This window comes from Martes martes, assembly GCF_963455335.1.
Source record: "Martes martes genome assembly, chromosome: 12".
Lineage (NCBI taxonomy): Eukaryota > Metazoa > Chordata > Mammalia > Carnivora > Mustelidae > Martes > Martes martes.
Genome location: NC_137900.1, coordinates 31065566 through 31137654, shown reverse-complemented (window position 1 = coordinate 31137654; position 72089 = coordinate 31065566). Strand labels below are relative to the sequence as shown.

The following is a 72089-nucleotide window of genomic DNA, read 5'->3' as shown; positions in this document are numbered from 1 at the left end:
GAGCCACCCAGGCGCCCCTCATAGGCATTTTTAATATTTATTTTATATATATATATATATTTGTATTTTGTTACATAAGTCACAAATATTTTCTTCCAGTCAGCTGCTTTTTTTTTTAAGCAATTTTTTAGATTTATAGAAACATTGCAAAGATAGTACAGAGAGTTCCTGTATAGTCTTCACTAGATTCAGTTTCTTCCAACTCTACCCTCTGCATCAGTCACCCTGGGCTGCCAAAATAAATACACAGACTGGGTGGTTTAAACAACAATCTATTTTTTTTTCCTTTTTTTTTTTTTTTTTTCCGGTTCTGGATGTTGGAAGTCCCAAGATTAAGGAGCCACCAGGGTTGGTTTTGGTGAAGCCTCTCTTCCTACGTCACATGGCTTTTACTCTTTGTGTGCACAGAGAGAAAGATCCATCTCTGGTATCTCTTCTACTTCTTTTTCTTCCTTCCTTCCTTCCTTTTTTTTATCTTCCAGATTTTACTTATTTGAGAGAGAGAGAGAGCAGGGGAAGAGGGATAGCAGACTCTGCACTGAGTGCAGATCCCAACGCAGAGCTCGATCTCACGATCCTGAGATTATGACCTCAGCTGAAACCAAGAGTCAGATGCTTAACCGAGTGAGCCACCCAGGTGTCCCTCTTCCAATTCTTAAAAGGACTTTAGTTCTTTTACTCTAGGGCACCATCTTTATGGCCTCATTTAATTACCTTCTTAAAGTCCCTATCTCCAATATAGTCCTACTGGGGGATAAGGCTTCAAGATAGGGGAATACAATTGAGTCTCTACATCATCTTGAAGTACTGTGATACATTAAGACTCCAACACTGGTATGTTGTTATTAAGTATATGCTAGACTTTATTCAGATATCCACAGTTTTTCCATTAATGTCCTTTTTCTATTTCAGGATTCATTCTAGGATACTATATTGTTTTTGGTGTCATCTTCTTAGTCATCTTAGTCTTTGACAGTTTCCTTGAGAGTTTTGGGGAGTACCGGTCAGGCATTTTGTAGAATGTTTTTAAGGTGTTTTTGATATTTTCTAATGATTACACGGGGTTTTAGAATGAATACCACAGCAAAGTGCCCTTCTTAGCACATCATATGAGGGGGTACATGAAATCCACATGACAGCCCTGGTTAATCATGACCACTTGGGTTAAAGTAATGTTGGCCAGGTTTCTCCTCTGTTAAGTTGCCATTTTCCCCTTTCCATAGTATATTCTTAAGAAGCAAGTTATTAAGTTCACGCAAAGAGGGGAGGGATTAAGCTCCACCTCTTGGAGGAAAGTATCTACACATTTTATTTGGAATTCTTCTGTAAGGAAGGTTTGGCTCTTCTCCATTTATTTAATCACTTAGTTGTATCAGCATTTGTGCATATTTATTTTATACATGGAAGTATAATACAATATTATGTACTTATTTTGTATAAGTACTTATTTTGTATATTTTTTTCAGGTTGGCTACAGTATTCTTCTGTCCCCCCACCCCATTTCTAGAAAATAGCTTATGGTGTCTTCTGTAAGTTTATCAAATCCTTTCTCTTTATAGCTTTTGCATTTTGTGTTTTAGTTTAAGACTTTTCTTAAACATATGAAGGTAAGTATAAGGATAGGCTAGATTATGCTGTGATTACAACTCCAAAAATCTTAGTGGAAATTAACCAGCAAAGGTTTATTTTGTGTTCATGACACATACCTATCACTGATTAGGTGAGACCTGTTCTAAATCTCCTTACTCTTGTGACCCAGGCTCGTGGAGCATAGCTAGTACATATATAACTTTTTATTGAGTATGACATAAGTGAACTCATATATTTTAATAATATACACATGTAATAGTAATACATAGTACACAGTAATACAAAGAAATGTGCACTTAAGGAACAACTTGATAGAGACAGCTTGTGTACATCATGGGTAAATAACTAGTACACAGACTGAGAAACAGAACATCACCATATCCCAGAAACTACCCCTTTGTAGCCTTTCCTAATCACTAACTCTTCCAAGGATAATCCAAATTTTTGTTGCCAAAGATTTGTCTTGTTTTAAAATCTATATAAATGGAATTATATGTACTCTTTTGTATCTGGCTACTTTCACTAAACAGTGTGTTTGTGAGGGTCATCTGTGATAATTGTGCATGGCTATAGTTCATTCATTCTTATGTTATTTAATATGCCATTGTAAGCAAGTATCACAGTGTTTTAGTCTACTGTTTCTGAATATCAATTTGTTTTCAGTCATTTTCAAATGATTCTATGAACCTCTTTTTTATCTTTCTTAGCGAATATGTTTTTGTTGTATATATATCTAGAAGTGGAATTACTAAATCAAAATGTGTGATGTTCATTTTTTATGGACACTCACAGTTTTTTTTTAAGATTTATCCATTTTAGAGAATGGGGGAGAATGGGAAGGGCAGAGGGAAAGAATCTCAAGGAGGAGACTCCCTGCTGAGCGCAGAGATAGATGCAGGGCTGGATCTCACAACCCTGAGATCTGACCTGAGCAGAAATCAAGAGTCAGAGGCTTCACTGACTGAGCCACCTAGGTGCCCCATCTTTTTTGTTGTTGTTGTTTTTAAAAATTTATTTATTTATTTGAGCAGGGGGTGGGAGGAGAGGGAAAGAACCCCAAGCAGACTCTGCCAAGTGCAGAGCCTAAGGTGGGGCTCTATCCCTCAGCCCCAAGACCACACCTGAGCTGAAACCAAAAGTTGGACACCCAGCCGACTGAGCCACCCAGGCACCCCTGGACACTGCCAGTTTTCTAAAATGGTTTGTATTATGGCTATAAACTTGAATGCTGCTGGTCAGAGGGAAGGAAAATTCTGCAGGGCTTTGTACCATCAAGTTAATGGGCCAGCCTGAAAGCAATATATATCTCACCTCTGCTCATTTAGCCATAAGGGAGTCAGGATATGCAATCCTACATCCTGTAGAGAACAGAATTACTATGTTCAGCTTTTTAAATAGGTACAGTTTATTTTTTCATGAGTAGGGGTGACAAGGAGACATTTTGTAGGCAGATCATTTTCTTCAGATTTTTGTTTAACCATATTCTACAGATTTTAATATTAATTCTTATTTTTAAAAAATTATTTATTTATTTATTTGTCAGAGAGTGACCACAAACAGGCAGAGTGGCAGGCAGAGGCAGAGAGAGAGAAGCAGACTCCCTGCTGGGCAAGGAGCCTGATGCGGGACTTGATCCCAGGACCCCTGGGATCATGACCTGAGCCAAAGGCAGGCGTCCCTAATATGAATTCTTATTGACATTAATATTAAATAGCTATTTTGAATTCTGTTTTAATTTCTCTGTGTTGCACATTATTTAGAAATAGATTTTATGTGTTATCCTTTCATCAGTAAGTTTCTAGTATTGTATTTTGGTCATTGTGTGGCTGGATGTTTGATTTCTGCTTTCTGGAAGTTCTTGTGATTTCCTTGTGACCTTGATACATGATGACTTAGTGCATATCCTATTTGCAAAAAAAGTTTATGTTCTCTGTTGGAAACGGTATTCTGTATTTACTAGAACAAACTTCTAATTTCTTATTTTGGGGAGGTATGTTAGTGTTTTATGATTATGGATTTATTAATTTCTCCTATTTTCATTAGTTTTGTTTTATTATGGATTTTAAATCTGTTGTCATAAGATGTATGTTGTTGTAATATCTTGGTAGTCATATCTTTAATTATGAAACATCTTTTTTTTTATTGCCTTTTGGTGTGAATTCTATAGGCATACCTCAGAGATCTTTGCAGGCTCAGTTCCAGACCACTGCAATACAGTGAATATCACAATAAAGCAAATCAAATGAACTTTTTGGTTTCTCAGGGCATATAAATGTTATGTTAGCTGTATAGTCCAGACTCTTAAGTATGCAGTAGCATTATATCTAAAAAACCAATGTGTATACCTTAGTTAAAAAATACTTTATTGCTAAAAAATGCTAACCATCATCTGAGCTTTAAGTGAGCCAAAATCTTTTTGCTGGTGGAGAGTCTTGCCTCGATGTGGATGGCTGCTGACTGATCATGGTGGTAGTTCTGAAGGTTGGGTGGCTGTGGCAATTTCTTAAAATAGGACAACAGTGAGGTTTGCCCCATAGATTGACTCTTCTTTTCAGGAATGGTTTCTCCATAACATGCAGTACTGTTTGATAGCATTTTACTAGCAGAATTTCCTTCAAAATTAGAGTCAGTCCTCTAAAACCTTGCTGGCTGCTTTTATCAACTGTTACATAGTATTCTAAATCCTTTGATTTCATTTCAGCAATCTTCACAGCATCTTCACCAGGAGTAGATTCCATCTCAAGAAACTACTTGTGTTGCTCATCCATAAGGAACAAGTCCTTATCCATTTGCAGCAATCCAGTCACATCTCCAGGTTCCACTTCTAAATCTAGTTCTTTTGCTATTCCATCACATCCGCAGTTACTTCTTCCAAGTCATGACCCCTTGAAAGTCATCCATGAGGTTGAAATCAGTTTCTTCCAGACTCCTTTTTCTGATGGTAATTGACCTCTTTCCATGAATCATGAATGTTCTTAATGACATCTAGAATAGTGAATCCTTCCTAGAAGGTTTTTGATTTACTTTGCCCAGATCTGTAAGAGGAACCAGTATCTATGGCAGCTATAGCCTTGCGAAATATATTTCTTAAATAATTTTGACTTGAAAGTCAAAATGATTCCTTGACTGTGGGCTACAGAATGGATGTTTTGGTAGCAGGTATGAACATGTTTATCTCATTGTACATCTCCCATCAGCACTCTTGAGTGACCAGGAACATTGTCAATGAGCATTAATTTTTTGAAAGGATCTTTTTCTCTGAGCAGTAGGTCTCAACATTGGACTTAAAATATCCAGTAAACCATACTATAAACAGATGTGCTGCCATCCAAGCTTTGTTTTTCCATTTGTAGAGCACAGGCAGAGTAGATTTAGAATAATTCTCAAGGGCCCTAGGATTTTCAGAATGGTAAAGGAACATTAGCTTCAACTGAAAGTTAACAGCTATGTTAGCCCTTAATAAGAGAGTCAGCCTGTCCTTTGAAGTTTTGAAGCCAGGCATTGACTAGCTATGAAAGTCCTAAATGACATCTTCCAATAGAAGGCTGTTTCATCTACATTGAAAATCTGTTGAGTATAGCCCTCTTCATTAATTACCTTAGCTAGATCTCCTGGATAACTTGCTGCTTCACCTTGTACTTGTATGTCATGGAGATGGCTTCTTTCTGTTAACCTTATGAACCAACCTCTGCTAGCTTCAGACTTTCCTGCTGTAGTTTCCCCATTTCTCTCAGCCTTCACAGAATTAGAGAGATGGGGCCTTGCTTTGGCTTAGGCATTGGCCTAAGGGAATGTTATGACTAGTGTGATCTTCTATCCATATCCCAAAAACTTTCCCCAAATCCGCAATAAGGCTGTCTCACTTTTATTATCATTAATGTGTTCACTGGAGTAGCACTTTTTATTTTCTTTAAGAACTTTTTCTTTGCATTCACAACTCTGCTTTTGGTGTAAGAGGCCTAGCTTTCAGCTTATCTTCACTTTTGACATGCCTTCTTCACCAAACTTAGTAATTTCTACCTTTGGATTTAAAGTGAGGGATGTGTAATTCTTCTTTCACTCGAACATTTAGAGGCCAATTCCAGTACTCTTGTGTCTCAGGCATAAGGGAGGCCTGAGGAGGGGAAAGAGAGATGGGGAATAGGCTAGTGGGTGGAGTAGACAGAATATACACATTTATCGATTAAGTTCACCATCTTATATGGATGTGGTTTGTGGTATCCCAAAACAATTACAATAGTGACATCAAAGATCACAGATCACCATAACATATATAATAATGAAAATGTTTAATGTAATTGTAAGAATTACCCAGATGTGACACACAGACACAAAGTGAGCAAATGCTGTTGGAAAAAATGGCTCCAAGAGATTGCTTAATGCCATGTTGCCACAAACCTTCAATTTGCAAATTTTGTAGTATCCGTGAAGTGCAATAAATGGGGTACCATATTCTATCCTTTCATTTAAATGAAATTCCTATAGGCTTTGTTTTAGTAGTCTTTATTAAACAGTATATACTTCTAAAATCAATATGAAAATCTTAAAGATGAATTTAAGTATTTTGTACTTTATTAATATATTCGGACTTACTCTTACCATCTCACTCTGTTTTCTGTTTGCCATATTTTTCCTAGCTGTTTGGTGCCTTGATCACATTTTCTTAGTTTCATTTTCTCTTGCTCTAGTGATTTGGAAGGTGTGAAATCCTTCATAGTTCTTCTAATGGCTTCCTTTTAAGAAATTCATTTATAAAATATTTCAGAAATACAGGTGAGTATGGAGATTACTGTAACATTGGGGGAAGATGTTGGGATTTCTTCAGATAAGATTACTCTTTTCCCTACCTTAAGTTCCAGACCAATTGATAGAGGAACATGGGAATTAAACAGATAAAGTTTAAAATGTAGGCATTATTACTGGTAAAATTATGGGACTTGGTTTATATCTGTGTGCATTTAGATCTGCAGGCAACTGGAATTACTTATGTAAGCAGTCACTGGCTAATTGGACAACCAGCCACAAGGATAAATTCCAGATGGTGCATCTGCTAACTGATGGAGGCTCTATCATCCTGGATCCTTGGATGACTATGTCATCCACCCCCCTATCGATGATGGACATGTAGCACCAACAAGAAATAAGCCTCTGTTGGAGTAAACTAAAACATTAAGATTTCAGGGTTAGTTCTTGCCATAGGCTTTCCTGAGCAACCATCTCAGTTCATCACAAAGCATAGCATAGACTAAAACCATCCTCATACTCATAGGTCCTAAAAAGAAGAGTGAGAAAGGACAGTTAGGTTTCTTCTTTCGTGAATTTCTTATTCCCATCTTCTGCCCATATATTTATTGGAGTGTTAGTTTTTTTCTGACTTATAGTGGATCATAAATTCTGATACTAATCATCTTTTGCTTTTATGCATTGTACCTGTCTTCTAGTATGTGAATTATCTTTTTAAATTTTGTTTATGAGGGGGCGCCTGGGTGGCTCAGTCATTAAGTGTATGCCTTCAGCTCAGGTCATGATCCCAGGGTCCTGGGATCGAGCCCGGCATCAGGCTCCCTGCTCTGCGGGAAGCCTGTTTCTCTCCCTCCCACTCCCCCTGCTTGTGTTCCCTCTCTCACTGTGTCTCTGTCAAACAAATAAAATCTTTAAAAAGAAAAAATTTTTTTGTTTATGGGGTCTTGTATTGAACAAAGCATCAAATCTTTATGTGACCAAATTTCTTAAACTTTTGCTTTATAGTTGGTACTTTTTATGTTTTGTTTTTTTAAAAAATCCATCCCTTTGCTTTTATTTTTCCATATTTTCTTTAAAAACTTTTCAGACTTTCTTCTCAAATCTAAGATTTTAATCCACCTGAGATTTTTTTTTTCTTCTTTGGGGATAGGTGGCATATGACGTGAGATCAGATCTTCTTCCCTCCTGCCGTCTCTGATAGTATATACACCCAGTTATCCCCATACCATCTTTTGAATATTCTTAATTTTCCTACTGATCTGTAATTCCATCTCTGGAATTTCCATGTATATGTGGCCTCTTTCTGGGCTCTGTCTTTACCTTTTGTCTATTCTTGTCTGTTGTCAGATTATTTTAAGTTTTACTATTTTTTAAAAATATTTATTTATTTGCCAGACACAGCGGGTACACAGGCAGAGGGAGAGGCAGGCTCCCTGCTGAGAAAGGAGCCTGATGTGGGACTCGAACCCAGATCATGACCTGATCAGAAGGCAGACACTCAACTGACTGAGCCACCCAGATGTCTCCCCCTTACCTTTTCATTTTCAAAGTGGTTTCAGTTCTTCTTGGCCCTGTGATCTCCTAGATTAATTTTAGGATCAGTTTGTCAGATTCTATGAAAAGCTCTACTGAGAATTTAGTAGGAATTGCCTTTAGTTTGAGGGTAATCACCATCTTTTGATAGTGAACCTTCCCAATTATAAATCTGCTTTATCTTCCCATATATTCATAGAGGATATACACATGTTTTTTTCTATTGTATTTCATAGTTGATTATTACAAATATATAGAAAAACTCTTGGGTTTTGTATGTTAACCATCTATATCTAGAAACTTTGCAGAAGTTTATTAGGTTATTTAATAGTTTGCCTGCAGATTCTCTTGTTTTTAAGGAAAATAATGATTGTCTGTAAATAAGGACAGTTGGTTCCTTTCCAATTCCTCTCTCTCGTTTCTTTTTCTTTGGCATTATCTAGAACTTCCAGTTATTATAATGATAGGAGTTGTTGTCTTGTTTTTTTATTTCAGGGAGAGGCTTACAAATTAAAGCATGAAGTATAATATTTGGTAGAGGTATTTGGAAGATACACTTTATCAGGTTAAGGATTTAGTTCTCCTTTAGGCTCATTATACAAAGACTTAATTGGAACTGACTTGGTTTTAATGATTCCTTTTTCTGTATTTAATGAGATAATCATCTGGCTTTCTTTTGTAATCTGTTCACGATGATAGTTTTTTTTTTTTTCAAATGATGAGCCAGCCACTGGGAAGGTGTTCTTTTCATATGCCATTGACTGTATACTTTTCTGAATTGGCTATTTATAGCCTTCGTAGAGTTTTATTTTCTATTAGGTTGTTATATTGCTTTGTAGGTACTTTTTATTTGTTGTGATGATTAACCCTTTATTATATATTTTCCCCTAAGTCTCTGTTTTTTTTCCTGTATGACCTGAGTTTTGTGTCATGCTTGAAAATTCCCCATTTTAAAAAAATATTTATTTATTTGACAGAGAGAGAGAGAGAGAGAGATAGCCAGGACCCTTGGGATCATGACCTGAGCCGAAGACAGATGCTTAGCCAACTGAGCCACCCAGGCACCCCCAAAATTCCCCATTTAAATTATAAAACTATTCAGTATATTTTAATAGTTATCTGACATCTTTTTAAAAATTATGTAATCTGGTATTTTTTTCTATATAATAGGTAAGATGGGAATCTCACTCTCTTTTTGTACATGTAGATATTTGCCTCTTATTGAATAAGGCCTTCTTTGCGACTGACATGAAATATCATTTTCCTCATTTACTAAATTTTCATATGTGCCTAGGTCCATATTTATCTTTTGCTGTTCTAAAATCATACTGTTTTAATTATTCATGCTTTTTATTAGGGCAAGTCTCTGAGGCAGGGATTTTAGAAATCTCAGGCTTCAATCTAGTGTCCTGTCCTAATTCTGCTACTTTACCACAGGTTTTGGGACCTTGCTTAGGTTAGTCACTTTGCCTCTTTAAGGTTAGGTTTCATTTCCTGAAAAATACAGATGGTAGCAGTAGTAGTATCTACCGCATAGGTTGTAATGAGCTTATATTAATACGATACCTGGCACTAAATTCTCAATAATTGCTTGCTGTCATGGTTTTCTTTTTTTTAAATCCATACTTTCATTAACATTTCTTCCTCTGTTCCCCTTGGTCATTTCTTCCCTTCAAAGATGCGTGACTAATACAGATGAGAGCTTGATGTCTGTTGTCTTCTCTCTCAGGTGGAGACTGGTTTATTTATTTTTTTTACCTGTTCTCTTTTGTTCCACAGGTATAAGAATCCTCCTTTCTGCTTGTCTTGTGGTGAGATCCCTTATACTGTAGGGAAGCTGCTTATGTCTCTAGCTGCTCTGCCAGGATCTGTGAAGTCATTTCAGTTCCAGGGGTAAAGAGAAATAGTAGGAAGTCCATTGTGTCTATTACGTCCAAGTAGAGTTTTTAATATTTTCTTTTAAAAAGTGGTATATACTGTATTATCAGTGCCACCTGACTCCTACATATATTTCTCACTTGGTTTACATCATAGCCCTCTGTTTGATTAATTATCCCCAAATATCTACAGTTGTTATGCAGGAGAATGTTTTTCATTTATTTAACATAGTTATTAAAGGAAGAATTAGCAAACTGGAGGCCAAAAAGCCAAGTCAAAACAAACAACTTTGGCATGAGGATATTGGATGTTTTTGTTAGCATTTTAAAATGGTGAGATTTTATTTCCTTCTACTGTTATCATGTTATTCAGAGAAGAAAGAGAGGCAACATTATGTGACAGGCATATATAGGCAAGAAGATTTATTACTTTAAAACTTTGGTTTTCTGTTTTTGACAACAGAACCATTAAGTGGAAGATATGTGGGTTTACAGTAGGTTTATAATTTTAATCATGAACCTTTAAGCAAAACTTTGTAAAGACCCCTGTTTCTAGCTCCAGGTTTCTAATAAATAGCTCTCATCTTAGCACTCTAGTCTCTGTAACAGGTTATTGCAGTATTATTCTAACAATAGATTATTGAGAATATATTCTACAAGGATAATTGGACATCAAAAACCAGTGATTCTTTTTTTCTTCCCTGTAATAATAAACATCTCTTCCCACCTCCTTCTAGGTATACCCAGTTTTATTTGGGTTTGTTAAAAGAAACTGGATTTCAAGATATATGTAGGTAGAAATCAAAAGAAGTTACTAACTAGTTCTCTTCTTTAAATGTGCACAAAGGACATTTTCCAGATTGCCTTGTACTGTGCTTACCATGTTTTGTATCTTGATGAAGAGTCAGCTTTGGAAAAACACTGTTAGCTTGCAAGTTCACTTTTCAAAGCTTCATAATTTTGAACAGGTAATATATGGTACAGAATTTGAAAGTTTTTAGAAAGGCATAAATCTCACTTACCCTTCTGTGTTTCTGAACACCCAGGTTCCCTCTGTAAGACATCCACTACTACCAGTTTCTTGTATATCCTTCTGGATATTTGCTATGCAAGATTTCATGTACAGTCATACAAATGTGTATATATACTTTACATATACTATGGTAGTATTTAAATAGGAGCCTATCTTGGCAATCTTTTTTTTTTTTTTTTTAAGATTTTATTTGAGTGAGAGATGTACAAGAAGGGTGGGGAAGGGAGGGGTAGATGGAGAAGCAGACTCCCCACTGAGCAGGGACTCCCATGTAGGGCTCCAACCCAGGACCCTGGGATCATGACCTGAGGTGAAGGCCACTGCTTAACCAACTGAGCCACCCAGATGCCCCCTGTCTTGGCAGTCTTGCCAGTTTTCAGTCTTGAACATTTCACCAAATTACCCTTCCTTGCCCTTCAAGGAGGTTGTCCCAGTTTATATTCCTATCCATAGAAAATGTGAGAGAAAGTGCCTGTTTCCCCACAGACTCACCAACAGGATGCCTTATCAAACTCTTTTGATTTTTGCCAGTCAGAAGGCAAAATAGTACCTTGTAGTTTCAGTTTGCATTTTTGTATTTTGAAGTTCAGCATCAAGATGAGATGAATTTAAAAAATATTTTTCCAGTTTATCTCTTGACTATGTTTGACATGAAGACCATTTAAAAAATGTGTATCAGTTTAGTAGTTAATTCTCTTATGGCTTTTAGATTTTGTTTCATTTAGAAAGGGCCTAGTAGGAGAGTACAGAAATAATTCATTGTTGTTTTTTCTTTTACATTTAAAGCCTTTGATCCCTCCAAAAATTTTAGAATAAGGTTAGGAGGTATGCAGGCTTACTTTTGAGGCCAAGATGTATATACTGTAATATAATGTGTATGTTGTATTGAGACTGTAAGTAATTTAGGGGAAAGAGTTGTTACTGTATTGCTTTTCTATGTAAGGGAGAGTCATTGCAAATTTTTTCATGGATAAAACAATACTTTTTCTGGAGGAAATTCGGAAAAAAAACGGGGAAACGAAAACCAGCCACGGCCCCAGCACCAATATATATGACAAAATCAGGACCATACTCACACTGTATCTTAATTTTTTTTTCACTTGAGACTAACACAGTTAAACAGATTTAGAAAATACTTTAAATGGATGCTTCATATTGTATTGATGCTTCATACTCGTATTGTGTCCGAATATTTTTCAACCATCCCAGTGCTTTCCTGAGGCGAAATCTAAGGCCTTTAAAGAAACGCCTGGCCTCAGTTTTTAGGCTTACCTTTAAATCCGGAACCGTTTTTGGAAAGCCCATTTAGATGAGATGCCAGCACTGGCCAAGCCCAGGTCTGGACTCAACCTGACGGAGGACAGGACCAAGTCCCGGCCCACCACCCTGCCTCCCCTACCCGGACTGTCCCTCTCTGGCCAGAGCGTCCCCTAGCGGCGAGAGCAGCTGAGTGCGCGGCTGTGGGAGGGCCCTCGCGTCGCTTGGCAGATCCCCATCGAGCCTGTCTCTTCTGACAAGTCCTTTTAATGGCTTTTGGAACTGCTTGTTTTACGAGGCTGGCATCCGCCTTTCCTGCACTTTGCTGCAGGCCCCGACTTCAAGTGCAGAATTGCTGCGGGGCCTGGCCTGAAGCTGCAGAATACCGGGCCGAGGCTCAGCCCGAGCGGCTGGAGCTGGTCTGCGTCCCACTCCCTCGCTGCTCTGTTTGGGGACGTTTGAGAAGTTTTGAACTTCCGGGGTTGGCTGGCCCGCGTCTGCCTTGTGCAGGGTGACCGAGGGGCGTCGCTGTGCCCTGCCCTTGGGCGCGGCCCTTTAAACTTTCTGTTTTTTTAAACTTTGGGGGTGTGGTCGCGGCGCCTCCTCTCTCAGCGGCTGGTTGTTCCCTGGCCACCCGGTCCTCCCCTCCGCCCCGCCTTCCAGATGCTTTGGAGTCATGAGCCGGGAGGGCGCAGGGACCCCTCTGGTGGTGGAGGTGATCAAAGGTGAGTGGGGTGGCGCGAGGCTTTCCTGTCTCGGGAGCTGCTGTGACAGTCGTATTTAGGGGGTGTCAGGCCGTGCCGGGGGAGGCGAGGAGGCGCCTATTGCCGGCCAACAGCCGCCCTTCAACTTCGGGGCCCGGCCGATGCTGTCTCACGGGCGTGGGTGGCCTCCCGGGACTCCTCGTCCCCAGGCATGGTCTTGCTTTGGGGCGAATCCGCACAGATGTGTGCAGTTGGGAACCTGGTGTCCCACCCCTGGCTGGCAGAGGAGTTGCCCCTACTCACCCACGGGAGCAGAATCCTAGGTCACTCTTTGCACAGGGATCAAGGGTCATTTGTGGTTAGCAAGGAATCAGCTCCGTCATATGTTTGAGTGTTTGTGGTTACAAGACATTTCAGTTGAGGAGTTTGCAAGGAAATAAATACGGCAATTGTGCGAGTTGAACTGCAGACAAAAATTGTTTAAATTACCATTTTGGGAACGGATGCCAGCTGGCGTTGTTTTTTGTTTTTTTTTTTTTAACTATTTTGAAGGCTGTACTTGATTTTGCTACAATCTGAGTGTAAATAAGTATTCTATTAGCACTGTTTAGCATCACTAGTAGGTATTTGCAGGTGACTGCTTCACCATGGATTTTTAGGCAACTTTTTTGGGGGGGGAGACAAGGGAGGAAGGGTGGAGCCTCTGAGCATTACTTACCGTTCTTGCTAAACGTCCCAGCAGCCTGACTGCATTTATACAACGCAAGTTCATCTCACTCATCTTGGAGAAACCTCTCATTGCTTCTGTTATAATGGTGATTTGTCTAATGGTAAAAATAACTACAAAAGTAGTGATCCCTAAGAATAGTTGAATAAACTTATGGTTTGTTTTGTTGTTTGTGTTCTACAGAAGTAAACGTTAATTTTGCAGCTATTTTGACAGCATTCTTTAGCTTCTACTTTAAAAAATATAGTTTCCTATTGAAACGATTTTTTAGGATGGCTTGAAAACCTACTGACACATAGCGCCAGTAATCTGCCTATCCAATGCATGCTGCTGTTTGCTGAAATTTCTTAGCCCAGGGGAACCAAAGTTTTGTAATGAGAGGTTCCTCTAGAAACCTAGCCATATTGCTGTGAAAAATTACTTATTGCTATTGAGATTTATGATTTTAACAATTTCTCCTTTAAAAATGTTGCTTATTTATTGTTACCCACCAAAATAGCAGAACACTTTGAAATTACCCATTGGCACCCTTACCATGCATGAAAAAAAATAAAAATTTGACTTCATCTGAAAAGAGTTGCATCATGATATGTGAAACTTTTTTTAATAACCTGAAGGAAGGAACATTGCAATTTTTCCATTTCAGATCGCCTTTGTTTTGCCATTCTCTACAGCAGACCAAAGAGTTCATCAAATGTACATTATTTCAGCGTAGATAATGAACTTGAATATGAGAAGTAAGTACTGCTTTTTTAAACAATTGTTAGTAACTTTTTTTTTTATTTTGAAGAATCTAAAGGTATGTTTGTAAATAGAATAGCCTTGGAAAATTACAAATCTGTTGATTGATAATTGCCAAGTACTTTTTTCTTGGTAGTATAACCCTTGGTAATAAAGTAGACCCTTAGGGCAAATATCAAAATGAAGGAAAATTCCTAAATTTTACACGTTATATTTGAAATCTAGCAGCTTAAAGTACACATGAGATATAAACTAGAATAGTTATAAGTAAAATGTGGAAAAATGTGTGGAAAAACAGCTTTTTAATTCAGATATTATTGAGGCTGAATTTAAGCATTGTAGCCCTTGTTAAATTTTTTAGTAAGCATTCCTTACCAGAATACCACTAGTATGGCAGTATCATTAACATTGTTAACCGATAACAATTTGGTATATGCGTTCTTGTCATAGTTGGATATTGTAGTTCCAAAAAGGCATTTATAAAATTTAGAGGATCTGGAATGTATATGTATGTTTTTGTTTTTCATTTTTAAAGCTTCTACGCAGATTTTGGACCACTCAATTTGGCAATGGTTTACAGATACTGTTGCAAGATAAATAAGAAATTAAAGGTAAAGTCTTTTTTACTTAAAATTTGGCTTAGGTAATCATTGTTAGCCTAATTCTGGGGAGGGAAAATAAAGGAAAACATACATCTCTTTTTTATTTAAAAAAAAAAGTTATTTTTCACTGCAGTGTTGTTTGGGACATACATGTGATTTTTGTTTTATATAATCATAGTGTATATATGTTTCTTGTTCAGAGTTTGACTGAATGGTTTAAGATTGATTGGGTCATTTTGTTCTGGTTTGGATTGGTGATGCTCAGATACTTGAAAAGCCAAAGTAGAAATCGGTTTAATAAAGTGAGACCTCTTCCTGTCTGATCTAATGGAACTGAAACCTAACAAGAGAAATTTCCCTTGCTTTGGTTATTGTTCTTTCTGCCTTTACTTTGACAGAGTGCTTTATGACTTTATAAAGAATATTGGCTCATCTTACTTCCAGTCTATCTTTAATCTCCCATGATACTTGTACTCCTTGTGACTCTTCACCCCCACCTTTATATATACCATTAAGGAGCAAGGAAAGCAGGGACGAACAGCCTCTCTTTAAGCCTGTGTATGAGAGTTGCAAAAGTGTATTTCTGTTACTTTGAACTCAGACCCCATTCCTTTATTTAAAAAACTTCTAAGTTATGGTCACATCAATAAAAAGTGTTTATGTACTGCTTAGCAAGTCCAAATTAGTCACTGTAAATTCTCAAGTAGAAAATACTGGATTTAAGGGCAGGTGTTTCTTAAAAAACAGCTTTATCCAATTGATTACTTACCATCCTAATACACAGAAAGAAATAAAATTTCTTTTCTTTTTTTTTTTTTAAGATTTTATTAATTTATTTGACAGAAAGACAGTAAGGGAGGGAACACAAGCAGGGGGAGTGGGAGAGGGAGAAGCAGGCTTCCCGCTGACCAGGGAGCCCCATGTGGGGCTTGATCCCAGGACTCTGGGATCATGACCTCTGAGCTGCAGGCAGACGCTTAACGACTGAGCCACCTAGGCGCCTAAAATTTATTTTCAGTTAAAAATTAAATTGTATTGCAAATTTATGAGTGAGTAAGGCAGATTTTTTTTCCTTGAGCCTCAAACCTAAAATTCCCCATTGTAAATGTTAGAAGCACCTGTAAAAGGAGTTACTAATTTGCAAAATGGAAGTTGTAGCATTGCCTTTTGTCTTTTGTATTATATGTGTTTGCCCTACAGATTTATGTAGAGATGGAGACTCTTCTCTCTGGACTTTATTTTTTTCTTGAATAGGAATATAAATGTTTATGGTCTTGTATATTTATGGCCACACCCTCCTTCTTTTTTCCAGTTGCTAATGGCTGGTCTTTTGTTCATACAGGGCTGGGAAGCTAAAAATAATTTCCTCCCTGAGGCCACCCCCCTTGTGTTTCTTTGCTTTAATTTTGAAAGACTTTTTTTTTCCTTTCCTGTACTCCACCTTTTATCCTTTGACTCAACCAAGAATATATTGGCATATCGGTCCTTTTTTTTTTTCTTTTTTCTTCTTTTAACTTTTTATCATTTACCAGAACAACTTCTTTCAGGGTGTTGACCACCCAACCTGATGGAAACATTACTGCCTATTCAATTAGTGACAAAAGTGTGTTGAGAGTTTGAATTAAAGTGTCTTGTGCTTGTGTTCCTCTATGGCTGGTTGGGTTTTGGTTTTGTTTTTTTTTTTAAATCAACTTGGATCTCTTACTCTTTGTAAACAACTAAAGGAAAATAATGTACACGTTCATCATTGACTCACAGAAATCAAGAAATGTGTGCTTTTTGAACTGAATATATCCTTTCCCTTATGCTTACCTGAATCTGTTTCTGCTCACGTTAGTGAAATACAGGTGAGGAGGTGCTAACTATAATCATGTGCTTTTTTGGGTTTTTAAATTACATACCCTTGGGGACGCCTGGGTGGCTCAGTGGGTTAAGCCTCTGCCTTCGGCTCAGGTCATGATCCCAGGGTCCTGGGATTTAACCCCGCATCGGGCTCTCTGCTCAGCAGGGAGCCTGCTTCCTCTCTCTCTCTCTGCCTGCCTCTCTGCTTACTTGTGATCTCTATCTATCAAATAAATAAATAAAATCTTAAAAAAAAAAATTCCATACCCTTTCTATTTAACTTTTTATTGAAGTGTAATGTATGTACAGAAATAGATACAGATCTCGAGTGCACAGTTCAATGAATTTTCACAAACTGAATATATGTAGGTAATCATCTTGGTTATCAAATCAAGAACAACATTAACACCACCAAGTAAGAGCCCACTTTTGCTCTCTTATCTCTGCTCTACCCTCCCCTTGCCCTCTTACCCCACTCATCATCTTGATTTCTAACAGAATGAATTATTTCTGCCTGTTTTAATATACCCTTTTAATTATAATGGTTTTGGGAATTGATTTAGAACCAAAAATAGGAGAAGGAAAGCAAAGTCTCCCACTGCCTTTTCCAGCATCTCGTGTATTCTTTCAGAGCTTATAATCTAAGCCCCTCCCCACTCCTTAACTGTACTTTCATCCTAATCCAAAAACATGTCTTTTATGGGAAGGTACATGGTATTTTGGGATATCAAAGTTAATCATTGTAAAGATCTTGCTAAGGTGAATGCTTATACATTGTAAGGTTTGAAATTTGTCTTCATCACAAAATGAAGTTATAGAAAAGTTGAAATTAAAGAGAAAATACTAACACCTGTTTATCTTTGTGTAGTCCATCACAATGATGAGGAAGAAAATTATTCATTTTACTGGCTCTGATCAGAGAAAACAAGCGAATGCTGCTTTCCTTATTGGATGTTATATGGTAAGTATTTAACTGATTTCCTAACATATTAGTGAAAATGCATACATCAGTGGTACTTTAAATTGCAGTTGGAATTTGGAAATTACTTTTTCTAAGATAATATCTTGATTTCTTTCCGGAAAGAACATGTTTTGCTTTTAAAGATTTGATCAACAGGGAAGGCTGTGCATATTTGGGGGGACAGGGTATATGGAAGATTTCTGTACCTTTTACTTAGCTTTGCTATTCTGAACCTAAAACTGCTCTTTAAAAAGCCCATTTTTTTAAAAATTGACCAACAGTATGTGTTACGGCACTTAAGGTTAGAAGATAATGCCCCCAAAGCTGTGTTTTTATAAACCCATGATCCATTTAGTGAAGTTGTGAAAGTGGAGTCAGGACCAATAATTGATTTTTTTTCTAGAAAAACATCAAAGTGCGTCACATGAGGTAAGAGTGCTTTATAATTTGAATATAGGGAATTTTTTCCTAACTAAGGTGTGACTCTTAGGTCTATTCTCATGGATTCTCTCCATTCTCATGAAAACATCTAGCATGAGGACATAGTGTTGTAGGACAAGTTTTACATACTATATAGGTTACATAAGACACTCAGGGGTCTTTTTTTTTTTTTTTAAGATTTTATTATTTATTTGCCAGAGACAGCATGCACAATCAGGGTGAGCGGCAGGCAGAGGGAGAAGCAGACTTCCTGCTGAGCAAGGAGCTCAAAGTGGGACTTCATCCCAGGTCCCTGGGATCATGATCTGAGCCGAAGGCAGTTGCTTAGCTGAGGCACCCAGATGTCCCGAGGTTTATTTGAATCATTGGAAAATACAGTTTGGAATAGCCAGTATTTACACAAGAGTTATAAATTTCATTTATTTATAAGGATCATGGAAGATTTTGTTTTTAGAGTCACGTTTTATCAGTGCCTAGTATATTCATCTGCAGGGGTACCTTAGCAACAGTTTTCCCACAGTAGGCTGAGGGCTCCTCCAGAATAGTGCCCCTTATCTTTTTGTTTGTTGGTGTGGAAGCTAGCTATCCTATTCACTGGAGAAGAATAGTGAGTGGATGTGTCTTCTACTGCCATCCACAATAAGGGGATTGTTTCTGAAGTTCTTTAGATAAGTTTTTTCTTCCCCCAACTTGCTACTTGCCTCTGTCATGCCTTCCTCCTTTTGGAAGTTATTTTCTGGTATATAGTTTAATAATTTGGAATATACAGTGATTAAACCAGAAGTTAGTGGTACTGGCTGAAATTGTACCTAAACTTTTCATAATTTCCTTTTCTATGTTTAAGGTAAATCATTAGGAAATGTGATTAAGGCCTTTTTGCTTTTGTTTTCATCTTGTGTTCACTGAAGAAATGTTTCTGGGATAGCGCTAAGTTTTCTTACCATCTCTGAATGTGTGAAAACACTGATTGTAGATAGGTCTACTAAAATTTTGACTTTTTAAGCTTACCCAGATGTGTTGCTTTTGTGTTTTTTTTTCCCCTCATTTCTCGTGGTGTTCATTGTGCTTAGCACCAAAAATTCTTAGGGGGAAAAAAAACCTATGCAAGTTAAGAAAAAGAGTACGGAGAGGTGGCTCTTTTAACTGGGGCATTTGGTGCCATTACTTAGCCCCATTACTTAGCCATTACCTGGGTGAGAAGCCCCATGGATTAGAATAAATCACGACAACTTTATAGAAAAAGGGATGCAGCTAGAATTCTTGGGGTTTATAAAATATTAAAGGGGACCCTGGAGATATGGTCCTTAGTGTGACAGTAAAAGTCTTTACATTATCAAGGGGGAAATGGCTGAAGGCATTCCATTTAAGAAAATGTGCTCCTGAATAGAACACACAGAGCTCTGCCTCGGCTGCTCTTGTGTCAGTCATTTATTTGTCTCTGGTCAGATGTGATGTCCCCAAGGTGGTGGAGGCAGGGAGCAGGTCTTGGGGAGCCAGACATGGTGACTTCAGTGTCAAGAACCCCTAGAGAGGGTGGCTGTGAGTGTGGTGGGAACCAAGGGTTTTGTTAAAAACAAAGTACTTGATAATTTTATAAAGAAGGAATCTCTTTTTAAAAATCTTATTGCTGTTATTTTTTACGGCCAGTGATAAAACAGTGACTCCTTGGCACATTTACTGAAAATTTGTTGTCATATTTGCTCTAAGTTTGGTGTTGTCCTTTTGACTTTGTTTATGGTTGCGTTTTCGCAGGTTGAAGTTTATTTTTCTATATTTAACATATTTAGAGTTAGAAGTCCTTTCAGGATTTTATGGTCTCAGATTAGTACAGATTTGATTGGTTATTAAAGTGCCAGGTAAGCAATTTGGACATTCAGTTGAGTTCATTCCTCTGCTGAGTTAGAAGCCAGCTCGGCAGGAGGATTACAGTTCTTGGCTTTAGCAAAAGTCTTTGCAGCCGTGACTGGTTGGCTAAAATAGAAGCTTGGAGTTGAAATGATGCTAGGTGAGAAAACAGGAGAAAAACTTCTAATAAAAGGGAATTAATTAATTAATTAAGATTTTGTTCATTTATTACAGAGTGTGCAAGAGCACGAGTGGGGGGTGGGAGGTGCCGAGGGAGAGGGAGAAACAGGCTCCCTGCTGACCAGGGAGCACAGCTGTGGGCTCCAGGCTCAATTCCAGGACCCTGTGATCGTGACCTGAGTCAAAGGCAGATGTTTAACCAACTGAGCCACCCAGACGCCCCGAGAAAAAGAAATTTATTAATAGTAGCAAAGGAGTGTTAAGATATAATATAGATACCTCAAAGATTAAACATCGAGTTTGAATTTAATGGCTTTGGGGTAAGGATTTGATCTGGTTGAAGTCTGTTGAATCCTCTGATTAAAGAATTTTAGAAAGAGTGAGTTTCCTAGAAATTGGTTTGCAGCCTCGATAACCTTTTCTGGAGTTGTTGAGGAATTTTGGAAATAGTAATGCTTTTTAGTGATTCATCTGGAAGATGGTGTGGTAATGTTAGAACAAAAAATCTGGAGGAAGAACTGTTGGGAAGAAAATATTCCGAATGGACTGACTCTCTATCCATTATTTTACACTCTGAAAGGAATGCCCTCTCCATCTTCGTGTATTTAAAAGGACCTAATATGGAGTGTAGAGGAGGCCTGAATAAAGTGTCAGTCCTTCTATTTATTTTTTTTGTCTTAAAAGCAGAGGAGGTTTGGTTTTGAAAAAAGTCAAAATACTCAGCTATTGAAACAGGATTGATATGCCCATGCTCTGTTAGTCCCATTTGTCAGACGGGCAGGTGCTACATGTGGCAGAAATGAGATTATTGGCTTAACTATTCATTTGTCTTTGATGTGTTTATTTCCAAGTATTGCACTTTGTGTGGCCTGATAAATGGTTTCAGCAACTATCTGAAATGGTAGGAGCTTTGTTAACACACTAGGTGAAAGTAAAAATCTTTTATACACTTACTCACTGTAGAAGAGTCGAAAAATATAGAAGATACCTGAGTTTTTCTTTTTACAAAAAGATAAGTACCTCACATAATTTTATAGAGTGGTAAGTTTACCCTGTTGTGATAAGTCAGTGGCAAATACCTAGGCAGATTTGGGGGGTAGTGGTATTTAACCTGTAATTTGAAGTAAGGGTGAAATTTTAAGTGGAAAAGCAAGTGCCTTTCAAAACATATTCTTGATAGTGAAGAGAGTATTTTGAAAATAAAAGCTTGAAACTTTGTTTTGTCATTTTGTTGTGAAAAATGTCATGTCAAAACCTGTATTTATACCCTTGAGAAATTTAGGAAACTTGCCTTAAAAAGAACCCTCTTTTGTATTTATAAAAGCAGGACATGTGCATATGTGTGTGTAAAATACCATCTGTTTTATGTTCACCAGGACAGTTTTATCACTGTTTCTTTTTTTTTCCAGTCAGTGGCCCATTCTTCCATTTTAGTAATACCTGGATTACATTTATATTTCCTCCATTGATCCAAAATGTCCAAAACAATACCTAATCCAGGACCATACATTGTGTGTGATTGTTGTGCCCTTAGTCTCTCTGACACATTTATGGTCCGTTTTTGCTAACACTGATGTATGGGAGAGACCAGACCCCTTATGGAGTGTTTCACCTTTTGAATTTCTCTAGTTTCTTCCGTGTGGTATTTTTTAACTTGTTTCTCCATTCTCTGTATGTCTTGTGAACTGGAACTTAAATCTATAGGCTCCTGTATTAGTAGTATATGTTGCATTGTGTTAGAAAACATATAATACCTAAATTACCATTAAGGATGCTAAAAATGACCACTGGATTCAGTGCTAACCATCAAATTCCTTCAATGTATGGTTTTCTCCTTTATGACTTAATGGATTCCATACGGTGTTAGTTTTGGAACTATTTGTATGTTCAGTTCCCCATCAACCATGCATCTAGTGTTATATACAATTAATAGGACTTGCCTCAATCAATAATTTTATTATGGCTTCAATATAATCATAATTTCCAATTATTTTATTCATCTTGCATTTATTAGTTGGCTTTCTTTTATGGGAATTGAGTTTCCCCTCTCCAGTTGAGACTGAAACCAATTTGGTTATCCTGAAACCAGCTTCGTGCTGAAAAGGCAGAATGAATGATCTTTTCCCTTTAAGGACTTAGTTTTCAAAGTCAAGTATCACATTAATAGCCACAAAACAAAATGTTATAACCCAGTTTAAAATCATCTAAATAATGTTTCAGTGGATTCTAAACTTATTTGCTAAACATTGCAAAAATGTGTAGCACTTTCCCCTTTAGTTTTTAACAACGTCTGATTAGCATTTGGGATGTTGAGAATTTACTAACCAAATGTCCATCATTGCTGGATAGGATGAAAGAAAATGAGTGTAATCATTACTGCATTTGCATTTACTTATCACTGGAAAGTATCTTTTTAAGTTACAGCACCCATTAACATCAAGAATTGAAACAGCTGTACATGATTTTATTTATATGAAGCCCTTGGAAAGATGTCTTGTATGTCTAGTCCACAGTGACAGAAGGCATAGCAGTGGTTGCCTCAGACTTAATGGGGAGGAGGGAGACATTTGGGACTAACTGGGAAGATGCAAAAGAGAACCTTTGGGGTGATAGACACCTGGATTGTGTCGTGGTTATATAGCTGTGGACAGTTGTTGAAACCCATTGACCTGTACATTTAAGATGTTTTCATTGATGGTAAATTATACTTCCATAAAGTTTTTTCTTAACCAACAACAAAAAAATAGCTAAACTCACAACTAGGCTTTTAAATCAAGATACTTAAAAAATGAACCATCAGCTTAAATTTATTAATATTTTAGTGAACAGAGGTTCTTTAAAGCACAATTACTCTATATAATCATTTAAGAAATAATTGTCACTTTATCTCTCTCTCACTATGTAATTTTTTTACATGTATACTTTGTAATGGAAGTGGTAGTGCATTATTATACTAGTCGGTACAAACTTTAATTTCTAGTTGCAAAACAGCTTTTTGGAAGAGGGCACTGAGCTGCCTGCACTTTCAATTTATGTAGAGCATCTGGCACAAATTAAGCACTCACTCAATGTCTTTTTCTTTATATTTTTCTGCTTCGTTCCGCTATTCTCATATCTTAAATCTACTTTTTATATTAAAAAACAAGAAAGATGCCATTTTATCTTGTTGGTTATCAACTTTGTTCAAATCTTATTGCCCCAGCAATTACATTTTTCTGCAGATACGTAGTTTTCAACTCTTCCATAGGTAAATGTACTTTTGAGGGCTAGCCTGGGAAATTAACCACCATTTCTAACATTTTTTTGTGGTTAAAGTGTTCTTAGTGTAAAATAATTGATGCAGGCAAACTCTTGGTATATAGCTTGCAAATTTGCTCTCCTTTAATGTTCAATAGATTACTTTGGGAGAGCTAATTTTGCTAACATGTAGATTCCTTGTTCAGAATATCATTCTGTAGTATTTTTAAATTCTAAGCAGTTTTTATAACCTTTAGAATGGCTTCCCTTGTAAACATTTACATTGAAAATTATACTAATTAAGTTCTAGGATTTTATTAATTCAGTCTGTGAGTAGAATCCTAAATTGTGTTGAATTTGAGATTGCTTCAAAAGTCATGCTAAAAGCTCAGGGACTTAATATGTTATTTAATGAAGACCTTTTGAACTTGTGGTCTACTTTTTCTTAAGGATTTAATTATTTTGGACCCAGAGTAGTCAATGCTGGCTTAAGGTGACTCCAGGGTGAAGGGATCAGATGAGAAGTTAAACCAAAGGGAGCAGAAAGGAGAGGATCTGAAAGCAGTAGGTAAAAATCTAGTTCAGCAAACAGCAGTCTAGATGGGGCACCAAAGATAGGAGGATAAAATCAGGTGGGACAGCCTAAGTCTTTGTAAACACTCATCACCCAACAGACACCTTCCTGGGTATCTGTGACAGCCTGGGCAAATAGCAACAGGCTGCTGTAAATAGCAACCAGGAGCTGGTTAGTGCGAGGTGTGCCCAGAAGGGGACGGCATGGGCCAGAGGAAGAGGCCATGTGGTGGAGGTAGCTGAAGGCATCACAGCTAATCACAGCCTCACTTCCTTTCTTGCTCCCGTCAGCCTGACCACTGGTATTACAGCCACCTGTGACACTTTCAGGGTGGTATTAATTTGGGGATAGAGTGAAGGGAAATGGCTCTCTATTATGAGCTTTGATTGTAGATCTTTTAAGCTCTCTGGAATTTTGGATCCTGTCCTAGTTTCAGTACGTGTTTTAGATAGTATGGTTTCTTGTCTATAAATAAGGCCTGAGCAGTAGGCCCTTTTCTATCCAGTAACAAGCAGTGTGATTTTGGATGACCAGTGACTATAACAGGTCGAAAAGTAGTGGCCTGCTAGCCTAAGTATTTATAAATAGTAGGTTGCTTTTGCCAATGTTTAAACATTAGGAGGTTTCATGCAAAAAAAAAAAAAAAATTGAGATTTTTTGCTTTGTTTAAAAAAAAATATCCGTAACACCCACATAATATAATCATGTACACTAATACCCAGGCCCAATTTCCTCACATTTATTAGCTGTCTGGCCTTGGTAGATACATGATTGCTATGCCAAGCTGCAGTTTACCTTTATCTAAATCAAGGATCATTCTACCAATATACTATATATATCTACATACATATATACATAAAAATAACTGAAAAGTTAAAACTATTGAAATATAAGGCTCTCTGATTTTTTAAAAAATGATTAGGATTTTTTTAAAAAGTGATTTTTTTAAAGTAAGGATTTTTTTTTGTATTAGTGCAGGAGCTGTGAAAGTGATTTTACTTTATTTATTTTATCATATAAAATTGTTAATTGTATATAGTCTTGTCTCTACTCACCTTTTTTATTCAGCAGTTGGATCTTTAAGCTTGTTTCTAGCTTTCATTGATTCATAAATATTCTGTGTTAATCTGGTGAGTGATTTTTTTAAGAAAGATCATTTAAGTCTTGTCATAGGAAAGACTATGTCATCTGGTTGAAGTGAAAATAGTTAATACTGGAAACATTGTGACATTTCTCCGTGAAAAATTTTTGAAAATGGTTTACTGGCTTATCCGGCTGCCACATTTGTTGTGGAATTTAAATATCCTTTGTTATTCTTCATTCTCAGGATGATTTCTGTAACGTTTTGGTTTTTAAAACCGTACAAAGACGGTTTTAAGGCTCTCTGAGTACATAGCTTGAGCTTCAAAATGTTGTATGTAAGAAAAGAAATAAAAAGTATGTGTCTAAATGATTGGGTTTTATTATTTGAGGCCTCAATTGTCAGGATTGAAACTGAATGATCAGGCTGTAATTCTTTCAGTCCACTGATTTCATTCACCACTGATAAGGCCCCTCCTAGGTTTTGAAATACAGATCAGTAGTCCAAGGTTAGCAGTTGTCACAGGGACTGGGGCAGGCAGATGATAATTTTTAAAAATGGGAGCGTGGAAGTCCTAGAAATGGCTATGGTATTATTCAGCAAAAAAGATCTTTGCACTAGGACTTCAAAAAGCTCTACTGACTTCTCAAGTATTTTTTCCTCAATATTTTATTCATCCTGTGAGATTGCCCTTTGCTTCTTCAGAGAGATTACCTACCTCAGAGAGAGACAGAGAGAGAGACTATAGGCTTTCCTTCCCGATGCTTTCTAAGCCTTGGGGTCTGTTTACATTTACATCTCTGCACTTGTCATCTATTTGCTTATTTATCTACTTTTAACAAACTGAAGTGATCATTTCCTTATTCACTGTTTATTGTGCTACCCTGTTACCTTTTTTTTGCCTGAAAAATTTGCCTGACAAATTACCCCAGTGGGCTGCAGTCATCTGAAGGCTTGCCTGGGGCTGGAGGCTACACTGCTAAAACATGGTCCATTCACATCCCTGGCCGGTTAATGCTGGCTATTGGCACCAGGCTTCTGTTCCTTGCCACGTGGGCTGCCCAACTGCCCTCATTGAATGAGGTACCTAGAGTGAGGAATCCACAGCAGAAGCCACAGTGTCATTTATGAGTTAGCCTCAGAAGTCATACTCTGCCATTTATGCATTGTTTACCCATGGGTGCCCTAGTCATTGTGGGAGGGGGCTGCCTGGGAGGGTAGAAATACCAGGAGATGAGCATCATGAAGGCTGTTTTAGAAGCTGGCTACCACAGCTGTTTTATATCTCTCTTGTTCCTCATTTGTTGCTTCCTATTTTTGGACAGCAGTGTGGAATTAGAATGACCATTCTATATTTGTTCATAGCTTCTCATGAAAATATACCAAAGGAATTTGAGAAGGACCTAGCTTCCAAACTGCCAGGAACACTGTGACAGATTATAAAATTGCATTGATTTAGAGTTTACTAATTTGGGGATTTGTGTTAATATAGGAGTCATTTATAGGGTTTTTCTTAAATTTAAAATAATTTCATATGGCAAGGCCTTTTGACTAGGGAAGATGGATGGGTGTACAGTGAAAAATGATAGATTAGTAGCAAATATTCCCTTGATAGTTACGTGTCTTAGTCCTTGTCAGTAGCAGTAATGAACTGCCAGAGACTGGGAGGCTTATAAACACACAGAAATTTATTTCCCACAGTTATGGAGGCTGGGAGTTCTGAGATCAGGGTACATCAGTATGGTCTGGTGAGGCCTCTTACATGGTAGAAGGGGCTAAGGATCTCTCTGGAGCCTCTTTTATAAGACACTGATCCCATTCATGATTGTTCCACCCTTATGGCTAACCATCTCCCAGAGGCCCTGTCTACTAATACCATCACCTTTTGGGGGTTAGGATTTCAACATAGGAATTTGCAAGGTGGGGCACACAAGCATTCTGACTGTAGCAGTATAAAATAGATTTATTCTGAGTCTATAAATTTCCTTCAGCTTATCTCATTATACCCATATCATCTATGTATGTACATTATGTACAGGCATTCCCCAGCTGGATTTAAAAATAACTTTTTTAAAGTTCATTACTAGGGATTTAGGTTTTATTCCCCCAAAGGAGAAAATGTTATAGTGCTTTTGTGTTCTTTAAATTGAACATGTGTTCCAAAGCATACATCCAACCTGCAAAATTATTTAATATATTAGACTATTTTTGTTTTGAAGGTTAGAAGGAAATAATACCTAATTGCAGTTTTAGTCATTGAAGAAACTAAAGAACTGCAATCTTGAGTAAGAAGAATTATCTTTAACCTGATGCTTAAGGAAAAATTTATATAATTTGAGAGAAGGTCTTACTAGAAATTTAGGGAGAATCTGAAAGAGGTCTCTGGACCTCTACTAGTCTGTCTACTAGTAAGTCCTAAAATAGAATGGAGAAAAGACAAGACATTACTGGTGTTACACAGTAAACCTTAGAAGAGAAAGCAAACATGTTGGAGAGTAGAGGAGAATGAGGAAATTTGGAAAGGGGGGAAGGGTTGAATTTTAAAATTTTTTCCTAAAAGAATTATCATGCTGTTCTTCCAAATAAAAAGTATTAAGATAGAAAGTCATGTGATAAGTTGATGCTTAAAAGAGGAAGTAATATATAGACAAAAATGATGACTGAGATTATAATAGATTATCTTATGGTTAATTCATGATAAATTGCAATCTTATATGAGTCACAAATAACTGTGCTTGAAAATTTATACTAGGTACAGGGTAACAAAGCATTTCCTTATTCTTGTAATCAATTATTTTTTCTTATACCTTTTTTCGTGGATTTGTATGCTGCCATAGATCAGCGTTAGAAGATTCTGTATAGTTAATTAAAATTTCATGGTTTTTTTTAGAGTAAATAGGATAAAACCATATTGAGAAACAGCCTAGACATTGGGAAAAAGTTCTCCAGTTATGATTCTTTAAACAGAAAATCTGGAAGCTGAATCAACTGTTAATGACCAGTTTTGGGACATGTCCTCAAAGTTTCAAAGATCCTTGTTGGATCTGTGATTTTATAATTTCTCTTAATCCAAAGATTTTTTAAAACTTAAGATTTAAGAATTTAGGTTCAGTGAATTAAACATTGAATCAGAGTCCATATATAGTATATGAACCAGGAATTTAAAATGAAACCTAAGACATGGGTCCTCATTCAAAGAGTTCACAGTTAGGTTGAGGAAACATATGTGTAACTAATGGAGATAAAAAGTTTATAATTTAGTATATATATAATTTAGTGTTGTTGCTTTTTTTAAGATTTATTTATTTATTTTGGAGAATATGCATGAGAGGAACAGAAGGAGAGAATCTCAAGCAAACTCCCCACTGAGTGTGGAGCTAAACACGGAGCTCAGTCCACGGAGCTCAGTCTTACAACCCTAAGATCAGGACCTGGTTTGAAATCAGGAGTCAGACGCTTAACCGACTGAGCCACCCAGCCGCCCCTTTAGTGATTTCTTTTTAGTCGTCAAAATTTAAAGTATATTATCCCAAAGTAAGCTTTAGCATTGAATCTAATTTATGTAATAATATATATGCCAAATCTAATGCTGTGGCCACCTCCCCATCCTCCCATGCATGAGTGAAAATGCCCTGCCCTGCAGGAAGATTCTGAGTTGGAAAAAGGCTTGTGCCTTCAGATTGAATGAGGGTCAGAAAGTCCCAGGCAAACTTCATTGGAGATTGAGGATGACTTACTTAGGGGGATGTCAGTGAAATTTTCAAACTCCAAGTTTCTTTCTTTTTAAAGATTTTATTTATTTATTTATTTGAGAGAAAGAGAGAGACCAGGAGCTGGGAAGAGAGGGCTCAGAAGCAGGTTCCCCGCTAATGAGGGAGCCCGACATGGGGCTCGATCCCAGGTCCCTGGGATCATGACCTAAGCCGAAGGCAGGTGCTTAACTGACTGAGCCACCCAGATGCCCCTTGAATTCCAAGTTTCTTGTAGGTTACTTGTAAGCAAGAGGAGGAGAGAAAGAGGCTGGTAAAATACTTCTGCATCTCTAGCAATGAAAAGACAGTGGAGCAACATGAATGAATTACTGAGAGAAAGGAACTACCCACCAAAAAAATCATATACATTGTCTGTAAATGTCAGGGCAGAGAACAAGAAACTATTGGAAATGCAAGGAATACCAATGGAGGATCCAAAATGCTAAAGAATCTACTTGGAATAGCTCTACCACATAAAGATGGAAGTGTAAAGTAGTTCTGAAGATAAAAAAAGCCAATAAAAATAGGAAGCAAATGCAGTTTTATAGGAAACCTGTACAGTGTTGTAAGTAGTTAAATCTAAATGAAAAGAGTTAATCAAAATCTTGCTCTGCCTTTATGTCCTTCTCCACCTTTTCCCCAGTCTCAGTCCATTTCCCATCTGCATCCCCTACACACTTCTTTATGGTCATTTCAGTGGATTTTCAAGAAGGAGATGAGGTTAAAAGCATGTGTTCCATCTAATGTCCTGATATAGAAAATGTCCTGTTTTAAAAATGCTATACTTGTGGGGTGCCTGGGTGGCTCGGTGGGTTAAAGCCTCTGCCTTCGGCTCAGGTCATATCCCAGGGTCCTGGGATCGAGCCCCACATCAGGCTCACTGCTCAGTGGGGAGCCTACTTCCTCCTCTCTCTCTGCCTGCCTCTCTGCCTGCTTGTGATCTCTGCCTGTCAAATAAATAAATAAAATCTTTAAAAAAAAATGCTATACTTGTTACCACAAAGTTGTTGTGAAGTTGTTTGTTCAGTGCTCTTACTGCAAGCAACAGAAACTAGCTATGGCAGATTTAAGGAAAAAAGGAATTCACTAGTGGGGTACTGGGTACTGGTGGAGTACTGAGTACTCTACCTGGTACTCAGGACCCTTGGGAAGACTGGAAAACCAGGCTCAGTTAATTGGAGAGAAATCGTGAAAAATTTTGTAGTGACAACACTGTATCTTCATTTAGAAATAAACTGCCTTTTTCTTCTCTTTTCAAATGTAGGTTATATATTTGGGGAGAGCTCCAGAAGAAGCATATAGAATATTAATGTGTGGAGATACATCCTATATCCCTTTCAGGTAAATATAAGAATGACATGACAGATTCATTCAATCAGGACCTTGCCAGAAATATCTTGAAATATCTTGGTGTAGTTCTTTTTGGCCAGGGGGGTGGAACGGGGAGAGGTGGGGGGAAGACCTGGTAAATAGTCATTTTAGAGTGGGTACAAATAACACCATAGATATAGGTTGCTCAACAGTGACACTATTGACATTTTGTTGTGGGGGCTGTCCTGTGTATTGTAGGATGTTTAACAGCATCTCCAGCTTCTGTCTACTAGTTGCCAGTAACACCTCCACCTCCACGAAATTAATTGTGGAAACCAGAATGTCTCTAGACATTGCCAGGTGTCCCTTGTGGCGGTGAATCACTTCTGCGTGAGAACCTCTGCCACTTATGGAAACTATACTTTGTAATCAGATGACATTCCTGGGATTACAGTACTCAGAACTACCACTGAGGAGTTTGGGCCCTGAAGAGTTAAGAAATAAGTTTTCCTGATAAGCAGGAGTTAATTTCAATGGCATAAAGGAACATCTTTGTCCTAGCAATACGCCAGCAGAGATAGTGGGTGAGGTTGCTCGTGTAGCAAGCACCACTACTAGAAAAACCAAATGGCTCTGTCATCAAGGTGGTATAGAAGTAGTGTCTGTGTATAAGCAGGTGGTAGCCTCATCCTCATCTCAAACTTACCAGGTGATTGTGTTGCAGATATTTTGAAAAAGCTTGTGTTTTTCTTTAAGTTCTCAAAGTTTCTCTACCTGTTTCTCAAAATCCTTGACTTAGCTACATAATTGAAATATTTTATGGCACTTAACATGAGATAAACATGTGAAACAATTTTGCGGATTGAGTACTGTGATAATTTTAAATTCTGCGTTATTACTCATAAGTTAGTAGTTTTAGTATTGTTGCATATACCTTGAATGCCTGATGTTGAAGGGATGGCCTTGCTTTGAAAAACACAAGATTGTGAATTTGACTTCATTTTAGACAAGCTTTGGGATGGGTCTCCCATGGACCTTTAGGCAGAATCTTCCTCAGTAAGTGTAGGACTGTCCATGGACTTCATGAAAAAGATGTTTGTTTCAGCTTTATATTGCACTGAAGACTGTATATTAAGTGATTTAGCAAATTAAAAGAATTACTTTGAACCCAGTACTACCATCTTTCTTTCTAGTGCAAGGATTATGTTAGGTCTTCTGTTAATTTGAGGAGGGTAGGGAGAGATGAAGATTATTTTCTAAACTGGAGAGTGCTCTACTTTTTTTCTCAACCTGTGCTATTATAGCAACCATATACTTCCTTTAGAAGAAATGCTTGTATCTGTGGTCTGTGAGTCATAGGAACATTGGTATACAGTGTTAATTTTGTTGTAGAGTTCTTCCTATTGGTATTCCTTTATAATAGTGCCATTCTTAAAGTTTATAACATAAGGTCCTGAAATAGAACAAGCACATACATTTCACATAATCCAAGTAAGGATCCATGGAACACTGTTGATGTAAAAGAGAATTTGCATTAATTTAAATGCAAAGGCCAAAACAGAATACATATTGCCTTTTTGCCATACCTGTGTTTAAAATTACTGAAGTTTGGCACTGAGAATTGAAGTTAGTTACTTCTGGTCCTGGGAGTACAGTTAGTAATTCTCTAAAAAACGGGACTTAGCTAAAAACAGCCCAAGTTTGTAAAATTTGAATCTTTGTAGGCCTAGATGCCAGATATCTGATGTATCTAAAGTATTGGTTCTCCAGGTTTGGCCTGTGAATTAGTGTCAGTGTGTGAACGCTTTGTTACCAGCTGTGACAAGTATAGGAATTGCAAGTAAGATTTTAGAGACTTTTATAATAATAGAGTACTTTAATGTCTGTGGAATCAAATATTAGAAGAATTTGAGCTTGCATTTGATTGTTTTTTCCTTCTATGTTTTCTAGTAATTCATTTTCATTTGTAAATAAAAATAAAAAAATTTATGTATTTTCATTAAATAGAAAGTATTTTTTATTTACAGAAGTTACTGTGTTCTTTTGTGGTATGTAATGCAATACTATCATATTTTATACTTACTGCATTTTACAAAAGTATCAGCATATGCGGATTTAAAAATCTGGTGCTTCACCACATTTTACTGTTCTGTTGAACTTACTAATTAGAAAGTAGGTCTATCAGAATTAATAAAGCTTTGATAATTTTTTAAGCATGATAATATTCTGAAAAATTGCATTATAGTCTTTTATCCTTGCCACCCTTTAAGTGCACAGTATAAATATAGCTGTTAACAAGAATAGCATTCATTTGTAGTTAAACTTTTTATGCTCCATAGCAATATTTAATTAGATTTAATTCAACTTACATATAATTCTTTAACCACTGAGTTTACATGTTTGTATGTACCTATATATGACTTCTTAATGGATTATATCGATATTTCTCTGCCATCTAAATGAAAATATAGTATAAAATGTAGTACAGTATTTTCTCAATACCTTATGGTTATTATTGTTAGGAAGAACATACACTGCTATTCTTTGGTATTATCTGTAATACTCCTTTGCTTCTTAGTTGATTTTTGAGGGTTGGGGGGGAAGGGGACCTTTGCTTTCTGTTTTCTTGGGAGATAGTATCGTGTAGTTTTTATAGCTTGATTATTGATGTTAGACCAAGGGGAGTTTGACACTTGGTTCTGCCACTAACATCTCTATGGTTCTTTACAAATGTGAGCCTCGGTCTCCTAGTCCATAAGTGAGAATAACAGTAAGATCTCCCTAATGGGTTATGAGGATTAAGTAACATCCTGCATATAAAACACCTAGTATAGTGCCTGTCTTTAGCTAACATTTATTGAACATTCATATTTTTGGTTTTTTTCTTAATGTGTATCTTTTTCTTTTCTTTTCTTTTTTTTTTTAAAAGATTTTATTTATTTGGCAGAGAGCACGCAAGCAAGGGGAACAGTAGGCAGGAGAGGGAGAAGCAGATTCCCCCACAGAGCAGGGATCCTGATGTGGGGCTCAATCCCAGGAACCAGGGATCATGAGCTTAACAAACTGAGCCACCCAGGTGCCCCTCAATTAATGTATATCTTAATATAGTTAAAAGAAATCTACTAATCTCATATGTGTATATAACTACCATCCAGTTCCAGGTATAGAACACTGCCAGCATTCCTAAGGATTCCCTTCAGCCCCTTTCTAGTCAGTAACCATCCCCCAAGTAACCACTACTGTGACTTCTATCACATCAGTTTTTCTTGCCTTTGAACTTCATATGAATGGAGTCATACAGTAGGAATTACGGAGGGTTGGGACCTAGCTTTTTAAATACATAATGCCTGTGAGATTTATGCATGTTATGGCAAGTATCAGTAGTTCATCCTTTTTTTTACTGCTTTTGTAGCATTCCATTCTATGAACATATCACAGTTTATTTGCCCTTGGTCCTTTTGATGGATTCTTGTATTATTTGCAGTTTTGGGCCATTATGCATACAAGCTGCTGCAAAAACTGTTATTCTTAAAGCTAGTATTTGACCTTGTTTTGCAGTTTCTCAGCAATACTCTTTTCATTGATTTTTTTTTTTTTTTAATTTATTTGACAGAGATCACAAGTAGGCAGAGAGGCAGGCAGAGAGAGAGGAGGGAAAGCAGGCTCCTCGCTGAGCAAAGAGCCTGATGCAGGGCTCCATCCCAGGATCCTGGGATCATGACCTGAGCCGAAGGCAGAGGCTTTAACCCACTGAGCCACCCAGGCGCCCCATCTTTTCATTGATTCTCATTTGCCTTATATATTTATTTATTTAGAAGATTCTATTTTTAAGTAATCGCCATACCCAACTTGGGGCTTGAATGCACAACCCCAAGACCAAGAGTCCCATCCTCCACTGAGTAAGCTGGCCAGGCACCTGCTCCTTTACTTTTCCAAGTTTGTTTTGTTTTGTCTTTGTCTTTTTCTTTTTCTCTTTCTTTTCTTTATTTTTCAGAGAGAGAGCAGAAGCAGGGGGAACCTACAGGCAGAGGGAGAAGTAGGTCTCCCTGCTGAGCAGGGAGCCCGATGTGGGACTCAATCCCAGGACCCTGAGATCATGACCCAAGTTGAAGGCAGACGCTTAACTGACTTAGCCACACAGCTGCCCACTTTTCTGTTTGTTAAATGATCTTAGTAACAAGTCCGCCCCTGGCAGCCTCAGATCCAGATTCATAACTGCTGTTCGGCTGATTTTTTTGTTTTTGTTTTTGTTTTTCTTAATTTTTTTACAATTAATTTATTTAATAAACATATAATGTATTTTTATCCCCAGGGGTACAGGTCTGTGAATCACCAGGTTTACACATTTCACAGCACTCATCATAGCACATACCCTCCCCAATGTCCATATCCCCACCACCCTCTCCGGTCCTTCCTCCCCCCAGCAACTCTCAGTCTGTTTTTTGAGATTGAGTCTTTTATGGTTTGTCTCCCTCCCAATCCCATCTTTTCATTTTTTCTTTTCCTACCTCCCCCCAACCCCCCCACATTGCATCTCCATTTCCTCATATCAAAGAGATCATATGATAATTGTCTTTCTCTGATTGACTTATTTCGCTAAGTAGAATGCCCTCTAGTTCCATCCACATTGTCGCAAATGGCAAGATTTCATTTCTTTTGACGGCTGCATAGTATTCCATTGTGTATATATACCACGTCTTCTGTACCCATTCATCTGTTGATGGACATCTAGGTTCTTTCCACAGTTTGGCTATTGTGGACATGGCTGCAATAAACATTCGGGTACACGTGCCCCTTCGGATCACTACGTTGTATCTTTAGGATATATACCCAGTAGTGCAATTGCTGGGTCATAGGGTAGCTCTATTTTCAGTTTTTTGAGGAACCTCCACACTGTTTTCCAGAGTGGTTGCACCAGCTTGCATTCCCACCAACAGTGTAGGAGGGTTCCCCTCTCTCCGCATCCTCGCCAGCATCTGTCATTTCTTGACTTGTTAATTTTAGCCATTCTGACTGGTGTGAGGTGGTATCTCATTGTGGTTTTGATTTGTATTTCCCTGATGCCGAGTGATGTGGAACATTTTTTCATGTTTTTTCTGTTGGCCATCTGGATGTCTTCTTTGTAGAAATGTCTGTTCATGTCCTCTGTCCATTTCTTGATTGGATTATTTGTTCTTTGGGTGTTGAGTTTGCTAAGCTCTTTATAGATTTTGGATACTAGCCCTTTATCTGATATGTCGTTTGCAGATATCTTCTCCCATTCTGTCAGTTGTCTTTTGGTTTTGATAACTGTTTCCTTTGCTGTGCAAAAGCTTTTGATCTTGATGAAATCCCAATAGTTCATTTTTGCCCTTGCTTCCCTTGCCTTTGGTGATGTTCCTAGGAAGAAGTTGCTGCGGTTGAGGTCAAAGAGGTTGCTGCCTGCGTTCTCCTCAAGGTTTTTGATGGATTCCTTTCTCACATTGAGGTCCTTCATCCATTTTGAGTCTATTTTCGTGTGTGGTGTAAGGAAGTAGTCCTTATTTCATTTTTCTGCATGTGGCTGTCCAATTTTCCCAGCACCATTTGTTGAAGAGGCTGTCTTTTTTCCATTGGACATTCCTTCCTGCTTTGTCGAAGATTAGTTGACCATAGAGTTGAGGGTCTATTTCTGGGTTCTCGATTCTGTTCCATTGATCTATATGTCTGTTTTTATGCCAGTACCATACTGTCTTGATGATGACAGCTTTGTAATAGAGCTTGAAGTCTGGAATTGTGATGCCACCGACTTTGGCTTTCTTTTTCAATATTCCTTTGGCTATTCAAGGTCTTTTCTGGTTCCATATAAATTTTAGGATTATTTGTTCTATTTCTTTGAAAAAAATGGGTGGGATTTTGATAGGGATTGCATTAAATGTGTAGATTGCTTTAGGTAGAATAGACATTTTCACAATATTTGTTCTTCCAATCCATGAGCATGGAATATTTTTCCATTTCTTTGTGTCTTCCTCAATTTCTTTCATGAGTACTTTATAGTTTTCTGAGTATAGATTCTTTGCCTCTTTGGTTAGATTTATTCCTAGGTATCTTATGGTTTGGGGTGCAATTGTAAATGGGACTGACTCCTCAATTTCTCTTTCTGTCTTGTTGTTAGTGTAAAGAAATGCAACTGATTTCTGTGCATTGACTTTATATCCTGACACTTTACTGAATTCCTCTATAAGTTCTAGCAGTTTTGGAGTGGAGCCTTTTGGGTTTTCCACATATAGTATCATATCATCTGCAAAGAGTGATAGTTTGACTTCTTCTTTGCCGATTTGGATGCCTTTAATTTCTTTTTGTTGTCTGATTGCTGAGGCTAGGACTTCTAGTACTATATTGAACAGCAGTGGTGATAACGGACATCCCTGCCATGTTCCTGACCTTAGCGGAAAAGCTTTCAGTTTTTCTCCATTGAGAATGATATTTGTGGTGGGTTTTTCATAGATGGCTTTGATAATATTGAGGTATGTGCCTTCTATCCCTACACTTTGAAGAGTTTTAATCAGGAAGGGATGCTGCACTTTGTCAAATGCTTTTTCAGCATCTATTGAGAGTATCATATGGTTCTTCCTCTTTCTTTTATTAATGTATTGTATCACATTGATGGATTTGCGGATGTTGAACCAACCTTGCAGCCCTGGAATAAATCCCACTTGGTCATGGTGAATAATCCTTTTAATGTACTGTTGGATCCTATTGGCCAGTATTTTGGTGAGAATTTTCGCATCTGTGTTCATCAAGGATATTGGTCTGTAATTCTCTTTTTTGATGGGATCCTTGTCTGGTTTTGGGATCAAGGTGATGCTGGCCTCATAGAATGAGTTTGGAAGTTTTCCTTCCATTTCTATTTTTGGGAACAGTTTCAGGAGAATAGGAATTAATTCTTCTTTAAATGTTTGGTAGAATTCCCCTGGAAGCCGTCTGGTCCTGGACTTTTGTTTGTTTGGAGATTTTTGATGACTGTTTCAATCTCCTTACTGGTTATGGGTCTGTTCAGGTTATCTATTTCTTCCTGGTTCAGTTGTGGTAGTTTATACATCTCTAGAAATATATCCATTTCTTCCAGATTGTCAAATTTGTTGCCATAGAGTTGCTCGTAGTATGTTCTTATAATTGTTTGTATTTCTTTGGTGTTGGTTGTGATCTCTCCTCTTTCATTCATGATTTTATTGATTTGCGTCCTTTCTCTTTTCTTTTTGTTAAGTCTGGCCAGGGGTTTGTCAATCTTATTAATTCTTTCAAAGAACCAGCTCCTAGTTTCGTTGATTCATTCTATTGTTTTTTTAGTTTCTATTTCATTGATTTCTGCTCTGATCTTTATGATTTCTCTTCTCCTGCTGGGTTTAGGCTTCCTTTGTTGTTCTTTCTCCAGCTCCTTTAGGTGTAGGGTTAGGTTGTGTATTTGAGACCTTTCTTGTTTCTTGAGAAAGGCTTGTACTGCTATATATTTTCCTCTCAGGACTGCCTTTGCTGTGTCCCACAGATTTTGAACCGTTGTTTTTTCATTATCATTTGTTTCCATGAATTTTTTCAATTCTTCTTTAATTTCCTGGTTGACCCATTGATTCTTTAGAAGGATGCTGTTTAGTCTCTATGTATTTTCATTCTTTCCAAATTTCCTCTTGTGATTGAGTTCTAGCTTCAGAGCATTGTGGTCTGAAAATATGCAGGGAATGATCCCAATCTTTTGATACTGGTTGAGACCTGATTTATGACCCAGGATGTGGTCTATTCTGGAGAATGTTCCATGTGCACTAGAGAAGAATGTATATTCTGTTGCTTTGGGATGGAATGTTCTGAATATATCTGTGATGTCCGTCTGGTCCAGTGTGTCATTTAAGGCCTTTATTTCCTTGTTGATCTTTTGCTTAGATGATCTGTCCATTTCAGTGAGGGGAGTGTTAAAGTCCCCTGCTATTATTGTATGACTGTCGATGCATTTCTTTGATTTTGCTATTAATTGGTTTATGTAGTTGGCTGCTCCCACATTAGGGGCATAGATATTTAAGATTGTTAGGTCTTCTTGTTGGACAGACCCTTTGAGTATGATATAGTGTCCTTCCTCATCTCTTATTATAGTCTTTGGCTTAAAATCTAATTGATCTGATATAAGGATTGCCACCCCAGCTTTCTTCTGATGTCCATTAGCATGGTACATTGTTTTCCACCCCCTCACTTGAAATCTGGAGGTGTCTTCGGGTCTAAAATGAGTTTCTTGTAGAGAACATATTGATGGGTTTTGTTTTTTATCCATTCTGATACCCTGTGTCTTTTGATTGGGGCATTGAGCCCATTAACATTCAGGGTAACTATTGAGAGATATGAATTTAGTGCCATTGTATTGCCTGTAAGGTGACTGTTACTGTATATTGTCTCTGTTTCTTTCTGATCTACTACTTTTAGGCTCTCTCTTTGCTTAGAGGACCGCTTTCAATATTTCCTGTAGAGCTGGTTTGGTGTTTGCAAATTCTTTCAGCTTTTGATTGTCCTGGAAGCTCTTTATCTCTCCTTCTCTTTTCAATGATAGCCTAGCTGGATATATATTCTTGGCTGCATGTTTTTCTCGTTTAGTGCTCTGAATATATCATGCCAGTTCTTTCTGGCCTCCTAGGTCTCTGTGGATAGGTCCGCTGCCAATCTAATGTTTTTACCCTTGTATGTTACAGACTTCTTTTCCCGGGCTATTTTCAGGATTTTCTCTTTGTCGCTAAGACTCGTAAATTTTACTATCAGGTGTCGAGGTGTGGACCTATTTTTATTGATTTTGAGGGGTGTTCTTAGCATCTCCGGGATTTTGATGCTTGTTCCCTTTACCATATTAGGGAAATTCTCTCCAATAATTCTCTCCAATATACCTTCTGCTCCTCTCTCTCTTTCTTCTTCTTCTGGAATCCCAATTATACTAATGTTGTATTGTCTTATGGTGTCGCTTATCTCTTGAATTCTCTCCTTGTGGTCCAATATTTGTTTGTCTCTCTTTTGCTCAGCTTCTTTATTCTCTGTCATTTGGTCTTCTGTGTCACTAATTTTTTCTTCTGACTCATTTATCCTAGCAGTAAGAGCTTCCATTTTTTATTGCACCTCATTAATAGCTTTTTTTATTTCAACTTGGTTAGATTTTAGTTCTTTTATTTCTCCAGAAAGGGGTTTTATCTCTCTGGAGAGGGTTTCTCTGATATCTTCTATGCCTTTTTCGAGCCCGGCTAGAACCTTGAGAATCGTCATTCTGAACTCTAGATCTGTCATATTACCAATGTCCGTATTGATTAGGTCCCCAGCCTTCGGTACTGCCTCTTGTTCTTTTTTTTGTGGTGAGTTTTTCTGCCTTATCATTTTGTCCAGATAAGATTTGCTTTCTCCTCCCCTAGAATTCCTCTGTTCTTGGTGAGTGAAGTTGGTCTTGGCTGGGTTTCTTGTTGATCTTCTGGGGGAGGGGCCTGTTGTAGTGATTCTCAACTGTCTTTGCCGCAGGCGGAATTGCACCGCCCTTGCCAGGGGCCGGGCTAAGTAATCTGCTCGGGTTTGCTTTCGGGAGCTTTTGTTCCCTGAACGCTTTCCATAGAGTTCTGGAGGATGGGAATGAAGATAGCAGCCTCCCAATCTCCGGTCCGGAGGTGCCGAGAGCTTGGGGTCCCGCTCCTCAGTGCGCCCTCAGAGAAAAGCGCCCAACTGCCCCGCCTCCCTGGCCTGCAGTCGTGCCTGGAGGAAAGCAGTCAATTGCTGGCACTTGGAGAAAAGCGCCCGGTCGCTTCTGTCTCCGTGGCCTCTGGCCGCGCTCCAAGCCCACCCAGCCTGCAACCAGCACAAGGTAACCCTGGGCTGAGAGCTCACTCCTCGGCTTTGTCGCTGTAGTCGGCTTCCCCGCTCTAATACCTGCGAGCTCCGCAGCACTCAGACACCCCCGGTCCTTCTGTGACCCCGCGGGACCTGGGGTTACGCTGACCCTGCCTGGGTTCCCCTCGGTTTAGCCTCTGGAGCAATGTCCCTCCGTGGAGCAGACTTTTAAAAGTCCCAATTTTGTGCTCTGTTGCTCCGCCGCTTGCTGGGAGTCGGCCCCTCCCCCCGCGGTCTGTCTTCCCGTCGCTTTGGATTCACTTCTCCGCAGGTCCTACCTTTCAGAAAGTGGTCGATTTTCTGTTTCTAGAATTGTTGCTCTTCTTCTCTTTGATTTCCCATTGGATTTGTAGGTGTTCGCAATGGTTAGATAAGCTATCTAGCTGATCTCCTGCTACCCGATGTCATCTCAGCCTGCGACTTCTCCGCCATCTTGAGTCCTCCCCCTGCTGTTTGGCTGTTTTGAGGAAACCTGATTGCTTGGGTAGAAGGAAGGATGTGTGGGTGTGTTTAAAGTTGGAGGTATTAGGAAATAAACATGAATGAGTAAAGAAAGATTTTTGTTGTCTATTCAGGTAGTATGGTGTATGAGGTAGAACTTTAGCTGTGCTCCGATTAAAGCTTGTGGAATCATTGACTAGAGCAGGTCTTGGCCCATTGTGGTTCTCAAAAAATAAGCATTGAATAAATATTTCAGGTTATCACAGACTGAATCAACATGGCTTTAACTTGACTGGGGAATAATTATCAGTAGTTTAAGAAGATAATAAAAGTAACTGAGAAAATGTGGTTAAAAAATGAGGATGTAATTTGAGAGTTCACCGTATTTCCACTGTAATTTTTAAAAAAATGTTTATTTACTTATTTGAGAGCGCATGTGCAAGCAGGGGGAGGGGCAGAGGGAGAGGCAGAGAATCTCAAGCTGATTCCACACTGAGAGCAAGTAACCTTACACGGGGCTCAGTCTCAGGACCCTGAGATCATGATCTAAGAGTCAGCGGCTTAACTGAGTGAGCCACAGGAGCGCCTCCACTGACAATTTTGGGTTTGCTTTAGGCTAAATTACTTCATTTCCCTACCATAGGTTCTCTTTCTAAAAATGTTCTTTATTCCTTAAAAAAATTCTTTCTACAAAACATATGTTTTGTGTTGATTCTATAGGTCAGTAGTTCTTAAAGTTGAGCATACATCACAAACATTTGGAGGACCTATTAAAACAAAAATTACCTGGCCCATCCATATAACTTCTGACTCAGTAGGCTTGGGGTGGAGCCTGGGAATTTGTATTTCTAACAAAATCGGGTGATGCTTATGCCACTTGGCCAGGGACAACACTGAGAACTACTGTAGGTCATTTTGTTTTTCTCCTTTCTGAATATTGCCAATAAACAATTGGTAAAATCATTTTCTAAGCTGCATAGAGAGCTTTTCTAGTTTTTAGAAGAGCAGCTTTTTAAATTCAGAAGCTTATAGGAAAAAGTGGCATGTTTTAAGACTTTGTGTGCCATCCTGTGTAAGCTAACATATAACTTACCTCCTTAATTCTAACCAATTCAGACAGTAAAACTATTTTAAGTAAAAAGGATGTCCTTTTTCTCCTTATTCATGTTGCTATGAAAGTGTGTATTCTAAAGGTTTGTGTAAGTTGAAAATTTTAAATGTGGTGTTTAATTTTTCAGGTAAGTAATATTATATTATTATAATAAAACCAAGGCAGGCAATTAATAATGATGGCTTCAGTAGCAACCTGGTTCCACCAGGGGAACAATTAAGGACCGTTCAGAGAGTCACAATTTGGCATTTCTAGAATGATCACAATTCAATTAATTTTGCCTAATTCCAAACATTTTCACTTTATAATGGCTCAGGGTAGCTGGAAAGGAGAAGCAGGTGGGAGTGGAGGATGGCCTTATTTTTCTGGACAAATTCTTAACTGACATTAAGAGATTTGTGGTGAGATTACAGATAGCTGTTGATGCGGTATTGGGCGGAGTTGTCTTTAAACTAATTTAAACACTTGCGCAGGAGTACCAAAGGTGGTTGACCCCATAGTTCCTGTGGTTTTCTTGGTGCCCTGATCTTCTAAGAATCAGAAAGAAGTTATTCATTTAACTTGTTAAAAACTGAAAACATAATGAGAAGAGCAGACTGCTTTTTTGTGTAATTTTTGAATTTGCATTTTTTTTTCATTTTTATTTTTTTATAAACATGTAATGTATTATTAGGAGCAGACTGCTTTTTAACTCACATCTAGTATTTCATTACCTTGATTTCCCAATCTGTTTTCTCTACACGGATGAACGTATACCTACAATACCTACTTACACTTGGCATGCATGTATGTGTAAATACAGAATCAAAAAGAAGTCTTTACTGGTAACAGTTTAATATGGTATTTTCCATTTTGAAGAAAAATTGCAATGTTTTGCCCTTTTGTGGAGAGGGGAGCATACTACTGATTAGAATTCAAGAAGAAACTTTGGAAGCCTAGCTATCAAGGCCAGAAATTATCTTGGGAGATCATTTGAAATTTAGAAAGTTGTCATTATTAATCCACATCTATAAAACTGTTTCTAGTGGAATATATGGAAACTGCAGTGAAATTTGTAACAGTGACTTATCCTTGACTTAACTGACCAAAAAGCAAGATAGATAGATAGATTATATATATGTGTATGTGTGTGTGTTGTGTGTATATATATATATATATATATTTTTTTTTTTTTTTTTGAGCCTAGTCTGAGTTTGTGGTTTGATTTTGAATTCTAGTCAGCTCTGTCTTGATGCAAGTGTAATACAGAAAATTAAATTAACTGAGCTACGTATTTCAATACTTTTGGGATTTCAGAGATGCTGCCTATGGAAGTTGCAATTTCTACATTACACTTCTCGACTGTTTTCATGCAGTAAAGAAGGTAAGTGATTCATACGATGCGCCCAGTGTTGAGTTGAAAACTACAGCCCCTAGGAAGGCTAGGCCTTCTTCCACAAAGATCTTCCAAGATGTGTATGATGTCAGAGATACCCCATTTCCCCACTAATGTTAGAATGATGCCAAACCAGAAAAGTTTTTCTGAATCTGAGTGTTTCTCTGAATGACTTGGGAGAAAAGCCAGTTGAACAACAGAGCACAGTAAGAGATAGTTACATAATTAGGTGCTAAATCCAGACTTGCTTTGAGTGTGTTGTGATTTCAGAGAAAAATAAGAAGTAAATAGATTAGTGGTTTCCAAGTTCTCTCTGATTTGTGTATTTTATGTGTCTGATATCCACCAATCCTAATTACAACGGACATTTCTAGAACATAGTAACTGATACAAACACTTCATTTTTGTATCTTCAAGCATTCAGTTTTTAGTACAACAGAAGAATTTGTATAGCCCATTAGTTTGTTACTAGGTTTTATGTAAGACTAAGTAGGTCACCACTGCTTTTTCAAAGCTATTTAAAAATAACTCCTGTGTTTTATAACCAGGGCTGCCTGCTGTTTTTGACTCTGAGGGACACCTTTCATATCACATTCTAAATGAATGGGGTCCCCTGGAGTTATGTGACGCAGCAGACTGTGGTTATAACACTCACTCCCTCAGGTATATGTCTTGAATGTCAGGGCAGCACAGGAAACAAGAATTGCAAATCGGTTGCTCATGGATCAAATAGGCCTTCAACAACATCTCAAGTTTTATGTGACTTGTATTTTCAGAGGCAAAAGAAACCTGAGTTTACTTTCTTATATAATGAAACATTGTGGCTTTCTGAGAATTTTGATAACTAAGTAGTAAACAAATTCATGGATTAATTAGTATGCCTTTTTTTCCTATCTTAGGCAACAAGATATGGAACTTAATTTTTTTTGGGGGGTTTGAGTCCAGTGATAAATGGAGCTGGTTAGGTTCATTACCATAGGCTTTTAGGCAGTTCCATCAGGCCTCAGATTAGGCAAGTAATGCTCAGAGGGAGTGCTCAAGAGATGGAGGGACAGCAAATGGAAACAAACCCCTTCCAGTTGCAGTTATAGTTCCTGCCAGATGGGCCCCTGGGAGCTGCTAATGTAGGCAGGCATAACTGTCCTGATCCTAGGGCTCCCTTCTCTCCTTTAAAAGGAGAGGTGAAAAACTTACAGAGCCTTGGAAATGCTCTACTATAACATTCTATAGCAGTTTCCATTATTTCTCAGCTTAGTTTTTTTTTTAATCAGATACTACATCCAAAGTCTAATTAATTAGCAGGAATTATAGGCCAACTTTGTTTTTCTCAGTCTATATTTAATTTTATTTGATGGCTTCTGATTTTCAATTTAAACATTTTTTTGTTGGTGGCTGATTTGGAATATTACTGCATATATAAAACATTTATAAATATAATTATGACTTAATTTTAATGCAGCTTCTAATAGGCTCTCCTTATGAATAGAAATTGCCTACAAATTACATTTTCATGTATCATTCTGTTAGGAACATCTGTAGTTCAAATAGCATGACATATATTGAGTATTTTGAATTCAAAGAAATATAATTCATCATGGTCTTAGAATTTAAATAACTGTTTTTAAAAACAGGGGCTTTTTGTTTGGTATTGTAGCCTTATTTTTCATTCGTATTTCAGTAGTTTAAATTTTGAAAGTTGACTTTATAGAGTCACCCCTTATGAACCAAGAATACTTTGCTGATTGACAATTCTTGCTTATACAAAGAGATGAAAAGTACAGTGAAGAGAATGTAGTCAACAGTAGTATATAATAACGTTGTATGGTGACCGATGGTGACTACATTTACTGTGGTGAGCACTGGGTAATACCCAGAGTTGTCAAATCATTATGTTGGACACCTGAAACTAATAAAACATTGTATGTCAACTGTACTTCAATTAAAAATTCTTGATTATATACTGCTTGGCTAGGAGATCATCAACCAGGGACAACACTTCTCAGGGGCCACCAGCTGGTCTTTGTGTCAGAAACTAGATACTCTGCTTATTTTGCTTACATGATCTGCCCACTGCAATTCAGAGTGAGGCCACAGGACAGAAATTTTATGGTTTTTCTTCTTATTGAAAGAACTTTTTTCAAAATTTTGAATTTTGAGTAGTATCAAGAACATTAAATGTTTTAATTCAAGTTCAAGAGAATTTGAAAGTGAAAATGTTTATGAAGTGGCGGGATTTACTTAGAATAAGCTGACCTACAGTTTCCTCCTTTTTTATGTATTTAGGGATCATTGCTTGGGCGGTTAGATTTGAAGGCTGAGTGGTGTTGAGCTAATAAGTTTAGTAGCATTACTTTGAAAACTTGTTTTATTTAGCTCTGCATGGATAGGATGATTGATGAAGGAAAATTTTAAAAAATCAAATCTCATTAAAATAAATATTGTTATAACTAATTTTCCAGATAATAGAAGCATTTAAAACACACAATCCACCTTTGAAAACTAGTAAGTGGAACAAAATCTAAATATAATGATGCTCTTTTGGGGTACCTCTTGGAATTTTAATTAGGAAATTGGATTGGAAATTGTTTTTTTATTTACATCTTTATTAAAAGCTTTCCTTTGGATTTTAGGCAATGCAGTATGACTTCCTTAATTTCAACTCATTTAACCTTGATGAATATGAACACTATGAAGTAAGTTTTCAAGGATATTGCTTTTAACTCCTTTATTCATATTTTACTTACATAGATAAAATTCTTGTTTTTTTAAAGAAGTGAATGATTTAGATGTGTATAGAGTAAAAAAAAAAAAAATTCAGGTCTTTATCCTCTTACCCCCAGTTCTATAGTTCCAGTTCTTAATGGCGATTTCTGCATTTGATGCATCTTTTCAGAGTTGCATGAATGTGCTTATGGGCATTTTTCTTTAATTTTCTTTTTTTTTTTTTGGTGTTGATGATTTTCATATAGTGATTAGATGAGAAAATCATAAAACCCTTAACATAGGATCTGATGAGATGAGTAGTTATTATATATCTAATTACCTCTGGAAAAAATATTTTTATCATAGTCTTTTGTTGATATGAAGTCAAGACAGTATTGGTTACAAGTTACAGAAAGTAAATAGAAATGGCTTAACTAAAAAGGAAAATTTATTGACTTATATAAATAAAACATCCAGAAGCAGGTGTAACTTCATGCATGACCAGATTAATGTACTCCAGTATTTGAAATTAGGCTAAAGCTGCCCAGTAGTGATAAAAATGGTGACCAGCAGCTTTGATTTATTCTCTCGGCAAAGTCATCAGAAAAGACCCACAAGTTCCTCATTGGCCTGCCTAGGTCGTGTCCCTAGCCCTAAACCAGACTCTGTTCCTGATGAGGGTGGTTGGTAGGTGGGCCATCTTGGTAGTTGGAGTAGAGTACTGGGATCAGCCCTATCAAACCACCCAAACAAAAAGAGAGAGAAGAAAGTCTAGGAAAGCAAAGCAATAGATGTCCTCTACATTTTTAAATGTAGTGTATTTTTCTTTTTTTTTTTAAGGATAAGTAATTTGGTTCTACCATTCTGCCCTTTAAATAGATAGTAAGGTGCTTTGCTGAAGGTCTCTTCACCATGAGTCCTCATGGAATCTTGTCTCTTTATGCTACCGTGGTTACCTTGAGCAGACTTTCTCACTCATAATGAAGTGATTCCACAGATAGCACTCTATGCAGCAGTATCTGGAATCCTCGGATAACTGCCCTTTCACAATCGATTTCTAGAGTAACTATTATTTTAAACTGTTAGGTATAACCGAATTGTTTTAATAGTTACAATTAGTCACTACTGTGATATACAAAGATCTAAAGCATAGCTCAGGATTTATTCATTCAGGCCAACCATATCTTCTCTGGAATGGGAGTACATATCTGAAGTACAATATATATGTAATTTGCATCTTGAACTAGTAAATATAACTTAATACCATTATTTTTGTGCTTATCCTCATAAAATTAAACATTTAAAATAAAAAATACTTTCTCTTTTTAGGCAAGTAAAACTAGTAAGAATGCCACTTGGTATTATCCTTCAGTGGAGCAGAGTAGTGTCTTTATGTTACTAAGGAGTAATATAGGTGCTAATTAGTTTCCCTCTCACTAATGCAGAAATTGCAGTGTTGCGGGGAATAGCAAGGTTGCCGACAAAAGCTGTTTACTTTCAGTGAAACTGCATTGAGACCCAAGGAACTGTTTACGTAGCTACAGACCATGGGTCGTTTTGTTCAGTCTCTGGTGTATTTAAAAATTTTGGATTAGTGTCTTTCTTTGATTCCATGATGCCCGTTTTTTCCCCATTTTAACTTCTCTGAATTCAGGATGCATCTTACGTACAATCTCTGATGTCTGCAATTCAATGAAATCTAATCACAGTTTCTCATTAAAAACTCCAGATTTCTGGTTTCGTTTCAAAATTGGAATATCTGGGCCCATTCTCATTCCTGCTTAGGCCTTTTTAGTATGGAACATGGGCTCATTAATTCCCCTCACTGATAATTAAGTCAAGTAAATTGGATTTGGATTACCTGACTGGCCTATAAATACTCAGGCAACTCCCAGTTTATTTCTTCCTTGTTCTTGAGTGCACATATGTATACCCCAATTGCAAAGCTAATTGATCTTGTTTTTATTGCTAGTGTTTTTTTTTTTAAGATTTTATTTATTTATTTGACAGAGATCACAAGTAGGCAGAGAGGCAGGTGGGGGTGGGGGAAGCAGGCTCCCCGCTGAGCAGAGAGCCCAATGTGGGGCTCAATCCCAGGACCCTGAGACCATGACCTGAGCCGAAGAAAGAGGCTTAACCCACTGAGCCACCCAGGCGCCCCTTATTGCTAGTTCTCTCCTCCACTATCAAGTATCTTCGCCTTCCTGCTTAAATCTTTGTATATCCATTTCTATTATTGTTAAAGTTTAGCTATATTTATCTTATAATAATTGTTATGGTAACTTAGTTGAAAGGACTTAATAAGAGGAAGTAAAGTGTTTTAAATTTCAGTTTATATTTGCGTTTTTTTCTAGAGATATACTGTAATCTTACTGTACTTATAATTTCAAATTTCCTGGTGGGGTTAGTGCAAATTTCTCATGGGCCCTCTTACTAAATAGCTAACAAAATGATGGAAGTGTGTCTCTCTATAAGTAAAGTGTAAATATGGAGAAATCAAGAATTTTGTTTTTTTCCCTTTGTTGAAAGAGTCAAGATTGCTCATATTGGAAGACAATCATTCAAGGAAAATAGGGAAGCTTCTGGATTCACTCATAGTAAAAAAAAAAAAAATCACTTTCTTATTAAGTAACAGTAACCACATGAGAATTTATGTGGATAAAATAACCAAAATATGTAGTTATATTTTAGGTAGCAGCAGTCAGCTCTCTTTTCCAAAGCTGACTATCTCAAAGAAATGCTGTCTTAAGAAAAGCGATTAGGACGAGAAGAAGTTAACTAACTGTTCCCTGGGTATACTCATAGCAGGCTTAATTTTAACTTTCTTGTCTCCTGGTCATTTATATACAGTTTTGTGCTAAAACAAATGGATTTGAAGTCCTTCAGACACTCAGTATTGAGAAGGGATGTGGACAGATTAAGTCTAAAAATGAATTGTACTGATATTCCCTTTCCAGAAAGCAGAAAATGGAGATTTAAATTGGATAATACCAGACCGATTTATTGCCTTCTGTGGACCTCATTCAAGAACCAGACTTGAAAGCGGTATGTGAAAATAGGGAACATAGTATAATTTTGTTATTATAAGAAGTATCCATCCTGTATTTTCCTTTGGAAGAGGCCAAAGAGTTAAACCATGCTTGTCTGTCTTAATTATTTAAATAAACTTGGTCATTTTAGTACATCATTCTGCCTGGCTTTTAACTTCTTAAATTAGTGCTTTGCCACTTATAATCAAATTGGTATTCAATCCCTAGTCCAGATACTCTTTCTACCCAATTGTAAGTAAAATTGTTATCTGTTGTTTTCTTTCTGCATTTGACAGTATCTGGTGAATTTCTTTATGTAGGTTACCACCAACATTCTCCCGAGGCTTATATTTCATATTTTAAGAATCACAACGTTACTACCATTATTCGTCTGAATAAAAGGATGTATGATGCCAAACGCTTTACGAATGCTGGTTTCGATCACTATGATCTTTTCTTTGCGGATGGTAGCACCCCTACTGATGCCATCGTCAAAGAATTTCTGGATATTTGTGAAAATGCAGAGGGTGCCATTGCAGTACATTGTAAAGGTATGTTTCCAGGGTTGGTTAAAGAATGGTGGATGTGCATGTGTGTATGTTTAGAAACACACCATCCCCATTTAGATTATAAGCCAGGATACATGAAGCTGCCCTTCTTGTACTTTAAGTAAGTTGCTTTTTTCTTAAAACCACTTTATTGAGGTACGACTGACATTAGAAAGCTGTGCATATACAGAATGATTTTAAAACCCTAATTTCATGTGAAAAATATAATCTAAATTATATTCATTGGTAACCCTACAAAACCTTATCACACTGAAATGCATTCATTTAGAGGTGCCTGGCTGGCTCAATCGGTTAATTGTCCAATTCTTGGTTTTGGCTCAGGTTATGATCTCAGGGTCGTGAGATCAAGTCCCATGTCAGTCTCGTGCTTAGCAGGGAGTCTGCTTGGGATTCTCTCCCTCTCCCTCTCTTGATGTCCCCTGCTCTCACACATGTGCGCACTCTTTCTCTAAGTAAACAAAATCTTTTAAAAAAAGAGACATGCATTCATTTATTCCTCAAATACCTATTCAGTGCCTTTTGTTTGATATGTTCTAGAATATATCAGTGAGAAGAGCAGACTCTGAGGGCCTGTCTTTGTGGAGCTTATAGTCTAACAAGTTCCTATGTTTTCAGCAGCTATAAAGCAGTGCCTTGGCACTTAATAAGTATTTACTGAATAAATGATTGTGTATTATTAATACATTGTGTGGTGTATTAGGGTTTATTTAACTTCTCCCCCATTTAATAATGGAAAAAAGCAACCAGATAAGAGGATCAGTAAGGAAATCGAGGATTTGAACAACACGATAAATCAACTAGAAATAACAGACACCTTAGAACACTGCCCCCCAACAAGGGAATACACATTTGTCTCAAGTACACAGAGGCCATGGTAGTAATGGTTGCACAGCAGTGAGCTGGTTAATACCACTAAATGTACACTTAAAAATGGTTAAAATGATCTCCAGACACTGACCATAAAGAAACTGAGATCTTTGAATTACTGAACAAAGAATTTAAAACAGCTGACTTAAAAATGCAGTGAGCTAACAGGAAACACAGAAAAAAAACAGGAAAATATGCATGAACAAAAATGTTAAAGTGGTAAACTTTATGTCATGTGTACTTTACCACAATTAAAAAAAATAAATAATTAAAATCCAACACTGGTTATTTCATTTTTTAAATTATAATAAACAGTTGACGTTATTCTCACTCTCATTCAGGGTGGTTCTGCACCCCCAACAGACATTTGGCAATGAATTCTTCCCTAGCTCACCCTGTGGAACCTGACAATTTAAGCATGTCTAAAATACAATAGTGGGACACCAGTAGGGTAGGCATTCCCATTCCAAATAAGAGAAATCAGGAAGAAGAAAGGTCTGACAGGTCCCAAGCAAGTCCCAAACCTGGCAAGGCAAATGCTGTTAGATCTTAAGGCCAAGACATAATGTTCTGGTTCCTTCCCTGTTACGCAGTCCCCGTTGGGTAGTGGCCGTGCTCCTGAGGTGGTGGGCAGGAACAGCCTGACCCACTGACCATGGATCCGGCCCTATCCTTTGAAACCCAGGAGTAGATAGCCTTGCCCCCAGGCTTATATTGGCAATGACAGCCTTGTTGGTCCCTTGGGGCTATGCTTCCCTTTTCTTCAAGGATGAGGCATGTTTTCAGTGAGATATTTCTGTTAGTCCTGTTAGAATTCCAGAAACCTGAAAGTCTTTCTTTATTTCATCCTGTGTGTATCTCCCTTTAATTCAGACCGGCTGCATGTCTGCTTTGTATAATCAATCCCCGCACTGTTTTTGGCTTCTGCTGAGATGGCTGATTAGATCCATAGGTAATCACTTTATGGAATGGGTCATAGACCATTCCCTTGGTGTTCTCTCCGGAACATACTTTCTCACTATTTGCAATATGAATAGGCCTAGAATTTCCTAAATGTTTAGTTTCTGTTTTTCTTAACAACTTTTTCTTCAGTTCATCTGTCTCCTCTCACGTTTTACTGTAACAAGGAGAAGCCAGGCTGTACTTCAATAGTTTGCTTATAGGAGCACCTGGGTGGCTCAGCGGGTTAAAGCCTCTGCCTTCAGCTCAGGTCATGATCCCAGGATCCTGGGATCGAGCCCCACATTGGGCTTTCTGCTCAGCAGGGAGCCTCCTTCCTCCTCTCTCTCTGCCTACTTCTCTGCCTACTTGTGATCTCAGTCTGTCAAATAAATAAATAAATAAAATCTTAAAAAAAATAGTTTGCTTATAAATCTCCTTTTCTAAATATCCAAGGTTGTCACTCACAAGTTCTACCTTACATAAAGCACTAAAACAATTTAGTCAGGTTCCCCCTGTCCCCCAACACACACTTTCTAACAAGGTTTCCAGTAACATGTTCCTCATTCCCATCTGAGTCAGAACCAGAATCACCATTAACACCCATATTTCTACCAACAGCCCCTTCAGTGTGGTCTTAAGTTTTTTCCAACATTGTGCCTTAAAACTTCCAGACTTTTACAGTTCCAACTCCAGAGCTCCTTCCCATTTTTACATATGTTACAGTAGCACAGCATTTTGCAATACTGAAATCTGTCTTAAGTGAGGGTTTTCCAGAGAAATTAGAACCAATGGGCTGTATATATAAAGAAAGAGATGTATTATAAATAATTGGTTCATGTGAATATGGAGGCTGACAAGTACAAAATCTGTGGTGTGAGATGGCAGGCTAGAGACCCAGGAGAGCCGATGGTGCAGCTTAAATCTGAAGGCAGGCTATTGGAGAATTCTCTCTAGCTTGGGGAAGCCAGTCTTTCTATTCTCTTCAGACCATCAATTGATTGGATGAGGCCCACCCACATTATGGAGGGTAGTCTGCTTATTCACAGATCTAAATGTCAGTCTCTTCCAAATACACCTGCCAGGCTGACATACAAAATTAACCATCACAGGAGGTAATGATCATAGTCTAGATGAGAGTAAAGGTGGACAACAGAAATAGAGGTAAAAAAGAAATCCATGTGAAAATGGGAATAAAAGTAGAGTAGAAAAAACTGTTGGATGAGGGAAGAAGTATAAAAGTTTAAGCTCATGCATTTGAAAAGATGGTGGTACCATTAACAGAAAACCCAGAGTAGAAAACAGTGTACTCATTGAGAATCATCACTTGGAAAAAGTGATTTTCACTGTTGACTACATAGAACTATCTGGGGGATGTTAGCAATCTCCATGTCCAGGCTGTATCACATACCAATTAAATCAGAATTCTGGAGGTGAGACCCAGTGTTTTTTAATACCCTTCAGGTAATTACTATGTGCATCCAAACTTGAGAACCGCTGTTGAAGGAAGCAGAATGATGGGAAGCCTAAAAAATTGTACCTGCCCAACACAATTCTGGAGTACATGAGACCAGGTCCCTTTGGTTTGTTTCTTTTTCTAGCTGGCCTTGGACGAACAGGCACTCTAATAGCCTGCTACATCATGAAGCATTACCGGATGACAGCAGCTGAAACCATTGCTTGGGTCAGAATCTGCAGACCTGGCTCAGTGATTGGACCACAGCAACAATTTTTGGTGATGTAAGTAGATAGAGAACTTTGGTAATTCCTCAGGGGACACTTGGGTCTGGAAAATGATGGCAAGTAGGATTTTTCTTAGTCTCCAGTAACAACAGATAGTCTGTAGGGAGAGAGTGATTTATGTGTGTCTTTCTGGAAAAGCTGTATTTTGATGAAGTTATTTAAATGCTCTAGGAAACAAGCAAGCCTCTGGTTGGACGGTGACTATTTTCGTCAAAAGTTAAGGGGTCAGGAGAATGGAAAACACAGAGCAGCTGTCTCAAAACTCCTCTTGGCTGTTGATGACATTTCAATCAATGGGGTTGAGAATCAAGACAAGCAAGAACCTGAACTGGTAATCGAACCATCCCCATCACGCTGTTGTCATTGTTTTCAGTGCTGTTGAGGACCTTATAGGGCACGGGGAAAATTGTAGATAAAAATAATAAAGTACATTTTGAGGGATTATTGTCATACATTTTTTTTATACTTATAGCCCCCTCTAGGACCTTTTTATTCAAAATAGTTAAGATAAGGTCATATGTCCATAAAACTAAAATTGTTTGTTTGCTTACTAGGCACCAGAAAAATGAGGTATGTGAAGTAAGCTCTTTAGATGAACCTAGTGACGCTTCCCTGTGTGCCTCCCCACCACCTTCCCATTTTGCAACAGTTAATTTAGGGAACTAGTTGTTCTCAGTTGGGAAATGTTAAAGAATCAGGAGTTTAGGGGGTAGTGGTACTATAGTGAGTGGTGGTACGTGGATTGTGAAATTTTATGAAGACTGTTTCATTATTGAAAGCCCATGATGCTTCCTTACAGTCAGTATGTTTTATAACAAGAGTGCTGTTCGGTTCAATGTCTGTAAAGTCAACTGTTGGTTGTCTTGAAATGCGACCTGTAGCTTTATTTTGAAAGCAGCAAAATTTTTTAGAGTTCAGCAGTTTATTTGTATGTGTCTATGTGGGTTAATGCAGGTTCTATGCTTTACTGCCTTAATATGTGCAACTTAAGTCACTAGCTCAGTGTTTCTTTACTTACACAGTACAGTGATGATGACGAAATCCATGGAGTGACACAAGGTGATAGACTGCGGGCCCTGAAAAGCAGAAGACAGTCAAAAACAAACGCTATTCCCCTCACGTGAGTCTGGTTTCCTTTGTGTGGTTGATGTTATGTAATATGTATATGAGGTCCTTCATGAGCATTTTTTCCTGTCTGTTTTTCTCCATAGTTGCAAGCCCATTATGCTACTTCGAAATGGTTATTGCCATTATTTAAAACCCAGGGTTGTTGCCCAGGAAGCTCTTGGCTGTCCTTTATCTCCATCTTGTGTTGTAACCTCTCTAGGCTGTGTACATAGGAAAGCAGTATTGGGAATGCTTTTTCTCCATGGATAATCACCACGGGCCATCCTCAGGAGAGTGGCAGCAGATATAAACCACAGAATAACAGATTTGTCCAGAGTTGCTGAAATTGTGTATTTCCTTAAATTCACTACCATATTATAGACCATTGGATATGGTAGCAATTAATTGCTACCATTGGATATGGTAGCAATTAATCAGGGATGACATTGTAGCTTTATGTTCTATTATTTTAGGGCAATAATGAACTAGATTAAATAAGAATTTTGTATTAATTTTTCATTTGAGGAGTTATTTTCAGTTACAGAAGAAGGTTTAGTATGGGATAGGAAGTTTTATAGTTAGTGTGTATATGCTCACCTGTACTTGATTGTGTAAGTACTAGCTGGGATTCAACCTCATGGACCATCTAGGATTGTTAGAAAAATATGTAGAATTTAAAGACTTGGCCATTGCAGTTTTTTCTAGTATATTCTTTAGTATATGCTTTCATTTATGCTGTTGGATTCCTTCCTTATAGTAACCTTCCTTTTCATTGTGGGGTACCACATTTCCAGTTATGTCCTTTTTTTTTCTTTTTTTTTTTTTTTTTTTTTTTGGTGGGGGAAGAGAGAGAGAGAATCTTAAGCAGGCTCCATGCCCAGTGTGGAGCCCAACGCAAGGCTCAGTGTCATGGCCCTGAGATCATGACATGAGCCAAAATCAAGCATCAGACCCTTAATCGACTGAGCCGCCCAGGCACCCCTCTGGTTATGGGGGGGGGTTGTTATTTTGTTTTGTTTTATTTGATTTGGGGGGGGTGATGTAGACATGTCATTTTGTTCAGTAATCATCTTGTAATACAGTAAGGACCTAGTGACATCATAAATGTTCATGGCAGAGAAGAATAGGCCTTCTTTTTAATTCACAGTGGTTCTTCACTGGTACCTCCTTGTTATCTAAAGTAGAATTACGCAGAAGGCATGTGTTGTCATGGGCCCCTGCCTTGAGATGTTCTTAAAAGACACACAGAAAAGAACACAGTTGAAAAGGGCCGTGTGAAGGACACGTGTCCGTGTGGACTACAGGCATTCACTGGGCCTTCTCCAGTGTGGGGCAGCTGCACTTCACTGAGAAAGCTTTCAGAATGGTGCCTTTTGTGTCATTTATGTAACTCCAGATGCCATTTTGATTTTAATTTAGAAAATCTTCATCTAAGGCCTTGATGGTTCTTTTTTTTAGAAATATTGTAGTCCCTCCAGGTAATCCTCCTGAGGCCAGAGGAGGCGTGATAGGTATAGGTACTCGCCTCAAGCAATGTTCATTCCTCCCCGAGCATTTGAGTCTCCTGGAAGCTTGTCAGAATGTAGATCATGGTTTTGGGCCTGGGGTGTGGTCTGTGACCGCACTGCTAGCGAGCTTCCAGGTATCGCCCGCACGGCTGGTCCAGGGCTTTGCATCATAAGCCCTAGAAGGTGATTTGTGGGTTGCTTTTTAGTCGTGCTCAGGTTTTTTTTTTTTTTTAATGAATCTGCAACATCAGTTTATTTCTCAAAAGCTTCTGATGAAAAGTCAGGTTGGGAGTTGGGATGGGAATTCTGCTTAGTCAAAAGTTCCTATTAAATAGGGCTTCTAGGAAATTTCCTTCAGTGACTCTGAGTCTGCTACGTTGTGAATATGTGTTCCAGAGAGTTCATGTCATTTGCTGCTCTTTTCTATGGATGAGAGCATTAAAGTCCCTTTCATAGCTGATAGGTTTGTGGCAGTGTAAAAGAAAACAATGAATGAAGCCTAAAATTCTAAATACCATCGGAAACCAGAAGGCGACACTAGATGTGATCACATTCACCTTGGCGTGTGAGATGTCCCAGAGTGAAAATACTTATAAGAAGGAAAGTTAGTGAAAAATACTTAGTACTGGTGATTCTTAAAAGCAAGTTTATAGTACTCAAAATTAGCATTCCAATTATTGTTTTCTATTTTACAAACAGTGGGTGGGGTTGGGGGGGGTAAAGTTAAAGTTGTTAGATACTGTAAAGTAGTCCTTTTCTCAGAGAGTCTGTTTGATCCCGACTACCACGAAGACAGTAAATCAGGTAGCACCGTGACCTTGACGGGATCTGTGGGACGTGATGGCAAGTATATTGTTGTCTGTGCTAAAATAGATTTGGTAGATTTTATAACTTCATCCATGCTGCCTTTCTGCATACTGCTCATTTCTGTCAGTGTTAAATGAAATGGTGCATAAAGAGTCCATTGTGGCCTTCCTGGGAATAAGGTGAAAATACAGATCTAATTTGCTTTAAATCTTCCTTAGCAGCACAGTATGGATAGGTAGCCTCTCATCATTGGAAAATAATTCTTATGCCATGAACTTTAGGAGAAGAACGGTGAAAAATCTGTGATGGAGACACTTGGATATTCAGACCATTCTGCCTTTAAGATTACTGTTAATCAGTAACTGCAAATGAAACTTGGAGTGAATAGAGAGTCCTCTAGTGTTCCTAGGTCAGTTATTCTATTCTGTCTAAATACTAAGCCCCTGTAATCTTAACATATTAGTAGGTTTATGTTTTTGTGGAAGGAGTAAATGAGCTGTAACTTGCTGCCAGGTGGTATATCTTGCAGGGTGAGGTTAGATTGGATTTCAGGTCCATCCTTAGTGTAATCCCTTGTTACTAGAGACCATATAGGGTACCTGTTCAGTGATTAAGATGACAAGGACACCGATAAAAGTCTCATAGTAAGCCAGACGAGTCATTTATGACTTGATCAGCCCAATACTCACACAGAGCATATGTTCAATAGAACCTTTTATGTTTGGTCACAGGTATGTCCTGGTGACCATTTAGAAGTAGCTGGACGGAGTCACCACTCTTCAAACTGTGAGGTTTCCTTCTTCACTGCCAAAAACTAGACCATTGGATTAAGAAATACTGAGCTGAAAGCCAAGTTTGGCCATAAGAGGAAAATGAATGAGGAAAACAACTGAGGAAATTTATCTTATGTTGATTTGTGGGGGAAATTTTCCTCATTTTGTGTTGCCCAGGGTTGGGGGTGCTTCTCTAGTCCTTATTTTCAGAGTCTGCCGTTTGCCTTAACTCTTAGATGATCCAGTGTGGGACTGCATTGAAATGAGATCACTGCTGCTGTGCTGTGTTCATTTATAATTGTGCCTCCTTTGAATCACTGTTAATGATCAGTCCAGGGCTGCATGTCGTTTGGCTGGTTTTCCCTCGTTATCCTCTGGTTTGATTTAGTTTTCTGTGTGCATATCTTGTGCTTTTCGAAGAATTTCAATCCTGCAAGTACAACTCTGATTTCTGTATCATACAATTAAATTAACAAGGGCCATTTATCCAGCTAGAGATTGGATCTAATCTTTTGTTGCCAAATACCAAATCAATTTAAAACTGAAGGTAGCATTTTCTCCCCAACATAAGATGGCAAAATTCCATCCTTGTTTCCCACCCCTTTGTATCTATCACAGGGTGTGTAAAAATCACACATGGCTTTATTTATTTATTATTTTATTTATTTTGGCTTCCCAATTTGAACATCTGTTCTTTCCCCTTCACCCCTTTCCAGATGTTCCCTAGCTGTGCTGACCTCTGCACTGTGTAGTGTTGTCATCTGGTGGATTGTTTGTGACTACATTCTTCCCATCCTGCTATTCTGTCTTGATGGTTTCAGAACACAGTAGCCGTCGGGACCCTTTGACAGATAGCTGCTGTGTAAGTGTCCCATTCCATTTCTCTATACAGTCACTTCTGGTGGCCAGTGTGTTTCTCATGGTACATGTCTTTTTCACTGTCAGCTCTCCTAGCTTTGTTGGTTTGCCTCTTTTCAAAGGTTCTTTTTCTGAAACTTCTTAATTAATGGGATGGTGGCGGGGGGAGGCCTTCCCTGATCCTTTCCTATAGGGATACTAAAAAACAAATTTTGTTTTTAAGTTGTGCTTACTCTTAACGCATTTTTTGAAATAGCAATTTATAAAGTCACCAAAATAGTTTCTTTTTTCTATCAAAAATAGTGAGTCTGGGATAATTGGGGTGTTTTTCTTTCAGTCAATTTCCTCTAATTTCCAGAGTAAATGTCTTCAGCATATCCTTTTCAATCTAGCAAAAAAGAATTTGCCCACTGATTTCCTGCTGTTGGTAGAGATTTGCTTTTGCAGCTAGTGAGTGTTGTGTGGTGTTTCCCCTCCGACTCTGCCGTGGGTTGCAGTGCTTTTAGCCGCAGCTGCTTCCCTGCTAAGTCTTCTGCCTTGAGTAAGCAGAATCTTCTCCTTGGCTTCATTTCACATCCTTCCCTGTAGGGAATACAGTTAGTACAGTTTTCAAAAATCATGTTAAATGGAAATAGGACAGCAGAGAAGACTGGAGTCCCTTGTTCAGCCTCGTGCTTCTGCATGACTGCCACTGTGCTTACTTTCTCCCATTTTCCTTTCCCAGAAGTAATCAAAACACCCTTATTAGGTGATTATAGCAGATTTTGTATTCTCTTGCTATCTTTCACCCTGAAATGAATACCTTAACAGTGAACAGACTTTTGTTCTGCAGTAGAGTGTGGCAGGAAGCTTCCCCGGGGAACACCGTGCAGTTGCCACCAAGAACATAGGAAGGAGGGTGTGTCCTGTGAGACTGCGGTTCACCACTACCCTCTTATGTCTAGGCTGCATTCTTTTTTCTCTGAAATTCTTCCTTTAGCTCATATTTCAAGAATTTATTCTCTTGTTCCAACTTGGACTTGGGAGTTGTAAAGGAGTATGAAAGTTCCTTTTAGGATCTCCTCCAAAGTGGAATTCCATTGCAACCAACTCTCGTTCTTTGTACTTCATGGCTTTCTGGAATGTCTTCAGATGGCTAAAAAAGATTTAAAAATCCAGCAGATGCCATTCTTTTCAAAATTAACATGTTCCTATTATGACATTTTCTCAAGTGTCTTATTAATCCCAACTTTACTATTGCATAGACAGATATGCAGTATTTCTGATACGGATCTTTTTGTTTTTCTTTTTTTTCCTTTATTCCTCTTACTAAGCTTAGGTTTCGGCATACTCTGACTCGAGAACACCATGCACTACATAGATTTATTCTCAGACTGTTCTAAGTGGGAAAGGTATTTCGGATACGTGGAGTTCTAAACGGGTGGAATCGTTGCTAATAATACTTAGGCACTTTGTAGTTGTATTACTTTTCCCAGGGTAAGTTTAAAAATGGTCTCTATCAGACACCTTTCTTTTCAATATTCTGTGTAAGATATAATCTTTTTTTATTGTTATTACCGATATTTTCCAATGCATTTGTAGGCCTAAAGAGTATTCAGTTTAGCTTGCCTGATTAATTTGGAATTTACAGAAACAGAAGCCTTCAGCAGTAACAATGACGTAAACAGGTATAATCCTTGTAGTTATCTTGTGAGGGGACTACTTATGGGTATCATTTCTGGTATTCACCTCTATTGGCTGATGACGTAGCATGGCCTGATAGTCTGATTTTCCAGGCATGCCAGGTAACAGCCTATCCCACACTACAGATGGTTGCGTCCGATTCTCTGAGACAGTGGCAAAGGTGAGCCTGAAGGTTGTAGGGCCTCAGGCCCATCATTTGGAAAGTTTGTTTAGTGTTGGTGGATAACCAAGTGTAAATAGTGCATATTCGCACTGATGGATTCTTTTCTTGGAACTGAACGTTTATGTTCAAAGCATTTTGTAGTTTGAGAGGTAAGAGAGCTGTCTTGTCAGTTACTTGCTTTGCTATATGCCTCAAGTTGCAAGTCTGGGTCTGGGAATACTGGGTCTCAAAAGAGGTTGCCAAAAAGAAGGTGAACTGTTGTGTGGGCAAGACATAAAAAGGAAGACTGCGTGATGTAAACAGGTTTAATCCTTACAGTTACCTTTGGAGGGAAGTATTTAGGGACACTGGGAAAGGAGAAAATATTGATGTAGAATATTGCTCTGCAAAGCCTTGTGATTGGCCTGGTTTGCACAAGGTGAGAAGCAGTGGCCTCCCACATGCCTTGGGGGAGGGTGGATCTACCTTACATTTGGTGTGGTGGGAGTTTACCAAGGTAATAATCTAAGTGTAGTTGCTGGGGGGTTTTCCAGTTTACTGATGCATAACTTACAGATACAGTAACTGCTGTGTTGTTAATGCAAATAACTAGTTACCTGAATCTCTACTGGTGTGATTAAATACATTCCAGATTTCTGTCATGCTTTTATTTTCAAAATAGCCATATGAATTATTTACATTAATTTTATAGAGAAAGAAATGCTTTCTAAAAGATGTTTCCTGCCAGCCTGAAATTTGATTTAGCACCGATTTCTTTTTTCAAATAGTAAATATTTCAGTAGTAATTAATTTAAGAAATCAAGATTTAAATTTCCTAAAGCAAGTAATATATTGGCTCTTGTTTTTATGTTAATGATTTTACAGGGTGGGGATTGTCTATACTTTTGGCCGTCAGTGGCCTCCAATTATTTGACAAGTTGGTGTGGTGTTTCCAAAAAAGCCAATAGGAGTCTTATTTTCTCTCTTTGGCTAAATGGAGATAAAACCCGGGAGCCTCGCAGAACAGGTGTGAGGCCCCCAGACTGGGCTTCAGAAATAGCGGTGGAAGTTTGGTGGTTGTTTTGTTTTGCTTTATGAAAAATTCTATATCCAAATCCTGTTAGTAGAGACCATTAAATATTCTCCTGCACCCCCCCATTTGATATGATCAGAAAGATTTTTAAATCCTTGTTTTCAGAGGTGGAAATCATATATCAGGGCGGTTGGTTGCCTTCTTTGATCAAACTGTCTGCATATAACTTTTCTGTGTTGTTAGAGTGATAAAGCTTTGTGAGAAATCCCAAGGCAACCATTGGCTCATTTACCCAGGATCAGTTTCCTTCTGAGAATGAAGGCCTGTTTCATAGGCTTTGAGAAAGACTATGGGGATAAAGCAAACCAGCTGAGAGAGCAGCGCCCCCACCCTCCCCACCCCTCCATCCCGCAAATAGCTTGGAAACTGCTGGCCTCCAGGCTGCCTCTCTGGTCCACTGCCACCCATCACTTTTTTTTTTTTTTTTAAGTGATGAGAAGTTAAGCATTTTACTAAATGCTGAATATGCTTTGGTTTGGGTAATACTCAGAATTTACAGATCTTTGCTGCATTTTGAGGACCTGGCTTTGGTTATTAATTAACATGACAGTAACTCAGGCATAGGAGACAGACATAGGAGACAGATATTAGTTAGTTGTAATGGTTTCTGTTTACTCTTCATGAGCTGGGTCCTCCTAAGTGGTTATCCGCTCTCACCTTCGTTTGGACATGAGAGGAGGAAGCTTATTTTTAAGGCAGTGTTTTCTCCTACGGATAAATAAAAGTTGAGTATATATAAATGTGTGTGTATGCAGTTCAGCATTTTGGTCATTATCTGTTGAAGAAAAGGGTTACACATAAAATCTTTTGATGTTTTCTGCTGTTTTCCCTGTGACCATTCAATGACGAATTACAAAACACCCTCTACTTTTGAGCAAGGTGCTTTATGTGGGCTTTATCTGAGGGTGTTCTTCTGACTCATGAATTTGCCTCCTGGGCAACCAACACCCATAGGCATCAGTTCCTTGAGATTATTTTAGAGTTTAATTAAATCAAGATTCACAAAATTCAAACAATTTTGCTTTCATGTGAATGGTATTTAGTGACTTAGTGAGTAGTTATAATCTAGATAAAATTCAAGTTTTGTTTGAACATATTTTTAAAATTGAAATGTTTTATAAAGTAAGTATTGATTTGGGGTGTATTGCCCATACTTTCACCTCCGAAGAGTGACTATTTTATGAATTTTTATATTCATATTCTTTAGGATTTGGGGCTTTTAAATGATTTCTTGTTTTCATGACTAGAATTCTGAGAATCTACTTTTACTATGGGGCACAAAGATTTGTTCTACTGATTGATTTCTTTGGTGTGGGAATTGCTTGAAATGCCAAGTGATTTGTTTCATTAAAGCAAAGTAAATTCTGGTTATCTTTGTGTAACCTTCATGGGGAAATGAAAAATACTTGGATGTGAAAATGTGTTTCAGATTTTTTTTTTTGGCAAATGTGTTTGTGGAAAATCCTATCAATTCTCAATAAAATAATTTGCACTAAAGTGCAAAGATGCCTTCCTCCGTCAAGTATTTGAAAATTGTTTCAGTGAATATAATCTTATTTTTTTCCAACTGTTTTCAGAGTAATTCTTCAGTCCAGTGTTCAGAGCTGTAAAACATCTGAACCTAACATTTCTGGCAGTGCAGGCATTACTAAAAGAACCACCAGATCTGCTTCAAGAAAAAGCAGTTTTAAAAGGTGAGAAAAGAATCCTACTCTTCTGAAAAGTTCCAAGCATTGATTTTCAAGTTTAATCTTCTGGAGATAGAAATGAAGAGAGAAAGAGAGGAGAAAGCAGAGTCCCTGTGACGGGAAATTAATCAAATGTGTTTGACTTGTTCATCATCTAAGAAAACCTGGGCCATTGCTAATGTAGGGTTTGTTTTGTTTTGTTTTGTTTTTCAGAGGTGGTTCTCAACACTGGATTTGTGGTCTCGGGGTCAGATTTTGGGAAAATTGAGAGGGTTGTACTCAACACATTTTTGTATTTCCATAGCTCTCTGTTAGGCTCGGAGGAAATTTTTTTGTATATCAGATACAGCAAAATTGTTGGAGAATTAGCTGCAAATAAGTGTGATGGTGGGATATGAGAACGCCAGTGAGTCTGGAATCCTTCTTTACCTAGGGCCTGGTCTCTTGGCCACAGTACACACCCAGGGGGGTTTATGCTTCCACCTGGAGCCCAGCATCTTCCTTTCCTTCATTATTACAGGTTATGACGAGAAAATGCACACGTTCCATGACCAAATCCATTACTCACTATTGTTTCTGGTGGTTAATCATGAACTGAAAGCAGACTTTTCACTTTTAGCATATTCCAGAAGCAGTCCCCTTTTGAAGGAAGAGCAAATAACCTACTTACTGTCATCTCAGGAGAGGAAGGCAGGTGCCCTTTTTGTGTTTGTGCATCTTTGCCTGGTGTTGACAACACCTGTGGTCCTGTGCTCATGGCCCAGTGCCTCTCTTATGATAGACCACAAGCAGCCTGAAGATAGTTTGAGTCAGACTTTAAAGCATCCTTCACAATTTTCCTTGCTTCTTTTTTAACTTTCTGCCCTCATATCTTTGAGGCTGTGGGATGGCTGAGTTAGTCTCCGGGGCAGGTTTCAGCAGCCTGCATCCTGAGGGACTTACTAGTCCTGAGGGACTAGCTCTCCCACAGGGAGAGCTCTGTGTCTTTGTGCGTGTGTGTGTGTGTTTTGTTTTTTTAAGGAATTGTTCAGTTCTGCCATTCTCCCCCTCTGCTCATTCTTTCATTATAATTTCACTACATATGTTTACTTACACAAGAATGTGATAGGGCCTTAGTTCAAGTATTTGAAGACACCAACTCATAATTTGGGGATTTTGAATTTTTCTTTGAAAGGTATCAAATATTCATAAATTTTTTATTCTCTAATTCCATTTGAGAAGAATAATTGAGAAATACTGACAGAAAGTCAAAGATTTAGGTACGTTATAACATAATACCAATATGGTATTTATAACAGTGAGGAAGAGGAGATGGGCTGAAGATTGTTGAATTATGCCAAGTGAATCAAGAGTCATGTTTTTAAAGAAAACTTAATGGCCTGGATAAATGCGCATGAAGCAATAAGTGAAAAGAGCTACACATAAAAATTATGAAGTATTACTCTAGTTTTGCAAAAGTACAATATACTTTATGTATAGAAATGTATACATCTACAAATATATGTATATGCTTATACATATATTTATGTATAATATGTAAGTTTATGTATATTATACATTTATTTAAATATTTATATATACATACATTTCTATGCATATATGGAAATAAGGTAATGGAAAATATGCTGTAATATTAACAGTTCTTCTAGCTGTTAGGACAGTTAGGGAGTTTTACTTTTTTATCATTTTCTTTTTCTCCAACTTTTTTACAATAAGTAGGGGGAAATGGGAGCATTTTAACTTTGACATTTTAGGTGAATTAAACTATTAAAAATTCAAATAAAAAGCCTGCAGTCGGGACTAGTTAGACATGTTTTGAATGAACTTTTTTTTTTAGGTATAATTACTCAGGCTTCTGTTACCGTTGAGTGTGTCTTGCACATTTAATTCTGCTTTCTGCTTTTCTGGATTGTGCTCTTCAGGCTACAGAGGAATAGAGTCCAGGAGCCGGGACCACGCATGCCCAGTCACACCATGTTCCTCTGAGGGGCGTGGCCCTGCGGCAGTCTTTCCATCTAGGTCTTGTCTAGTGATCTAAACTTGTGCTTCTCAGCAGAGGTGGTTCCTGATTGCAGTGAGCATCTGCCTGAGGTCCCTGCACTGGATGCTTTGAGGGGTTGAAAGTAGAGTTCAGACTGAATACACTTGACTGAATTTTGAAATGACCCAAAGCAGTTTCCAGGCATTTTGGGATAGTGCCAAAAACCAAAAGCCTTCTAAATTTTCAGAGTGGGCTTTCAGAGATTGGGAAGGATGAAGAAATAAACCAATGAGAGAGAATTGGGTTTTGAGTGTGTTTCCCACCTCCCTTCATGCAGGATCTCCTTGGCCTCTTTTGGGTCTTTGATCTGTGTTCACATCACCTTAACTGTGAGCCACCTACAGCTCATGAAACGAAGGAAAATACGTTATGTACAAGTTCCATTTCCTGCTTCTAGGAAAGAGAGTTGAGATAGCCAAGCTGTAGCCTGCAGCTTTTATCCTACTGAATAGTATTCATTTTTCATTGGAAAGTAATGAGGGAATTGACACATTTGTGCATAGTCTGATTCAGGACAAAGCAATATAAGATTGTTGAGTAAAGTATTGAATAGAAAACTTTGCTTTGGACAGCAATACAAGGAAATGAACCTAGTATACCTTTCAGTATAAAATAAATACCTCCAAGGCGCCAGTGTTGCCTGTCTGCTGTTACCCCACCTCGGAAGCCTTCTCTTTGCAGGTTGATGTTCACACATGATCGTCCTCGTCCTATCTGTCCTGCCATCGGAACTTGACCTTTCATGCCCATGTTCTGTTCCCTTCCTAGAGGCTTCCGGGATGAAGACCTTACCTAAGCTCACTTTCCACTGATTTGGCTCTTTCGATTTTTGACAGTTTACTGAGAGGCTGTACGACTTGGGACAACTTTTCCACAAATACATTAAAAGAGCGGTTATTTGGAGGCTGAAAAACTATGTGGTGTCATAAATCTTTGCTGCTGGGAAGAAGTGCCCCCATGTTTCTCTCCTGGTAGATGCTCATTCCCTCTTGTACCCATTGAACACAAGCCTCATCTGAGCCTCACTCCTGGGTGCTAGGCTCTGCTATGGCCCAGTGTGCAGTTCAGGCCTGGAGGACTGGAGTGTGTGGTGGTAGATGGAGCACACTGACCCTCAGGGCTGTGAGAGTTCCGTGTGGCACCTTCCTCATGCCCTTTCTCACATCTGAAGAAGTAAATCAATGGGCTTCCACCTCTCTCAATTGCTGTTAGAGCTATAAATCATTCTGCTGTTTCTCTTTTAAGAATTACTAAATCCAGTGGAGAATTGACCTGTTTTCCAGTGTTCTTTCTTTCGGACGAGCTCTCTTTGAGTCTTGAAAGTTCCATCATTGTGCCTCTGATTGAGGACCTGCAGTCACCTCATGGGGTACAATCCAGTTCAGTTCATGTCTTGACCCAACATACGTACCATCGAGTGCATGTTTCTATAAGCATGTGCTATTTCCTTGGAGGAGTCCTTTTTTTCTTTCCTTCATTTTCTGAGAAAATGGTCATGGACAAGTGATTTTTTTTTTCTTCTTTAAATTTCAAGTTATTGTCATGGGGAACCATCATTTTCTGTGAACACCGTCAAACCAACCTAATGTTCATGGCTTTTGAGGTATTTTGCAGCTAATTATCCATATCGTGGGGGAAGAGAAATGCTCAGGGTGCCTTCCTTGGCCTCTAAAAACGTGAGTGTTTCCATGAGCCCTTCTGTTGGGAGTACCACATTCAGGACTTCTTGGGCTTTTGAAGTCTTCATTTGTGACTTTTGTCATCATCATGCCTGCCACTGCTTCTTGTCTCTTACAGTCTCAGATCTCAGTTTCCATTCCACCAATTCTGGGCTCCTTTCTGTTATGGTCATTATCTCTGAAAGTGCATCTACCTAGAAGCACCAGAATGTTGTCACTAAATATCCTTTTTAAAAAAATGTCAGTTTCCTCTGATCTTCTAAGATACTGATTCCCCTTTGAAATTCCAGATATTTCCCCACTTGGGTGCACCAGTTGACCTTATAGAAACGCAGTGTTCCATTGGGGTCTCCAGAGACTAAGTGATGGATCCAGACAAGCTACTCTCCTAGAGCGCCATCAGCACCCAGTGAGGGCACCTCCAGATGAGAACTGGCTTCTCTGACTCTACCTGTTGCTTAGTTTCTTCTCTGAAAGTTGCTGTTGAGTTCAAAGTTGACAGAATAAATTGGGAAGGATAGAAGGGAGGTGGGGTGACAGTCAGTCCAGGTCAGTTTCCAGTGGCGGGCCAGCTTTTCCTGTTGGGTGGGGGGGCCCTGCTGGCAGCAGGCCCGAGCTCCACTGGAAACTGCTTGAGGGGCCAGAGCTTTTTCTGTGACCGAATTCTGGCTTTGGAAATAATCAAGTAACACTTCTTTATCTTTTCATTCTTTCCACCTTTCCCACAGCCTGGTTCCTCAGAGGGAAGGAAGGAAAAGGAATGCTTTGCAACAAATGCCCTTAATGGCATTATGGTACTCGCATTGCTCTGCTGCTTCTGCCCACCCTTCCTGTTTTCTTTGTTTTTATTTTTATTTTTTATTTTTTTGCAGAACTGAACCTTTTTCTGCTCTGCCTTTCTCTCCCGTTTGTCTTTACTTTATGGTTGGTACTGTACTGTCTTTTCCAAAATACTTGTCATTAAAAAAATTATACAAAGTATATACTTTTTAGCATGTCACTACTTTTATTATGTTGCCTTCCTTGTCTTTTGGTAACTATATACGGGACACTTGGAAACCTTCATGGTAAAATCCTTTTTTTTCTCCCCCTGTAGTCCCTCCATTTCAAGGACTAAAACAGTCTTGCGTTAAGTAAAAACCTGTGACCAGAACTGAAGGAAGACTCTAGGAACAGAAAACTACAGCAGGACTTAGCACAATTTATTTGGAAACAAAACAAAATTGCAAAAAGCCTTAGCTGCTTTCCACCTAAGAAGTTTATTCAAGGAAGACAATGTCCACTGGAGTTTAAATAACTACATGAGTTTGGCCACAAGCAGTGACTTGAAGAAGGCCCGGCTCACCTTTTGTAGAAACGTCTTGAGTTTAATGACAAAAAAGCTGTTGTAAATTTAGTCTCAGGTGTAAATATCAAAAGCCCTCTGCTGTCAGGAGAGCTGACCAGTTTGTGTGGTGCACGTGTGTCCTGTGATGGCAATCATTTTAGCTGCTGGCCTTCAGAAGAAGTGAGGATCTGATGGAGGTTTTTTATGTATTTATTTTCTGTTCACCCTGTGTCAAAATTTATAAAGAGAAAACAGGCATTACTGAAATGATCCTCTCTGTAATTTTATACTGTTTGGTTTAACCATCTTCAGTTTAACATTTGTAACGTGGTTGTAATGGGAACTCTGTTAAGTACCCAAGCTGCTTGTCTTCCACCAAAGAGTGCTTTATTAACAAGAACCTGTGAAAACCCTGTTTGAAGACTGTTGGATGTTGTGATAAAAAGTGGTACTTTGCAACCTAAACTGGTAAGAGAATATGAGCAGTAGCTCTAGGAAGACTCGGGAGGGGAAACTGGCTTCAGAGTTGGAAGATTGTTGTAAGTCATTCCTCTGTGTGTCATTGAGGAACTGGAGAATGCCAAGGCTGCCCACTGTTTGGTTGCCCAGTCCTACAAATTAAAATCATATTTCCTTCCACACATGATTTAAAAAAACAGAAACAAAACAGCATTGTTGGTGTTTTCCCTTGGAAACAGCAATCCCAAATAATGGTGGCTTAAAAGAAAAAAAAAAGGTACTGCTTCATTAGGGTCTTTCTTTGTAGCGTGGATTTCTTTTTTTATGTGATCTGCCTAAGGCCATTCACATACCCTTTGATTTCAGTAACAGTTATTCACATCTGGATTTCAGTTGTTTGTAAATAAGAGACTCACTGTTGCCTTTGGTTAGGGAATACAACTAACTCTTTGCAGAGTGCCTTCGCCCCTCCCCCCTACAGAAACACAGCAGATCTGTGATACAAAGCAATCACAAAAATAATTTATTTGCTGCTAAAACAAAAAAATGGGGCCCAAAATACAAGAATATTTTGCAGTCACTTTGGTTACCTCCATAATAAGAAGTGAATGGCTTTAGTTATTGTTAATCAATTTTTGCCTGTCCTGGTTTGGAAAACAGGGGATACAATATGGAAAGGCTAGAGAAGGCAAATGCCTTCACATTACAAGATGAATGAACCAGGTGAGCAGGCAATTCCATTTTAAAAAGCTGCCTTTTTAACAAAACTAAGAGTGGTAAGAAGTGGTTGGAATAAACAGATTAAAGTCTGTTAATCCAGAAAGTTACTGGAAGACCATGGCTCCATTTTGATATTTACTCTCTTGGAGTAAATTATAAGGTTGACTGGCTTTGAGGGGAGATGGCAGGTGCCACTGTCTTAGTCAGACAAGCGGCCTTTCCCCATCAGGGGATGGGTTGTGCCGGCTTTTGAACACTGGGGACTAGATCTCAGAAAAAAAAGGTGGCTTTCTGTCCCTGGAAGTGAAGAGACACAAAGACCCACTTACTGGATGGGAAGACCCCTCTTTGCTAAGCTCTGGGTGGGAGGAGAAACATTCCATTTGCTGTCTCGGAGATAATACTAAGTATTCAGACTGTGCCCTTGCATAAAACATTGAATTCTCAGGGCAATTCTTCCCTTGACAATTTTAAAGGCCATCTCCTGCATAAATAATCCAGGTAGTTATGAAAATCAAACTTCCATCTCAACTGTCCCTGATTTGGCTTTTTACTACATCAGAACAAGTTACATGTGCTGTCTCCCTCACAGTGAATAAGCCATTTGGTGTCTTGGCCAAGAGTGAAAAATCGGCTTCAGCATTAACCACAGTACTTTTTTATTTTACAAATTGCCTTTTTGTGTTGGCTGCTCAAGCTTCCAGCTAGAATTGCTATCACTGTGGCTCTTTCTAAAAAATCTTTGTGTTTAACAGGCCCACTGAAATGAGTCACGGGAAACTAGTGATTTGATAAAGAAGCATTCCGTAGAACGCACTGGGGAGTTGGAATAGTGCTTCAGGGCGACTTCATAGCACACCAGTAAACTTACTGGGGGCGTATGTAGAATCCAGGAAGTCTCTGGGTCTGACTGATGGAAAGTTCTTCCTGCTATGAATAAGAGTAGATTCTTTTTTTCCCCTAACGGAAACTTCAGCACACCCAGAATCTTACAAGATTCTAACTCCCTTGTCATAAGAAAGACCCTGTTGCTATGGAATATGAAGTAGGGCATGTCAGATGGAGAGATTCCTTCAAACTTGAAGCCTTAAATAGCTTTGAAAGGACACCGAGATAGTTTCCACTGGGATTAAAATTAGAAATGAATATTTTTAGGTGTTCTTGAAGCTTTTGGGGGACTCATGTCCAAAGTCAGAGACAGTCCAAAGGAAGGGCGTCTGCAAAACCGGGTATCTAGAAGTATAGACAGACTTCTCTTTTGTAATGCTTACAGAAAAACTAGAAATCTCTCTTAGCTGTCCATGAAGAGGGGTAAATCCTGAGCTGTGCCTCACTAAAACAAGTAGCCTTCCTTGTCCCAGTAGCCGCTTCTGGGTGGCATGCTGCTCTTCTCATCTCCAGCGTTCTTCTGTTCTAAACTTGGCCCCATTAGCCTGTCACCCACCCACTTCCTTCTCTTCCCTCCTCCCCTCTCACGGGGGTGATTTCTACCTCTTTTCTTGGGCCCAGACATTTTTTAGAGGAATTCCCAAGTGTTCTCATGAGGCAAATGTGCTTGCCCTTGGAGCCTGATGGCCGGTTCCGCACACCCTGCGGACCATCAGGCGCTCTGGGTGGTGTCGTGCCAAGAGCTTCTGGAGGCTTTCCTTTGCTTCAGTCACCACCATTCATGACAAATGAGCAATGCGCTCTTTTGATGTTTGTTCTAAAAGTAGCTTAACTGTTTCTCTTCATACATTTTTACAAGTAATTATTGCATTTTGGAAAGCAGTGCTCATCAAAAACGACTTTAAAAAACTGTTTTAATTCTTTAATAGTTCTCTCCTGCGAAAAACTGTCCTGGTCAGGCTAGCTGCTGCTCTTCCGTTTCTCCTCAATCTGAGTATTCCTTGTGTTGCTAAGTGGAAATACTACAGATATGTCCAAAAGACTGGACAATTCACCTATACTGTGTAGGAAATTACCTCCTTAATTGCCCAGTAGAATTAACTGTCAGCAGCAGATAAGTTCATCTGATTATATTACTGCAGTTTTATATTAATAACTTGCAGACTTTTATCTAACCTGCACTCATGTACAGATTATTAAAAGTTTTAAAATGTAACTGATTAATCAGTATTTGATCAATCATTGTCTTGATTTTTTTATTAAAATGTATATTTCTAATCATATTTTATAAAGCCAAGAGAACTGGTTGAATGAATGTTTATTTTCCTGAAGGTATTTTTAAGATAAAGCTTCATAATGGCCTGTAAACTTTGCATATCTATGTAGTTTGGTACGTATTGTCGAGTTTGAAAATCTTGTGTATTGTAACTGGTTTTATACAAAACATTGAATAGTGAAAATTGTATAATTATAATCATATAATTAAAAGTATTAACCAAACAGCCTTTTGGTTTATTGTATTCACTTGCCATTCTGAATCATGGTAGGGAGTGGTCAAAGTATGAAGTGGATATAACCTTCTGTGACAGTTCGCTAGACGGGGCAGCTGAAGCAGTTTATTTTCTTCCAGTTCTGTGGCTGGAAGTCCGAGCTCAAGGTGTTGGTAGGGTTCCATCCTTGGGCTTTTCTCTGTGCACTCCAGTTCCTGGTGTCCTTCTGTCTGTCCTCTCCTTTCCTTATGACACCAGTCAGATTGCAATAAGGTCCATCCTAAGGGGTTCTTTTTTTTTTTTTTTTAAAGATTTATTTATTTATTTGACAGAGATCACAAGTAGGCAGAGAGGCAGGCAGAGAGAGAGGGGGAAGCAGGCTCCCTGCTGAGCAGAGAATCCGATGTGGGGCTCGATCCCAGGACCCTGGGATCATGACCTGAGCCGAAGGCAGAGGCTTTAACCCACTGAGCCACCCAGGCACCCCCTAATGGGTTCATTTTATCTAATTACCTCTTTAAAGGCCCGTCTCCAAGTAGGGTCACATTCTGAGGCATTAGGGGTTAAGGCTTCAGCGTAAGAACTTGGGGGATGCCCCTTCCTTAAGACAAGATAGTGAGGGGCTCCTGTTATGAATTCCTTCTAGACACACCCAGCACTAGCTCAAGGAATGCAAAGGTTTGATTGGAGAAATTACTGAGGATAAGACACAAAAATCAGGCCCTTGGAGTCTCATGGGTTGTAGACTGTATTCCCCTCACATGACCTGCCGAGGTCAGGATTAAAGAGCTAAGCGAGGGGCAGGACTAGTGCCAAGGCACCCACATTCTGATGTCCAAGCCCGGATGCCATCACAAGGCCTCTGACGGCCTCTTGCTGGCCCGAACCCCGAGGACCTCATGCCCGCACCATCATGCACAGGTTGTGTCAGGGACGGAGGAGCTTGTTCTGTTAGGAGTGCTGTCCTGTTCCCAAAAGAACTCAGCTTTGATTCATGCCATACAGATTTCAAAGTACAAACCACAGGCACTTGCCTTCTCTCCACATCCAAACTCCCACCAGGCACCGCTACCCCCCGGAGTGTGATTCGCAGGCTCTGTCCCCTGTTGAAAGCCCGCAGCATCTGCCTGCCCTCCGTGGTTGGCCCTGAGGCCCGCACTAGG

The 72089-nt window shown here is 38.4% G+C and overlaps 1 protein-coding gene across 3 annotated transcripts; it reads left to right on the top strand.

The window, feature by feature from the left end:
• Positions 1–12633: 12633 nt before the first annotated feature.
• CDC14B (cell division cycle 14B) lies at positions 12634–68089 on the top strand. Of its 3 annotated transcripts, none has more exons than XM_080819419.1 (14): positions 12634–12758; positions 14111–14201; positions 14741–14816; positions 17518–17610; positions 29985–30061; positions 42735–42801; positions 45444–45506; positions 48474–48561; positions 48866–49096; positions 52522–52660; positions 52835–52994; positions 53686–53783; positions 62212–62328; positions 67139–68089. In XM_080819419.1, exons 1-14 carry the CDS (start codon positions 12710–12712, stop codon positions 67173–67175), a joined length of 1386 nt encoding a protein of 461 aa, XP_080675545.1. In that variant the 5' UTR covers positions 12634–12709; the 3' UTR covers positions 67176–68089. The 3 variants fall into 3 exon arrangements, with proteins under 3 accessions (XP_080675545.1, XP_080675546.1, XP_080675547.1); XM_080819420.1 differs by lacking the exon at positions 62212–62328 and adding an exon at positions 57575–57720 and having other exon boundaries at positions 67139–68018; XM_080819421.1 differs by lacking the exons at positions 62212–62328; positions 67139–68089 and adding an exon at positions 56367–56494.
• The last annotated feature ends 4000 nt before the right edge of the window (positions 68090–72089 follow it).

What these genes read in the sequence shown, in the direction of transcription:
- CDC14B (XM_080819419.1), top strand. Translation starts at nt 12,710, where the DNA reads ATGAGCCGGGAGGGCGCAGGGACCCCTCTGGTGGTGGAGGTGATCAAA. An exon ending in ACATCCTATATCCCTTTCAG is followed by an intron (nt 30,062 to 42,734) that starts GTAAATATAAGA and finishes TTGGGATTTCAG; the next exon opens with AGATGCTGCCTATGGAAGTT. An exon ending in AGAAAAAGCAGTTTTAAAAG is followed by an intron (nt 62,329 to 67,138) that starts GTGAGAAAAGAA and finishes CTCCCCCTGTAG; the next exon opens with TCCCTCCATTTCAAGGACTA.